General features: G+C 35.4%; 1 protein-coding gene and 1 long non-coding RNA gene across 2 annotated transcripts; both read left to right on the top strand.

Annotated features, from left to right (window-relative positions):
• Window positions 1-33,392: 33,392 nt before the first annotated feature.
• Window positions 33,393-69,953, top strand: RRP15 (ribosomal RNA processing 15 homolog). Its single transcript, XM_079107832.1, has 5 exons — window positions 33,393-34,061; window positions 45,568-45,839; window positions 48,070-48,167; window positions 50,680-50,869; window positions 69,196-69,953. The coding sequence occupies exons 1-5, from the start codon at window positions 33,917-33,919 to the stop codon at window positions 69,337-69,339; spliced, it is 849 nt and encodes a 282-aa protein (XP_078963958.1). The 5' UTR covers window positions 33,393-33,916; the 3' UTR covers window positions 69,340-69,953.
• On the top strand, window positions 37,946-42,610 carry LOC306642222. Its single transcript, XR_013758427.1, has 2 exons — window positions 37,946-39,653; window positions 41,316-42,610. It is a non-coding gene; the product is annotated as an uncharacterized lncRNA (long non-coding RNA).
• Window positions 69,954-72,089: the final 2,136 nt, after the last annotated feature.

The raw sequence follows: 72,089 nt of genomic DNA, 5'->3' as shown, positions 1-72,089 counted from the left end.
GCCCATCATACCTGTCAATTATTGGAATATCTAGAGGCAAAGTTGCAAACTCTGAAGAAAGCTGGTCTAACCCAAGTGGAAATCAAATATTCCAGAGGGCAATTAATCGGAGTAGTCCTCATAGGAAATTCTAGAAGAAGGTTCCAACTTTTTACAGTCAAGCATCAAGGAAACAACTAACTCGATTCATTTATTTTCCCTAATTATATAAAAAATGAGAAAGGAGATCTCAAAATATGAAAAGATAAACACTCCTTATGAATACTTTCACCTTGTTTGTTAAGCCAACAAACAACGTGCCTATACTTCTATGTCTAGAATGTCATCAATTATTTTCTAAAAGATAAATAAATTTACACAAAACAGTATCGCTGGAAGGATCTGTAGAATTTTGGTGTTGTCTGAAGAGGTTAACTATGAATCAGAGAAAAGAGAGACTAGTTATTCCTGCATAATTATTTGTGCTGTTCTAATTATCATACACAAGAATTACTTAAAGAATTTTAACATTAATAAAGTTAGTAGCTATTCCATCAATGTTTGTGAACCCGAAACATGATTAAAACTTGTGTACCATGTTAATCCAGAAGCAACAGACTTAGAATCATACATAAATTTTAAATTAAGTTCTTTCGAACTTGCTGGGTTTCTCAGTGTAAGGATTTAATCTTTCAGTGACAATTTCCTCTTAAGGGAAATTGGCTTAATATAATCTACTATATATTTCATAGGTTCTAAAGGATCATATGAGATAATATACAGTCAAATAGTTCATAAAGTATAAAACTCAAGGGATTACTATTATTGTCATCATTGTTTATTGGTGGAGGCAGCCCTGATTCATTTTAGGAAGCCACACAATCAGAAAAGGGGGAGTTACATACAAAGAGACTTGCTACATCAAGCAGATAAATCAAATATTTGCAAAAGAGCATGGTTCACTTATTACCATATTCTTATCACTTTGCAACTAGCTGTGAAAATGTTTGTCATTTTACCAAGGAGACAGTATTTATTTGGAGACCTACTTAGATGAGTCTCTGTAGTAAAAGACAAATCAGAGAGAATACCTGGTGAGGTAAGGATAGTCTAGTTCCTTTGAAGAAAAGGGGAAAGGGGAGAGAAGAAAGGATAGTGATCAGACACTCAGTCATGAGACCCCCTATGTCACTTGTTATTGAAACCATGAAATGATAGTGGGGAGATTTCAGGCAGAGGAAGCCAATAAAAGGGCTAAGTACAACACTCTGAGGATGTCTCAGTAAAAGGAGATGGGGAGAGTTAGAATGAGATCAAAAGAAAAGCATGAGAAATAAAAACTCAAGGATTCCTGGAAATAAAGATGATGAGTTTTGGATTGTCATGACATGGGTTGAGATTTGGGCCAGGTTTGTCTTACAAGTCTAAGAGGCAGGAACCCCAGCTGACTCTAGAATGACATACTATTTCCCCAAATAGGTATTTGGCCATTAAAGTTCAACACACCTAATGTGAGCCTGAGTTTACAGAATGCAACTCCAGGATAGTCAACCCAGTGGATTGATTATCCACAATCAGCAGGAACATTGCTAGGTGAAGTGCAAATTGCTTTCCCTGGTGCTTGACCCTTCCAAACCATAATGATAATTGCTGCTGTGTTGTAAGCTAGGCTTCTGAACAACTCAGGGTTAGTGCCCTCCCCTCAGTAAGGCTACCAAGTGGTGGGGACTGCACACACCTGATTGTGACCAATTGTGAATTTACCTGCTAATCAGTGCACAGTAGTAGGTATTTTGTAATATCACCAAAGTGGAAAACACCATTCTTTTCTCCTCAAAAAAAAAAAAAAAAAAAAAAATTAAAAATAAATAAAATAAAAAAGTCTGCTTCTATATATATTTTAACAAGAGAAGAAATAGGTTCAATTTCAATTACATGAATAGTAAATCAAATATCAAATTTAAAACAATGAACTACAAATAGCCGCCTTCTAGAAGTCAGTTAGCATTGATAAATTAGTAATGTATTATTAAATTATTCATATCTTTTTTTCTTTAGACTATAATGATATACTGTACACAGCACTGATAATTTACTTAGGCTGAGTCCATTCATTTAATTATGCTGCTAAACTTGGTAGGCCAATTGGTCATCATGAGAGTTTCCAGGCAAGCTAATCACAAATATATAGAACATGTCCCTTATTGTCCCCAGCGGCTAAGTGCTAAAATGCTATTTAGTGCTCAGAAGGTTAATGTCCTGCTTATGTAAATTGTCCAATTTAACATTCAGCAGCAGTATCATAAATTCTGGCTCCAGGATTTCATTAAACGTATGTTCAAACTAGTTGACCTTAAAGGTTAACAAGCACAAGTTAAACAGGACAATTATTTAACTCACTTCTTATCAAGAGACTGAAGCGTACTAGCCATTTAATAGCTTCACATACTTCACAATTAGAATTCTTATAAGGCCTCTGATAAAACTGCAGGTCATGAATTTTCATAAGGATGTCAGATAATAACTATTTATCTGCACTTGTTTTTCTTTCTTATAAACTTAAACTTTGATCTTAACATTCAATTAGAAATGATTCCACAGAGAAGGACTAGGTGACTCAAGGACCTAGCATTTGCTTTCTTTGGGGTCTGCAAGATTTAAAACATGGTATCTGCATTGTCATTAATGGGTATTAATGAAGAACGCGGAAGCTCACTATGAGGTACAAAGTGATGCATCTGGTCCAACATTGAATAACAACACTGCTTCCTGGTTTTGAATGGTTAGCTAAACATTTGAATTTTTTCTTAAAAGACCCCCAAGTGCCTATTAACCTACTGGAGAAAATGCATTCTCTTTTGCATTTACATTATTATGGGTTTCAACATGATGTGTAAAAAAAAAAAAAAAAAAAAAAAAAAAAAAGTTAAATTATTCAAGGCACCCTTTTCTTTGCCACTCTTATTTTTCTCTCCTCACAATTGTGAAATTATGAACAGAGCTCTAGGAGGGATAGTCATAGCTCTGCTACCTACAGCTCCGGTGTTGTAATAAGAGAAGTCTGTGGGCTTGACGTTTCCATGCACCTCTTGCTACAGCCACATCAAGCAATGGCTTCGGGGAGACATTAAATTGGGAACCACACACCAGCAATCTCAACAGCTGACAGCCACTTACACTGGGAAAGGCACAGCAAGCCTTATCTCCTTGCAGGTTCAACTGTTCATATTGCATGCTATTTGGAAGATAAAGCAGCAAATAAGAACAAATGGGATTTTATTAGTAAATCATGAATTGAATTTCTCTTAGGAGCAAAAATGCAGCAAAATATGACTTAATTGCCTATAGATACATGTATCGGGGTGCTTAGTAAGTAGTTTTTAAAATTTAAAAATAATTAAATATAAGGATAGAAAAATGAAAGGTAAGTAGGGAGAAAGGTATTAAATAATACCTATCCTGGGCCCAGTCCTTCTTCTACTTTCCTTATTCCCTTGGGAGGTTACTCATTGTTAGGAGCTGCTTAAAGAAATAATATAAGGAAGAAATATTTTCTAGCATGAAAAAATGTGACAGTGTTTTATATCCTCTTGTGTTGCTCTTCATCCAAACTTCATCTTTTGAATATTGGCTTCAAATCCTGCCTGAAAGGGGACATAAATAAAGTGAAATGGCTAATGGACTAAAAACACTTATGATCAGGTTTTCATAACTAACATTATTGATAGCTTCTCCTGCACATGCACTCGCACATAGTGCAATATCCATTTCTAAAGTAAGATTTAGAGCCCTATTTGCAATAAAAAGGCTAGCGCATACAAATAAAGAATGCAAAAGTGAGAATTGAGATGGTAGTGAGAGAGAAAGAGAGACAGAGAGAGAGATCCTTTAGTGCTCTGTTTTAAAGAGTGGACCACAGAGGGGTACACAGAACACTTTCAGATTTCAGATTTCAGATATGGCTGTACTCTACTTATGCTCTGAAAGGGTCTTAGAGAACAGCAAGTTGTTAAGTTCTTAATTTGGAAATGACCACTCCTTTTTACTTAATGATAATAGGATTCAAACTTAGCAATGGAAATAGAGTTTTATGTTTGTGTATTAAAACAATAACAAGATTTTCATGCAGCAAATGTAACACAATACAAAAAAAAGGAGGCTAGCAAAATGGAAATGTTTTAATGGTGTTTTCTGCATCAGTTTTAAAGTGGCTTTCCTGGGTTTTTCCTCCTTTAGCTCTCTATTCTAACAAAAGAAGAAAAGCTTTTCCAATGCCTAGAGCGTAAAAAAAAATCTTATAAATTACTCTTTTTAAAAAGTATTTCAGCTGTAGTCACAATAAGCAGATACTAAGTAAGGAAGTCTTTCATCTGCTTTTTACTATTTAAATATAGTTTAAGAGGAATAATTTTCATCTATTTTGATTCTATATTTCTCATGCCAGTATTATAGGACTGAGGCCTTTCAGGAAACTGAGGTAGTGCAAAGACTCCTCATTAAACCCTGATTCTTATGAGCAAGTCAGATTGTTGCTGAGAGGAATCCCCCATGAATTTATTAGAAAGGATGCGAAAGGGAAAAGGGGACACTCTCAAGGGACAGAGTGTGTCCCCTCAGAGAGGAGAGGGACAACGTGCCTTTCCTGCACCCTGGTTTTATTGAGGAGCAGAGTGTATCCCAGAGAAGTTTCCAGAGAGTCCCCCTACCAGGTTCACCTCTTGACTTTCGACTGAGAGCAGTATAACATCAGATTTTCAGGTCCTCACTGCCAAGACAACACTAGGTCACTTTGGCCCATGCTGACCAGTTCTAGTTAGATTCTTAATCATAAGTTCTTACAGATTTTATGGTTAGGAAGCATTATCCTTATTTCCCTAAGTTCCCAGATCTGGTGTGTGAAAAGGGTAACCTAGGTTTGACATTGTTTTGGGCCTGCATTTCTTCTGCAGATAATAAGCAGTTTACTGAGGAATGTGACATATCCTGTCCACTTAAGCCAGACAGGTTTGCAGGTAAATTGCTTCTTGGAAAAGAAAGCATGTGGGGATCAGCACATGCCCATTTTATAGAATTATTCCCTTAACCTTATGTTCCCACCATTCATATCTGTCTGTCCACGATCATCACTGCAAATTTTTTTCCTCCAAAATCTAAAGTTTTAAAAACAATTCTATAAAAAATTAAATATAAATTACATGAATTTAATCTGAATTGTGCAAATTATGGTATTGCTAAAGTAATTTAGTTTGAAGAAGCAAAGGATTTGTGAGATTGGAATATTTATTTTCTATAGCTTTTATTATAGTAGGATCCTCTCCCTCAATTGTGTTTGAAAATATGAAAATACCAGAATCCCAGTATCCTGTTACACTGGTAACTATGTATTAATATTAGAGACTGTAACTTCTGTATTGTAATGAACAATGCTAAGTTTGAAGTTATATCACAGTCAATAGAAAAATCTTCCTAGCTTCTTTCAGAATCTCATGGTCCTGAAAAGTATTACTGAGCAAGAAAGTGGTTTTACACAAGGGATTGCAACAGGGCCTTCAACCATGATAGTATCAGTGCTTAGCTACAAGTACTTATTTTTGTCCTTTCTTTTGTCTGAATGTGAATGGGATAGAGAACAAAGAATGGAAGACATGAAGGGATGCACAGTGGTTGCAAAGTTTTCATAAATGACATAGCCATTGCTCAGAGGCATGCTGAATCCTAACCATCAGTACACGCAAGCATAGATGCAATTGGTAAGATCTGGAAGAGGCCTTGGAATAATTATACTAGTGAAGCACTCTGCTGACGACTCATTCCACCCACTTGCACCTCCTGAGCAACAGGAAAGAACCAGCAATTCAAATCACAAACCCAACCTGCTGCAGACTAGCTAGCATTGACATGGTGGCTACTGTGGGAGAGCGCCCAAATTGAGGTTTCTGTCATGTGGTATCTAGGGTTGTGAATCCTGGCTGACATTGGGATTGACAATTCAGCTGGGTGAAGAGGCTAGGCGAAAGACACACTGTGTTAAGAATTCAGTCCTGGGGGAGGGAGGTCAGAGAGGGTTGAATTATGCTCCCTAAAAGATATGTTAAAGTCAACTCCCAGTCCGTGGAAATATGATCTATTTTGGAAACAAATGAGATGAGGTCACAATGGGCTAGCTGAACCATAAATTCAACAACTGATGTACTTATCTGATATGCTTATGAAAAGAAAGAGAGAGGAGAAGGAGATATGCAAGGACAGAGACATAGAGAAAATGCCACGTGATAGCAGAGGCAGAGGTTGGAGAGAGACATCTACAAGCCAAGGAACATCAAGGATTCTGGCAACTGCCAGAAGCTAGAAGAAAGGCCTGGAACACAGTCTGCCTCAGAGTCCTCAGAAGGAACCAATCCTGCTGACTCCTTAATTTTGGCCTGCTAATCTCCAGATTGTAAGAAAATACATTTCTGTTGCTTTAAACCTCTTAGTGACTTTCTGTGCTTTGTTATGACAGCTCTGGAAAACCAAGGCAGAGGTGAACAGGAACTTGACCTGTTTCTCTTTTCCTAGTTCCTTCCAACAATCCTCTGGACAGGACTCTGTTCCTGTGTCTTTGGGACTCTCAAACACCTCTTAGATGGATGCCACTTACCCCAAGGGTAGAGAAGTCTTGATGTCTTTTCTCAAATTGAAAATGCCTCTTACACAATGATTCCGAAAGTGATTTTGCTCAGTTCTTTAGAATTGATTTTGAATTTCTACTAACTCCTCCTCACATAATCAAATTTAGAAAGAAAAGTCATCCTCAAATTATTTCCGGTTTCTATCTCTAAAGACAATCCTGGCTTGGGTCCAGCTCTTTCTCTTCTAAACATTTACTGAATCATTTACTTCTATGGTCATACTATTTGGGACAGGCAGAAATAAGCAAGCATCAGTGCAATATTTGAAATTTTTGTCTATAAGTTTTAGTCTTAGAGATTAAATTATTTTTGTGGAGGAAAAGTGTATCTGACAGTTTCTTGTACCTTGCCACTAGCCTATATGTCAGCATCTCACAGGGTTTTTGCTTATTAGATTTTCAAGCTAGTCTTTCCAATAGCATTTATTAGTTTACGGTTAGATAGTTATAATAACATTAATTTTGGCTATAAGTCACAAAGCTGTGACTTGGAGTGACAAATAGCAGACTTTGTGTCAAGTTCCCATGACTTGTCTAGGGTTGGACAGATATGCTACAAGTGTGTATACATATGCATCCACAGGCCATCAGGAGACATCTCACTTATTTAAATTTATGTCTAATGACTGAAAATGAAATAGCTCTAAAGACTCTCCTTCTACTGTGAAGACTTTCCTCTAAGACAAGTTCTGTGTAAAACTGAATACTCTGTCTTTAATGGGGAACCCAAAGAGTTTCATTAAAGAACTAACCTGATATTCCTGGGGCTTCCAGCTAAGTCAAAGGGAGAGAGAAATGATGAACGGTGAACATTCCTCTTGCTCTGCCCAGATGTGTCTTTTCCCCCTTTCCTTTCACGTCTCTCCCCTAACATACTTGATGGATAGACAGCCTAGAAAGCAGATAGACATTAAATAGAGGTGGAAATATATCCAAACCAAGAGTGTGGCTTTATGATTGTGGAACCATGATGTGACAAAGTGAATATGAATATGGAATTTGCAGGTAGAAAGTTCTAGCTCATCACTTGATAAGCTACATCCCCGGGCAAGGAAACCTACTCTTTCATTCAACAAATATATTGACTACCCAGTATATGCCAACACTGGAGTTACAACAATAATGGGAGATTTGCTTAAGAAATTTTATTCTACTTAACTAACTTCTCAAATTTTTAGTTTCCTACTCTGTTCATTTGAGATGAATAATAACACATAGTTATGGGAAAAGTATGAGGTATGATGAATATTTGTTGTAATTCATGTGAAGAAAATGTAAAACCAAATAAAATTAGCTATTATTCCCACAGAATCGTAAGTTCTTAGGAATAAGAGTAGTTTTCCATTTACCTTTGTACCATGTGCATCTCGTAAAATGCTTGACATTTAGTAGATATTTCATAATATTTATCATGTGATTATGAGCAATAAGCACAGAGCAAATTAGACATTTGCTCATCCTGCTTTTCTTAATTCAGTTGTTATAGCACTTTTAACAATACACCACACGATATGAGAACATATCATGCTAATCTTTGTATTCCCCCTTAACAAGACAGCCCTCCACATTAGGCAGTCATCAGTGCCTTAAAGCACACTTCTGTGCCACACTTGACTCAGGGTTTTCCCACACAAAGCCAGTCTGTGAGGACTAGAATAAGTATCTACTTTCTTCAAATATGCAGACACTAACACGTGACCACAGAGATTAAGAACAATCAGGGAAACACATCACCAAATGAACAAAATAAGACATGAGTAACTGGGCTGGGAAATGTAGCTCAGTAGTAGAGCATTAGCTTAGCATGCAAGAAGCCCTGGGTTTGATCTCCAGTACCACAAAAAAAAAAAAAAAAAAATTCTTTTTTTAAAAGATATAAGTAACTCACCCTGTAAGTGGAGAGGTATGAACTGCCTGGCAAAGAATTCAAAATAAATATATAATGGAAATTTGGTAGACACCAAGGAAATACAAAGAAACAATTAAAAGAAACAATTAAGTAAAAACAATAAATAACCATAAAGAGAAATTTAATAGAGGGAATGAAATAATAATGCCAAATAGAAATCTTGGACATGAAAAGCCTGACAAACAAAATGAAAAGTGCAATACAGCACATCAATAGCAGAACTGATGAAGCAGAAGAAAAAGTTAAGCACTTAGTCACATCCACTTGGGCCCTTCCAGAACTGTTGCCCACCACAGCCCACACTCACTGGTTAGCCGCTGGTGCTGAAGATTTAAAACCTGTAGTCTCACTCCTACTCAGGACTTCAGACAATTCTGGCAATGTTTCTAAGAAGCTAGGTTAGACAAGGTTTCCCCTCAGGAAGGCACTTTTAAAGTGACATTTAAATGATGAGTAGGAAGAGTTGTCAAGAAGAGATGATGACTAGGAAGAGTCATTAAGAAGAGAACATATCCAAAGAAAAAAACATCTACAAAGGATAAGTGGGGGACAAAAAATAACTTGTGAAACTAAAAGAAATCCAGCATGCTTGAAGCATAAGTCAGTGGTCTGAGACAAGGTAAAGCATAGGCAGGGGCTAGGGCCCAGGGTTTTTCAATCACAGAACTATTCACATTTGGAGCCAAATAATTCTTTGTTGCCGGGGCCTGTATCATGCCTTGTAGGGTATTTAGCAGCTACCCAATAGGTGCCAATAATTCCCCAATTTGAAAATCAAAAATATCTCCAGATATCTCCTGGGGGCAAACTCTCCAGGATTGAGAAATACTGAACTGTTAGTCATTGCAAGTTCATGTAGGGAACAGAAGGGTTTGGAGATTACTATGCTCCAACATTCATTTTTTAAAAATTACTAAATCCCTGACCACATGCAGGGAGAGAGCTGAGAGATCATTGCAAATGTCCACTCTAGAAACACTGGAAGTTTTGATTTAGTTTACTGGTATGCAAAATGGTGGAAAAAAGCTGGTAGATTTCAGTGGTATTAGGAAGTAGAACACAAATAATATTAATCTTTATGACCATGGGCACAGTTCTGTTTAACCCTACTATGTTAGTGCTTCCCCAGGCCTTGAGTTGGGTTCCTGATTGTCTTATAACTTTTCAATTAATAATATTCTTTATTTTTTTCAGATTCTTTGTTTATTCCTTATAGAGGGTAATTTCTAACTCTAAACTTTCTTTTTTTCCTTCCCCCCACCCCTCCCACTTCTCTTTTCCCTCTATGTAGTCCCTCATTCCTCCATTCTTGTCCCCCTCCTACCCCCCATTAAGTGTCATCATCCACTTATCAGTGAGATCATTCCTCTTTTGGATTTTTGAGATTGGCTTATCTCAGGATATTCTCCAATTTCATCCATTTGCTTGCAAATGCCATAATCTTATTATTCTTTATAGCTGAGTAATATTCCATTGTATGTATATACCACAGTTTCTTTATCCATTCATCAATTGAAGGGCATCTAGGTTGGTTCCATAGTCTGGCTATTGTGAATTGAGCAGCTATGAACATTGATGTGGCTGTATCTCTGTAGTATGCTGATTTTAAGTCCTTTGGGTATAGGCCGAGGAGTGGGATAGCTAGGTCAAATGGTAGGTCCATTCCAAGTTTTCTAAGGAATCTCCACGCTGCTTTCCAGAGTAGCTGCACTAATTTGCAGTCCCACCAGCAATGTACGAGTGTTCCTTTTTCCCCACATCCTCTCCAACACCTATTGTTGCTTGTATTCTTGATAGTCGCCATTCTAATTGGGGTGAGATGGAATCTTAGTGTAGTTTTGATTTGCATTTCTCTTATTACTAAAGATGTTGAACATTTTTTCATATATCTGTTGATTGCTTGTACATCTTCTTCTGTGAAGTGTCTGTTCATTTCCTTAGCCCATTTGTCGATTGGGTTATTTGTATTCTTGGTGTAGAGTTTTTTGAGTTCTTTATATATTCTGGAAATTAGTGCTCTATCTGAAGTATGAGAGGCAAAGATATTCTCCCACTCTGTAGGCTCTCTCTTCGCATTGCTGATAGTTTCCTTTGCTGAGAGAAAGCTATTTAGTTTGAATCTATCCCAGTTATTGATTCTTGCTTTTATTTCTTGTGCTATGGGAGTCCTGTTAAGGAAGTCTGATCCTAAGCCAACAAGTTGAAGATTTGGACCTACTTTTTCTTCTATAAGATGCAGGGTCTCTGGTCTGATTTCAAGGTCCTTGATCCATTGTGAGTTGAGTTTTGTGTGAACTTTTTATTAAGAGCCCATAATCTGAAGGATATTGTTTATATTTCCTTTTAAAGTAAAACCTAGGCTATGCCTGTCCCCTTTACCTTTCTACCTGTTTTTCCTGGGTTCAGGGTTCCTAGAAGCTTATGAAAGCAGCAGATGTTACTTCACTGATCTCTATCTATTTGACAAGAGATATTCAGGATGAAATCTCAAGTTTAAAGAAAAAAATATCATTGTTGAGTCCACCACAACACTCTGAGCATCTGCTAGATGCTCAACAAAATGGTCTTCTGGTTCTCTCACAGAAAAATCAACAATAGTCCAGATGTATTTATTGCCCTATTTAGTGATTTTCCGTACAATCTCATTATACCCACCCTCCTTAATACAAGGCCTTTTCCATTAGTAAAAGAAGGAACAAAAGGTCACAGCTTCCCTACAACTTCTGTCCACTAATTAGAGAGACCCTTTACTAGAGAACATAATTGGGCCATTACTGAATCCCTCTATAAAATGAAAAATACACAATTTCATTCATGTTGGTTTTCGTGTAAGTAAGATACAGATCATCAAAAGATGTTCAAAGAGTAGCAAGAATATCACCAATGGATTTTCTAACTGTAAGTTTCCATCCCCAGGGATGCTGTTAATATTCCTCATATTAAAAAGAACCTTCTTGGTCAACCATCTATTTAGGACTGCTTCTAATCCAAAGCCATTCTAAATGTCTAGTCTAATAATAGTTGTTATGATTTAAATACAGTTTGCCTCTTATGAAATTTATACTAAAATTAAATCTTCATTGTGATTAGGAGAAACTTAATCAAATTGTGATGTTTAGAGGTGGGGCCCATGGAAGATGCTTAGGTTTAGGTAAGGTCATTAAAGTGGAGCCCCTGTGACTGAATACTGGTGATTTTATAAGAAGAAAAAAAAAGAGAAAGAGAGAGACCAAAATGTGCTTGAGTGTTCTGTCTCTCACCATGTGATGCCCTATACCACCTCAAGACTCTTCAAACAAGCATGACATTACCAGATACAGTCCTTCAACTTTAGGCCAAAATTATATGCAAAATAAACTTCTTTATAATTTATCAAGTCTGTGGTATTGGGTTATTAACAACAGAAAATTAAGACAATAGTGAGCCTTTTTCAATGGCAAGCTCAGGAAATATTGGCACTGAGATGAAAATTCTTTTCTTCACCAAGGACAGGACACTGAGGTTTCCTGTAAGTCAACAGTGCTCTAGGAATAATGTAAAATAGACCTCCTCAACAGGATATGTTGAGTACACTATGTAGTGATAAAGTCAGTTGTACCCTGTACCATTGACAACTGTAGGTACCTGTCTGGATTAAGACTTCTGAATCTGGCCGGAGGTCACCGAGATCTACTTCTTCATGGAGACACCTTCTTCTTTGAGGTAAAACTAGATACTTAAATACTTTTGCAAATCTCAGCATTCTCCCATTTCTCCTTTTTTTCTGTCCGATGACAAGGCCCTACTGCAATGGGTCCAATGAACTAAAAACCCAATGTGGGTTTCCTTCCTAATTAAATTTTATGTTTCCTAAGTAAATTGTATGCTTTCTCCTTTCATATGACTAAGTCTGGTTTAAATGACAAAGAAAACTTTTTTTAAAAAAAATTATAAAGCAAGTAGGCAACGTAGATTACTTTGAAGGCATTTGCTGTGACGACGGCCATTTTCCATTTGTTGTGACAATGCCTACTATTAGGTTTGATTGAACACATAAATATCCCATTTTTCTTAAGGAAAGTTCTCTCCTTCAGTACTGCAATAACTTCCCAAAGAGCAGTGTCCAAGAAACTGGAAAGTACACATGTCAGTTGAGGCAGGGAGGCAGCCTAAAAGGCCAACTCCATTAGCCGTGAAGAGGCAGCGTGGGCAGAAGAAAGAGAACAGGATGGGAGTTAGGCATGTGAATGCTGAGCAGTGCCTGCCTCCCACCTGGCTTTGGGCACACATATCTGTCTCACCACACCTGAGTCTCTTATTTATCAAAGGCCTTGTCAGATACTAAAATCCTGGGATTAAAAGAAATAAAACCTAGAAGATTGTATCTTTTCTTTGAGTCCTCCATAACATCAATATGGCCATAATAAACAACAGAAAAAAAAATTCCCTCGCTAAGAATGAGTAGTTTGTCTTTTGGTAATGATTGTGCAATTTCTTTCTCAATTTGGGAACTCCCTCACTAGACACTGCCTACTGTGATCTCTTGCTGTCCAAGTTCAGGATCATTTTAAAAACAGAAATGTGTTTTCTCTGACTACTACACAGCAAGTGTTTAGATCTAGACTAGGAGTCTAGGGGCTGGAGTCGTGGCTCAGTGGTAGAGTAAGTACGTGTGAGGCTCTGGGTTCAATCTTCAGCACCGCATAAAGACAAATAAATAAAAGTGTTGTGGCCATCCACAACTGAAAAAAAAAAAAAAAAAAAAAGACTAGGAGTCTAGACAAATCTCTCAATTGTTGAAACTTCAAGCTTCCTGATATTACCCATCTGTGAATTAGAGATACAGAAAACAGAATACCTGTTTTCACAGACAAAGTAGCCTGAGGGCTGAGTGGTACATTGTGTTTCATGCTGAGCTCATATTTTGATCCCAGTAAGTCTAACCAAAACCATAGCAAATTCAATAAGAAATAAACTGAAAAAAATCTATAGAATAATAGCACCAGTCTTCTGTGCTTAGCCTCCCTTCCAGGTACTGAGGGAAAACGGCAATAGTGCAGTCAGAGGAATGAAATGCAATGACAAAAACCTACACATCATGATATTTAGCAGAGAAGCAGTATACAAGCTGTGATCCTAGTTATACTGAAATGTACATAATTTTTCTTTACATGCACCTTTATATGCATCTTTTCAACATTCTTATAAAATTCATTAATTATGAAAAATACAATTTTTGAAAAATATAGAAATATTTAGCAAAGTTTAGTAAATTGAGAAACTATGTCAGATTAAATTGTATTTGCTTAATTAGTTAATTTTGGGAGTACAGTACTAGGGATTGAATCCAGGATCTAGTATGTGCTAGGTAAATGCTCTACCACTGAACCATATGCCATATTGTTTTTATTTTACTTCTCTTGTATTGAGGGTATTCGTAAGTTGCCCTGGTTGGTTTCAAACTTTGAAACCAACTTGCTCAGACTCCAGAGTAAGTGGGATTACAGCTCCCATGCCCTTATGTTTAAAAATTATATCTGTGTATTGATGCCTTTTGGCTTGCAGTGCCAAAAATTTATGTGCTTTTGGCTAAGTTAAGGAGAGATGGATATTATGTTTTACCATCCAAATGCTTCCTCCTTCTGTTGGTGGGGAGAGGATTTTGTGAGATAATATAGCTAATAAGAAGAAAGAACCACAGTATCTCTGCCATAAGTCTCAAAGCACTTGGCATTACATGAACACTTACCGATAGTGTTCCATCCTGCAAATGACAAAAATGGGTGGGTTTTTCTTTTTTGTTTTAAAATAACTAGTTTATGAAACTTATGTCTTTGTAGATAAAGTGGAACATGGTTTTCCTGCCTGATCAATGGGCAGGAAATCATCACTATATGTCAATTAAAATGGATGGTCCTTAAATATAAAAGACTGTGGAGTGAATGATTCCATTTATATGAAATTCTAGAAAAAGCAAAGCTCTAGTGTCAGAAAGCAGATGGATTATTGTCAGGGACTAGAGAGGGAGTAAGCACAAAAACACCAGGGGAACTTTAGAGCATGGGGACTACTCTGCATCTTGATCATAGTGGTGATGACGTGATCTTACAAACATTCATCAACCATGCATTTAAAATTGGTGACATTTGGCATATGCAAACAATATTTTAATTAAGATAAAAGGGAGAAAACAAATGGACAGGATTTGAGCAGATCTATTTATTTTAGGTAAGACCTAAAGTTCTAGAAAGAAGACAAATGGCAGCAACTACCATGCATAGTTGCTTAGATAATATACACTTATTCAGTGTTATTTGCAAGGCAGTGCTCCACACAATAGAGAGGTGTTCAAGAAATAGTACCTGCCCTCAGAGAACTTACAATAAAAATATCTGCCAAGCCAGGCACCGTGACTCATGCTTATAATCCCCACAGCTTGGGAGGATGAAACAGGAGGATCGTGATTTCCAAGCAAGCTTCTGCAACTTAGCGAGGCCCCTAAGCAGCTCAGCAATGCCCTATCTCTAAATAAAATATAAAAAGGGCTGGGGATGTGACTTAGTGGTTAAGTGTCCTTGGGTTCAATCCCCAGTACAAAAAAAAAAGCACAATCCAAAAACAAAACAAACAAACAAACACAATTCCACCAAGTCCTGAATTGAGAAACCCAAGTCTAATTTGATACAAATGAGCTCAGTGATTTTTAGAATAGAGTTTTTAATCTTAACTCAGTACTGTCAGAAAAATGAAAACAAGAAATGTAAAATTATTTAAAACCTAAAAATTTCTGTGGTTCTTTTGTAGGAATCAGAATCATATCATGTGGGACACAGAGGAAGTGTGTGACACTATTGTAAAAAATACAGTCCTTTATGTTAGAGAGATTGCTGGACAGGTTGGTACCTGGGTTCTGGTGGCAGCTATGTGAATCAGTTAGGGGGTCTGGCTCCCATATTATGCCTTCCTCTCAGAATGATTTAGTAACAAATTGCTGTCATTTTAACACCATAAATTTGAGAGAGCATAAAGAACATGATACGATTATTTGCTGGATGAAGTAGAATATGTATACATTCACCTGTGAACAACAAAATAAAATTTTAATCTGTTTAATAATGTAGAAAGTGTGTGAAGAAAAATATTAACCTATGTAAGAGTGTAGATAAGTTACTTCTAGACCTTTTAAAAATTTCAACCACATTTACATGCATGAAAGTTGAGGTGCTAAGTACAGATGTTTCAATTACACCTTCTCCCATGCAGAAGCTAGAGAGAAAAAAGGAAGACTAAAAAGGGGAGATCAGTGGAGTGGAGGTAGAGGACCAAGAAAGAGGAAGGAGGGAAGGAAAGGGGAAGAACTGAGGAATGAAGTTGACCAAATTATGCTATGGGCCTGTATAAATGTCACAATTGATTCAATTCTCTATGTAACTATAATGCACCAACTAAAAATTAAATAGCTAGAAGGAAGACCAATAGAGTAGAGGAAAGGAATCAGCAGGAGGGAGGAGGGGAGGGAAAGAGGAAGTACTGAGGATTGAAATGAATATACTTATGTTATATGCCTTTATGAATATGTCAAAATGAACCCCACTATTATGTATAATTGTAATGCACTAATTTTAAAAAGCAACGACAGCACATTATTTAAAGAAAAGAAAAACCTCAGCCTGCCAGATCATACATTCATCCTGTTTAAGGGTAGTTGTTCTCCCTTTACAAATTAGTGAGACTTAAACACATTCATGTAACATATATTTATGAAGTTCTCATTGAGCACCAAGACCTGTTCTAGGCACTGGAGGTACCCAGAGAAAGAGACAAAGACTCTGCCTCTGTGGTGCTCACATACAGGAGGTAGACTAACCAACAAGGATGTCCTAACTTAACCCCCCAGTGGTTTCCCATCCACTTAGAATAACATCCAAACATGGTCTAGCTTATCCATCCATCACATGATCTGATCCCTGCTTTCTTTTTCTTCCTTCTCCGTTCTTTCTCATTCGTGGTGCCACACCAGTTATATTTTAGTATCTCAAACAAGATAAACTCATTTCTGACTTGGGCCTTTTCACCGGCTCCTTCCTTACCTGTGCCAAGCTGGATCAATTACATCATTCATGTCCAATCTCCACTAGGTGATTACCTCCCCTTCCTAGAAAGAACCTCCTCACCTATCCATTCAAAGTCACCTACTATTCATCCCTGGTTCTTATTATTCTATCTGAATTGTCTACAGAGGATCACTACTGGCCATTTTCCTGTTTATGTCTTGATTAAATGTTTTGATTATTGTCCGCCTCCTATATGAATGTGAGCTCCATAAGAAGAAAGTCTTTGCCTTGTTCTCAGCTGTATCTTGAAATACCTAGAATCGTGTTTGGTATGTAAAAGGCACCCAACAAATATTTTTTGACTAAATAAAACCAGCATATACATAATTCAGACCCCAATAATGCTATGGAGATTCTTTGGAACAACTATGGTTCCCAACACTTACCTGAAATATTATTTCCTGCAAGGTGGGTCTAGATGACTATTCTGAGATACGAATTTGCCTTCCTCTTTGAACCCCTCCTTTCTTCTTTTTCATTGTAGATAACTAGGCCTTTGTATTTCACTAACTTTGGGATTTCTGCAGGGTGGTGAACAAGCTGTTTGAAATCTGTTTCTCCTTAAGTTTCTGTAAAATCATGAACTTACCCTAAGAGATTATGTGTCCCAGGTGTTAAAAGAGAGAACAATGACTTTAAAAGAAATTAGACAAAAGAGAAATGTCCTGTGAAATGGAAACAGAGAGAGATGGTACACTGTGTGGAAAAGAGTCACTATAAGGCCATCAGACCGCATTTACCAGGTGAAATCATCCATTCCATAGGCTGCCAAAGGGATTCACAGTTGCTCAGTGAGCCTATACGTAACAAAGATAGATGCTGGACTCCACCTTGAGTTTTGCTCACTGTCAATTAACTGATGATGAGGCAAACTCTATCATTATAGCATCTCCCTGTTTCTCTCAATCTGTCAACAGCAAACTCTCAATCTTTTCTTTCAAGAATCCTTTTACAAATTTGTTCAACTAGAACTTGACTGAACTTAGAGCTTTCTCACTCTGCCACAGCTAAAGTAGACAATTATTCATCAATCTTGCTTCTTCTCTTTTTAAAATTGCAGCTTAGGGCTGGGTGTAGCTTAATGATAGAATGTTTGTCGCGCACATGCAAGGTCCTGGTTCAATCACCAGTGCCAATCACAGTGTTCCTGAAATGTCCACTCCCTAAATGCCTTATCGCCTTCCAATCTCACCACCTTATTTATTAGGAATATTAGCATCTATTATCAACTTTGGAGACTTTGGCATCTACATAGATCTATGGCTGTCACCCTCATTATGCATCAGAATCAAATGTGGGCTTTTAATAACACCAATTCCAATATCCTACTCTCAGAGATTTGGATTTAGTTATTCTTGAATAGGATTTGACTCTCTGTAAGAAGCAGACTTCTCACCCTATCCCACCCCAACCTGACTCGTGGAAACAGGCAGTAGTGCTCCAATTACTCAGCCCAACCTGTCGTAGAGAATAGACAGTTGATTTTCTACTCACTGCCTGGGTGAAGAGGCAGTGCTTTGATGTTTTGATTCCCTGGCTAGGTGTTGAAGGAGAGCTGTTTTCCATCCTTCTCTGTGCCAGGTGGTGCTCTAATTCCTTCACCATAAGAGTGTCAACAGTCTAGCAGATGGCCAAATCTCCATACCCCTGGCAGCACAGAGGCTGATCAAGGCAGAACAAGGTGGTAAGAAGTGGGGCTTAATGTCAGTAGAGCCCTGCAGCAACAAAGCATGTGTCAGGTTGACACTTTTCCATTCTCTGGTGTCAACAGGGCCTAGTGGGAAGCTGAGTTTATTCCTCTACTTGGAAGCAGTTAACAGGATGAGTCAGAGTTCTACTTCTGAAGGGGTGATATCAGTGGGAACCAGAGGGAAACTGAACATACATATCTATTCAGCCCTATGTTACTCCACAGGAAGAGGACTCATTGCTAAAAAATATTAAGTAGAATCTAGAGTCTCAGAATATGATATACAAAATTTTTCATAGGCTCAAATATCCTTAATGTCCAAAATATAATTTTTTAAAAAAATTACGTATTGTTAGCTCATTTTGTGCTATGCAACAAAATACTTGAGACTTGGCAATTTATAGTAAGCAGAAATTTATGGGCTCAAGGTCATAGAGTCCAATATTAAGGGGTCAACATCAGTGAGGACCTTCTTGCTACATCATCACATGATGGAAGGTATTAAGGCTTAGATATGTGGTGTCCCTCAAAAGTTTGTGTGTGAGACAATGCAAGAAGGTTCAGAGGTGAAATGCTTAGAATAAGAAAGTTTTAACCAAATCAGTGGATTGATCCACTAATATGGATTAAATGGGTAATTACGATAGGAAAATAGGGTGTGGTTGGAGGACGTAGGTCACTGCGGGTCTGACTTTGGGGTTTGTATTTTGTGCCTTGTGAGTGGAGGTCTCTTTGCTTCCCAGTTGCCATGTCCAGAGCTGCTCTCCTCCACCATGCCTTTCTGCCATGATGGTCTGCCTTATCTCAGGCCCAGAGCTATGGAGTACTGACCATGAACCATTGAAACCATGAGCCAAAATAAATTTTTCCTTTCCTAAATTGTTTTTGTAAGTTCTTTTGGTTACAGTGAGGAAAAGCTAACTAAAACAAAAGCTGAGAAGGTAATAGAGAATCCAAAAGAGGGTTGAGCTTGTCCTTTTATAAAGAACCCACTTTCATGATAATAAGCCTACTCCCACAATAAAGGCATTAATTCATTTATGAGGGTGGTGGCCCCAAAACCTCTCATTAGATTCCATCTACAAATACCAACTCATTGGGAATCAAGTTTCCAACATATGACCTTTGAAGAACATATTTAAACCATAGAACTCATCATTGTAAGAACCAGGGAAATCAGAACCTGAACAAGAAAATATGATTAACAGAATTCAAAAACCTAGTTAAATCAGATGGTGAGCTAACTGACAAAGATTTTTGTTTGTTTGTTTTGGTACTGGGGATTGTATGCAGAGGAGCCAAACCACTTAGCTACAGCACCAGTCTTTTTTTTTTAACACAAATTTTTATTTTTTATTTTGAGACAGGGTCTCCCTAAGTTGCCCAGGCTGGCCTTAAACTCGAAATCATTCTGCCTCAGCTTCCTGAGTCATTGGGCTTATAAGTGTACAATACCACATACAACCTGACAAAGATTTTAAAACAACTATAATAAAAATAGTTTAACAAGTATTTATAAATAATATTGACACAAATGATCTCATTAGTGGGTTAATCCATCAATGGCTGAACTACTGGGTGGTGGAACCTTGTTGGGGGAAATCAGTCACCAGAAGTATGCCCTGGAGGGTTTATATTTTCTCCTGTTTCTTCCTCTTTGTGCTTCCTGACTCATGAATTGAGAAGTTTTGTCTCTAACAGGCCCTTCCACCATGATGTTCTGCCTTGTTGAGAGTGGTAATGGAGGATGGGAGAGCAGTTACTGAGATCAGAGGGTCTCTGATGTCCTCATGGCTGTGTCAGACCAGGTTCCTGGGAATGTTTCTGTGCAAGGGCACAGGATTCCCAGCTGCTGTAGCAATGCCCTGCATGAGGAGGCTCTGTGCAAGAGCCCTATCAGTTCTAACCTTGATCTCAGGCACACAACTCCCAGGAAGGAAGGAATTCTTAAGATAGACAACCACAATGTTTCACCAGTTCTGCTTCTTCAGAACTTCAGTTGCCTGCCTTATAGCAACTTTTAACAATGGACTTTCTTGAGAGTTACACAAAGCTCCAAACGTTGCACTTTGCAACTGTGGATTGCTACTGCAGAAAAGCTACATAGATGTCCCAGTTTCTGTAACTTTCCTGAATACAGAGAATAATGCTTACATAGTCTTTAACCTGATGAGGAGACATATGTAAATAAAGATTGCAGGCGTAATGCTTCAGACTTACATCTCCATCAGAGAGCAGACTCTCCCTGATCCCAGCCTAATCTTTCAAGATCTGTGTCTGTGAATCTTTATTTTCCAATCCCCCTTCGCCCATTGCCAGACTCGAGAGTTTGTTCACTCACGCTGGTCAAGACACTGCCCCACCTCAGAGCCAGAGCAATGGAGTTGACCAAACATGGATTGAAATCATAAACCAAAATAAACCTTTCCTCCTAAAAGTTGTTTGTGTCAGCCATTTTGGTCACAACAATGAAAAGTTGCCTATCACATCCCTCATCCTTTCCATCATGTCCATGTGAGGACACAGTGAGGAGGCAGCTGTCTATGAATCAGGAAGTGGGCCCTCACCAGACACATTTCCCAGTGCCTTGATCTTGGAATTTGTAGCCTCTAGAACTGTGAGACATAAATTTCTCTTATTTATAAGTCACTCAGTTTGTGCTATTCTGTTATAGCAGCCTGAATCCACTAAAATTGATGTCAAGATCTTAAACCTAACAGGTTCAAATAGAAACTTTTACTTTTCTCGCAAAACTGTTCTTCTCAACCATCCTCAATCTACTAAAGGGTACCATCATCTATGTGACTGATTTAAAAACAAAAAAATCTAGATGTAATTATTTTCTTTTCCCCTTATTTACTACAGCCAAATCTATCAAAAACTATTTTCAAACCTAAAATACACCAGGGAAAATATTTTCCTTTTTTGTTTGTCTCTGCCGTAGTCTAAGCCACAGTGATCTCTCTCATGGGGCTTCCACAGTAGTCTTCTAACTGGTGTGTGCATTTACCCTCTAATCTCCAGATTGTTCAATGGAGCTACAGGGGTCTTCAGAAATAAATTTGGATCCTGTTGTTACCCTGATTAAAATAGTTCCATGGTCCCCACATTTTTCTTGGGGTTGAATGTCCTTGTGAAGGTCCATGAGGACATGCACACAATCTGGACCCTTCTTGTCCCTGTCATGTCAGTGGATATTCTACCTCCCCTGCTTACTGTGCTTTATTCATGCTGGCTTTTGCTCCTCAACAGGGATTGTTGTCTTCTCTTGAAAAAAATTTTCCCCATGTTGTCATATCTTCATCACACCATTCATATCCCAGTTCAAACGTTGCCTCCTTAGAGCATCTCTGACCTCCAACTACAGTATCTCACTCCAGTCACATACTGTCCAAAGCCATTCTCTAGTCTATTACTGTTTCACTATCTTTCTGACATCACTATCTACAACCATTTATTTTATTTTTGAAATATACTTACTTACTGTTGTCTCACCTAGAATGTATCATAAGAACAAGGATCTTATCTGTCTTGCTAGGAATCCCCAATGCCTAAACAGAACCTGGTATATAGTAAGTACTTATTATATATTTGTCAAATGAATAAATAAAAAAATGAATGGAATGTCCAGAAAGGCTGGACCCTAGGATCTCATCACTGGACAATTATCACTGTCTTGGCTTGTGTAGCTATTTAATTTCAGAAGGCTGAAACATGAAGTCCAAGCTCTGGAGGCTTCTTTTAGCTGTGTTTCTGATCCACTGGGGACACATAGATTGGGTTCAACTGTCACAATGGAAAGGAAGTGGCAGTTTTTTCTATGCAACTTATGATGCACTTTCTACCAGCAGAAATGAAAACCTGAAAGTCTGGCAGGAGACAAGTAGCCCACTTTTCTCTTTTGTTTTTCTTGATCATTCAGAAATTCTGGGAAAATCTTGTCATTGCTGATTAATATTGCTGGAGAGGCTGTTAACTCCCATAGCAAGGTGATTTTTAATGGAAAGGTTTTATGCAAGGTGGAATATGTCTCCTTGATGCATGATAGTACCTGTCTCACTAATGCAGGCTCTGAGACCAGGAGTCCACGAGTAATTTGTTCAAATGAAATAAAGCCTATTAGTCTTGCCAGTATTCACCTGCTTCATTGTTTAACACCAACCAGATGATGTAATCTATCCCTTTCTTATGTACAGAGATGTTTCTAAACAGACAATCAAACAGTACTAAAGGCTCAGACTGATAAGGAGTAATGAGGTTACTACCTGGATATTAATTATATCAGGAGCAGGAGATCAGTGCTTAAGGAGAGTGACAATAATGAGGAGGGATATACCCTCTTTTTAAAAAATGCTCCAAAGGATTTGGAAACATGTATCTTTAGAATAGAATAGAAATGATAGAATTCACAAGGAGCCACATATGAACAAGAATCTGGACTTTGGAGGCAGCTTCGTTTGCCTTTGGAGAACAAAGTTACCTGCACTATGAAAGTGGAGTTCTATTACTTGCTCTTTAATGCCTTAAGGTGACACATATGAAAGTTATTACTAGTAATTCCTCTATCCTAAGGGTCAATATCCAGAAGAGGCACAGAATTCTGTACACTTAAGTATGCAAATTCTGAGTCCTCCTCTTCCACAAAGACAGGTTTTCTACTTGGTTCTGCTCAAAGCTTTGCTACAAAGGAGAATTTGTGCTCATCTTTATAGTCTTTCCATCCTGTCACCACAAGAACCATAGAGTTCAGAATAAGACAAATAGCATTAATATCATCATTATTAACAATTTTAGGTTGATGTTTTTAAATTGCTTTTGAGAGTTTTGAGTTTTAGCATTAGATTATAGATTGAGGATGAAGGAAGAAGAGTTGGGGAAAAATGGTCTACTTAGAAATTTATTCCATGATAGCATAGAAATGTAAGCTGAATGTTAAGTTTATTTAGATCAGCCCCCTCATTTTTAAATGTTTAGAAAAATGAAACAACTTGACCAGCGTCACACTGGATATATAGTGCAATGACTTTGGGATGTAAGTAACAGGAAACCTGATTACTGATCTAAACAATAATTGAATTAATCTTACTAACAAGAAGGTTATCTGACAGATATAGCATATAGTTTGCTAGGATTTCCATAATAAAATACCAAAGACTGGATGGTTTAAACAACAGAAATGTATTATCTCATAGTTATGAAGGGTGTGAGTCCAAGGTCCAGGTCCAGAGGTTTGGATTCTCCTAAGCACTTTCTCCATGACCTGAAGTTCACTACCTTCTCACTGTGTCCTCAGATGGTTCTTTACTGCGTACACATCCCTCTTCTCTGTTCTTCTTATAAGGACATACATCTTATTGGATTACAGCCTCAACCTTGTGATTTCATTTGAACTTAATTACTTCCTTAAGAACTTTTCCTTCAAATACAATCACACTGAGGGCTAGAGCTTTGACATATGAATTTTGGGGAATGCAAGTCAGTCCCTAACAGTGAGCTATAGAATCTGCTGATTCAGCAGGTGATGATATCAGGAGGGTCTCAAAATCTTTCCATGCTATAATACATTCTCAGCATTGGTTTCCACCCCAAGTAACAGGATGGCTACAGCAGTGTCTGGTGCATGTTCAAACACAGCTTTATTCAGAGGAAGAAGAAAGACCATCATTATTTGTGGTTCTCTCCTTGCAGTGAGAAAATCACACCCTTTGCTTTTCCTGGTTGAGCTGCATTTTTATTCCTGAACCAGTCCTTAGCAAATTTACCCTCTGACCAGTCAGACTTAACCTGAATCTTTGCATATGGGGCACAGCTGTGAAGGGGAGGCAATAAAGACAGAATAAATAGGGTTACAGGCACCTGACAGTGTCCACCATTAACATCTAGTTAGAATACAAGAAGCACTAATAGCAAATATTCTTATATTCATGCCAACTTTGCTTTATTGTCACCTTACCTTTCTTAATATTATGAAAATGATGTCCATATCTTCTGGAAAACTTAGTTTCATCTGATAACATAATATTGTGTATGTATAATAATGTTTTTCTGATTAGGCAATTAAGATATACTCAGGCTTTAATGCATTACAGTAAAAACCACAACATGAAGTTGCAATGTTATTGAAATATTTAAAACTTCTATAAACCATATCTTTGAAGTTGTTGGACTTTTAAAATAAAAAAGGGGGTATATTTTTCTTTCCACTGTTAATGTTTTTATTCTTCTGCAAGTTCTATAATTTTTCTCATATCGTTAGTACTCCAGATTTCCTTATTTCAATTAAAAAGCCTTATTTGTTTACAAGTGGATCATTTTATTAAAGGTAATCTAATATTTTCTGTTTACACAAGTTTTATTTTAAAGAATTAATGATATATAAAGAGATGCATTTTAAATTGACAAGGGTTAGTGAGGTTCTTTTCTCCCTCAAAAATTATTTACACAGTTATGTTTCATGCAATCACTAGCTTCCTGGGATGAAGAAATTCATACTCTTTAAGGAATATATGAGGGGGGGATAAAGAAGGAATTTTGATTTTATTCATTCTAAATGTTAACATTTTCCCATATTTTCATGGGGTGTGTGTATGTGTGTGTGTGTGTGTGTGTGTGTGTGTGTGTGTGTGTGTATGTGTGTATGTATGTGTGTGTGTGTTGGGTGCATTAAAAAAAGATAAAAATGCAGTTTAATTTTGTTTCACTTAATGTTACAGCATAAAAATTAGCTATGTTATTGTATTTCAGAATATTTTTAAAGTTTCTGTAATAATACATCCAATGGATATACCATACTTAATTTAATTAATTCCTTATTCAAAAGCATCTAAATTGGTGACATCATTTGGAACTGTAAGCTCCTGTTAAAATCTTTTCTTATGTTTTATGTGAGTTTCTTAGGATAAATTTCAAGAAGTGAAATTACTCCATCTCATAGTAAGGTCACATATATTTCTTAACTATTACCAGGAAATCTTCCAAAAATATAATATCAGGCTTCGCCATCACACTCAGATTATATTTGGACTTATTTTATACTATGTTCCTAAAATGGAGTAAAATAAAACAAACCATAGTAAATTGAATAATGACCCCAAAGTTATCAGTGTCCTAATCCCTGGATCTTGTGAGTGTTACTTTATAAAGCAAAAGGGACCTTGTAGATGTGATTAAATTAAAGGTCTTGGGAGAAAGAGAAAGTTCTGGGTTATCCAGTTGGATCCTGAATGTGATCAGAGAAGTCCTTGCAAGAGGGAGCAGTGGGAGATTTGATCACAGCAGAGGAGTAGGAGAGATGGCAATGAAATCAAGAAGCTGAAGAGAGAAGAAGGGGTCACGTTCCCAGTAAGGCCTCTCAAAGCTGGAAAGGGCAGGGAAACAGATCGTCTCCTGCAGCTGCCAGATAAAAGTAGCCTTCTGATGCCTTTATTTGACCCTATAGAAACTGTTGTGGATATCTGGCCTCTAGAACTGTAAAAGCATCATTCTGTGTGGTTTTAAGTCACAAAGTTTATGTTAACTTATTATGAAAGTCAAAGGAAGCTAATATAGAAACAAAAACAAACTCCTTTAAATATGCAGGACCTTATTTGTTATTGAAACCATTTGATTTTCATATATTTGGTCCATATTTTTATTTTATGATATCTATATTCCTTAATCATTTGTATCAATTTTTATCAGCTTATATTAAGTCATAATTGATTTATAATTGCCATTTCATAAGTTTCTACATTTGTATGTTCTGTAAGACTGTCAGCACAATCTAGATAATAAACATTCTGCTCCAAAAAGCTTCCATTTATTCCTGGTACCTTCCCTTCCATGGCCTTTCTAATGACCCATCAGCAACTTCTGATTTTATTCCTCTTAGTATAGGTTAGTTTACATTACATGAGTTTAATATAATTGGAATCATACAAGGTGTGCTTTTCTAATTATTTGGCCTGGCATAATTATTTTGACATTCACCTAGGTTTTGTAGATTGACGGTTCAATCCTTTTTGTGGTTGAGTATAGTCTGCTATTGTGTGGCTGTGCCATAGTGTGTTTATCCATTCACTTGCTGGTGGATACTTGAGTTGAATAGTATCATAAATAAAGCAGCTTCGGACATTTATTTACAATTTTAAGAAATTGACAATTCATATTCTAAGTGGTTGGCCATTTCACATTCTTAGTAGTGTTTGAGAGTTCCAGTCTCTTCACATCTTCTTAAGTGTTGCTATGATTGGTGTGGTCAGTTTAAATTTTAACATTCTAAAAGATCATATTTTCTTATATTTTATTTTGTATTTCCCCAGCACCTAATGCTGTTGAACAGCTTTTCATGTGCTTATTTGCCATATATCTCCTTTGGTGAAGTGTTTTAACATTGAGTTTTGAGAGTTCTTTACATATTCTGGACACATTTTTTTTTTTTTTTTGTCAGACATATGCTTGGAAAATATTGTTTCCCAGCCTATGGCTTGTATTTTCATTTTCCAAACATCATCTTTCAAAGAGCAGGTTTTATATAACATTGTAATTATACATAACAGTGGGATTCATTACATATTCATACATGCATACAATATAAACATGTAATTTGGTTAATTTTGATCCCCAATACTTTCCATTTCCTTCCCTTTCTCCCTCTCCTTATTTCCCTTCCTTAACTCTACTGGTGTTCCTTCTATTTTCATGAGAGATTTTATATTTTAATAAAGTCTAAATTGTCAAATTTTTTTTTTTTTTTTTTGTGGATCACGCTTGTGGTGTTTTACCTAATAAATTTTTGCTTAACTAAAGGCACAATGCTTTTCTCTTATAGGAGATTTATAGTTCAATATTTATGTTTAGGTCTCTTCCATTTTGAGTCAATGTACACATATGGCATGAAGTATGAATTGAAATATTGCTTTTTAAATGTAAATATCTTCTATCAAAACATTTGCTGTAATTACTATCTTTTCTCCATTGAATTGATTTTGTGTACTATGGTTAGGATGAGGTGTCCCCTGAAAACTCATGTGTGAACCCTGCAGAAATGTCCAGAGGTAAAATGATTATGAGAGTTGTAACTTCATCAGTGAATTAACCCATTTGATGCACTGATAATTTGAATTGACTATCTGTATGGTAATTATAGGCAGATGGGGCATGAATGAAGAAAGTAGATTATAGGAGGTTTACCTTTGGGGTTTACATTTTGTCCTTGGCACCTCACTCTTTTTCTGCTTCCGGGTTACCATGAGCTGAGCATCCTTTCCTCTGCCATGCCATAGCATTCCACCATGATATTCCACTTATCTCAGGTCCAAAGCAATGGAGTCCACTGAACATGAACCAAGACCTCTAAAAAACTTGAACCCAGTACTAACTTTTCCTTCACTAAGCTGACTGACACAGTACCTTTGCCAATAATTAGTATTTAAATATATGTATGTGCCTAGTTCTTGACTATTTGTTCTGCTGCATTATTCTATTGTTCTGTTGCTTTATCTCCCTGCTTTGATGTGACACTATACTGCTTTGGTTACTGTAGGCTTGCAGGAAGTCTCCAGAAAGGCAGAGTTAAATCCTGCAACTTTGTTGGTTTTCACAGTTTTTTTCTTTTGTTAGTCTAGGTCCCTTGAATTTCTATGTGAATTTTGGGATCAACTTGTTAATTTCTACAGTAAAGAAGGGCACTGGAATTTTGACTGAAATTGCTCTAAACCTATAGCTGAACTTGGGACAATTTTCTATCTTAATAATGTTGAGTCTTCTGGACCATGACCATTGTATATCTCCATTTGTTGGTGTCTTCTTAATTTGGCTAATAAATGGTTTATAATATTCAGCATAGAGATATTTTATATTTTTTGATGTTATTTTAAGTAGCTTAGGGTTCTTCTTCTATAGGGAAACCTACTACATGTGCAGGTATTATCTGACCCTGTTTGTGTCACCCTGTGGGAACTGTTGATATACTTGTTGCTGATACTGCCCTGAATAACCAACTATTTATTGGTTATTCCTCTTTAGGAGTCTTATGTCTTCTTCCAGCATCCATAGAGTGTCAATAGGTATTTTGGTCAACTTTTTTGCTGCTGTAACTAAAAGATCTGACCAGAACAATTTTAAAGGAAGAAGTTTATTTTGGGGGCTCATAGTTTCAGAGGTCTTAGTCCACAAAAGGCTCACTCCATTCCTCCAGGCTCAAGTGAGGCTGGAGAGTGGCAGACGGAAGCAGAAAGACTCCACTTGCCAGATACAAATATATACCCCAATGCCAAGCCCCAATTCCCACCTCCTCCAGCCACACCCTACCACTTCACTTACTCGGTTAATCCCTATCAGGAGATTAATCCCTATCAGGAGATTAATTCGCTGATTGGGTTAAGACTCTTACAACCTAATCATCTCTCCTCTGAACCTTCTTGCATTGTCTCACATGTGAGCTTTCAGGGGATACCTCATTTCCAAACTGTAACAACATGCTACTTGTAAGTGTGGGAAAATTTCACACCCTTCAGTTTTTGACTCTAGCCAGTGCAGTCTGTCTGTGGGAACAGGTGCGATTATCAGGTACTATTATGTCTACATAGGTAGTTGTCGCTTCTAATCCTTTCTAGTGGTTCTTACCCTGGTATTGGGTACTCTTCTCAAGGCCAGTGCTGCTCAGTCCTCACCTAAATTCTTGAGGGGGGGTCTCTGTGTAATTCCAGAATTCTCTCTTCTCTCTTGTCTTCTGTATGCCAGCTCTAGTTGCTTTAGTCTCTTCTGATTCTAAGCTATACCTTTTCCACTTGGAAAGTCTTCCAGAACTAGCTTAGGTTGCCCTTCCTTGTCCTGTGGTCTGGAAATTCTCTCAAAGCAATATGGTAGGGTAATTATGGACTCAACAGGTTTGTTTTGCTATCACTCAGTGATCTTTAGCTTCCATTATCTAAAGTCCAGCATCTTAAATCCTGTTCTTGTATATATTTTGCCTATTTTTCAGTTGTTTTGGGTGGCAAGGTAAATTTAGTACTGTTAATCTCTCTCTCTCTCTCTCTTTCTCTCTCTCTCTCTCTCTCTCTCTCTCTCGTGTGGTGGTACTAGGGAATGAACTGGGGTACTCTGCCATGAAGCTACATCCCTGCTTTTTTTTTTTTTTTTTTTTTTTTTAAATCTTGAGACTAAGTTGCAGATGCTGGCCTCAGACTTGTGATCCTCCTGCCCCAGCTTCCTGGGTAGCTGGGATTATAGGTGTGTTCTACCATGTTCAGCTTGTTACTCAATCTAGACCAGATGTGGATGTCCCATATATTTTTATGAAGTCATTTTAACTCCATTGTGTATCTTATATTCATTCACATTCTACGTACCTTTTAACTTGGGTTATTTTCTCAGATAAGTAGTTTTGGTTTTTATGTAATTAAATCAACTGATCAATATTTTTAAAATCATCACCATTGATTTTAGAGGTAGGAAATTGTTTTTATGATTCAGATAATACAGATATTCACTTATTTTATGTATTTTTCTTACACCTTGTTTCACATTTAGTTCTGAAATTCATTTTAGGATAAAATAGGAGATTTTAATTTCTTTGTTTCCCCAAGCTGTCAATTTTACTAAAATAATTTTTGCGTAATATACCCTTTTACTCATGTCTTTATGTATTTTAAAAGTTTGCAATTCTAGGATTCAGTTCATTTCCATTTTTTATCTCTTCATCTCAACTATTATAATTTTAGAATACATTCTAATATCTGAATGGGCAAACTTCCTCTTTTTGCGGGGGAGTACTAGGGATTGAACCCAGGGGTACTCAACAACTGAGTTACATCCCCAGCCCTTTTTTGTATTTTATTTAGAGACAGGGTCTCACTGAGTTGCTTAGGGTCTCACTAAGTTGCTGAGATTGGCTTTGAACTTACGATCTTCCTGCCTCAGCCTCCAGAGCCACTGGGATTACAGGAGTGTGACGCTGCATCAGGCTCCGTATTGTTTTTTTGATATTATTCTTTACTTACCTTGGAACTCTTTTATCAAGACCTTGCTCTCTACTCCTTACTTCTCAAAAATTCCAACAGAATTTTGGTTGGAATACATGAACATCTTTAGATTATTTGGTCTGTCCTTCAGGAATATGGTACACCAGTTAATTTTTAAAAAGCATTCATTTTGTTTTCATCTCTTGTTTTAGTGCCAAATCAACTAAATGCTTAGGATTCCCTTTTCTCTAAGGCCACAGTAGAGTTTAACATCAGCAACAATCTTATCTTTTGGGGAAATTCACTTCACTAGTGTTTGGGAATTTAGCATGGTTCAGCTCCTTACTCTATTCTGGTCCCTCTTGTTCCTTCTCAAATGCGAACTCTGGTATTCCCTGTGGTCCTGAGATATCTGCTTTTTCTTTACTCTTCTTCCTCTCTGTGTAGAGAACTCTAAGAACTGTCATGTCACTGGAATCTATTTTCAGAGCCCCTATCAAACCAGCCTTGCATTCAGACCTTCCCAAAAGAGCATCCCCCGCTCTGGGAACACGGTGCAGTTATGTCTCCCTCTGATGCTTTCCATGTCCATTAGCTTAGACTTTCTCAATGCATTCACACAGTCAAACTGCAGCAAACAGTGCACTCAGAAGAAACATTTTATCAGTTATTCTTCTATAAATATTGAGATTTTAACAGGGAACTCATCTTAATCACCATCACGCTTCAATAAATAAGTCATTCCATGAGGAACTTTCTAACAGTGCTGTTGACAGGCAAGGAGGGTTGGGTGCTGACAATATTTTCAACACAACACCTATGCTAGCTTTGCATCAGTCGAGGCCAATCAGGAGACAAAAACCTGCTTAGTATTTTGAATGGGCAAGTTTCAAACAAAAGATTATTCGCTTTAATGTAGTAACAATGTATTGGTTGGTAAGGAAAGTAAACTATAAATAGAATAATAGAGACATAAGAAACAGCAATTACCCCCAGGACAAAAGTTAATGCTAAAGGAAGAAGCCCATCTTTGCACCCACAGTTGAGATTCAGATCTTGTGGTTCACAAGATGGCAGAGGAATGACTGTTGTGAGGCCCTGTTAAAAGTAGCTGAAAATCCTCCCTCCAGAACTTTCTGGAAATCAGTGTTCTTTAAGGTGCTGGGGAAAGTTATGGATATGCAGGTGTCCTCTTAGCAGCATTTTGCAATGGAACTATATAAGGAGGATGCTGGGGAAAGTTACTAGCTCCTGGGTACTGCTGACCACTGGGCATTGCAGGAGACATGCTGGAGAAGTCATCTGAGCTACTGGAATCTCCTGCTGGAGAGAAGCCTGTAGAATGGCACACTGGAACCAGTGAAGGTCTTTTTTTTTCTTACAATATCACTCTAGTGCCCTCTACTGACAAAGATTAACATTTGGCTGGTAGGTAGAGAAAAAGTATTTAAAGAGCCCAGCTATATTTTCACAGAGCAGCCAAAAAGGGTGAATTTGGAGTTGAGAGGCAATAAGCTGATAACTAGCAGAGGGTTTCATCATAAAATTCTCATACAAGCATATAACTGACTTCAGTAATTTTCATCACATAGTACACACTCTATTTGAATCTTGTCAATTACCTCGGATCATTGTAAGGGCAGAGATGTGTTTTCTAATGAATGAATACAAGCACTTACAAGAAATTTTCATTGCCTATTTTTTATTACATACTTTCTACAACATTCTGAGTAGGAAGTTTAGGTTAATGGCTGAGCAGACTTGGGAGCAGAGGGCTTAGATTTAAATATGATTGTGTTGCTTGCTGGCTGTGTGTCCTTGAACAGTCATGTACCTGAGGCTCAGTTTCTTCATCTATAAAATGGAAACAATAATAGTACCTAGCTCACTGGCTTACTGTGATTATTAAATTAATAAGGTACCTCCCACTTAATAGCAGTAATCTATATCTTAAAATCAGATTTCTGGGTTAAAAACCTGGAGCCTATTTTATATTATTTTAAAAAGGAAAACTTTGAATATGTAATAAATCAACATCACTCACCACAATCTCCTAAACAGCAACTAAACACAGCAAAATACTTATAAACTACTTTATTGAGATGTAAAATCACTTCCTGATGGCAAATATTAGCATCTTAATACAGGAACTCCATGTTTCATATTCAGGAACATCTTTTTCATCATACCATTGAAATTTTTTTTTGTCTTTCACTGTCTACAATTTTATCCAGTGCTTTCCCAACTGTGTTTGGAACTCAGTGTATGACACTAGGCAAAAACAAGAGCTAAATATGAAAGACTGCAGGAAGTAGGTTCAGTATCAGGAGGCAGTGCTAAGGAAAGCATCACACTAAGCAGGATGGCAGGGCTTTTCAGCATGAGCAATATCCTCTAAGACACAACTTCTGTTGACAGTAATTGCACTTTTCAGATTTATGTTAGAATCTGATCTCCTACCAACTGTATTTGGAATGCCATTTTCCACTACATTGTTTTGTTTTTAAAATGTTGAGTTTTTAGGATGTAGATATATATTTCCTACATATAGACATCAATCAAAATGTCAAAATGAAGATTCATACTTCCTTTGTCCCCTTCCCCCCTCCCTTCCCTCACAGAAATTTTTAATATTAAGAACCAAGAATCTCTCTATTTGAAAAACACTAAGCTTAGGGAAAGACATTAGAACATGTTTGGCCTATGAGACAAATATAAAGGTTTGCTTTATTTTTTATCTGACTGATTTCATTAACTCTGCATTTTGACATTTATGGTCTATATTTTGAACTATTACTACAGAACTCGTCCCATGGCTAGCCCTGGGGGTACAACATTGAGTTAGATATGGTTCCTATCTGCAAGGAGTCAACATTTTTGCTGGGGCAGGGGGACATAGGTGTAGTCGTGGTTGCTGCTTCGATGCAGGCAGGGCTGAGAGCCGGGGAAGCAGAAGGCAGAGAAAACTGGCTGGAGAGGAGGCTGTGCACGGAGGTGCGCGCGCGTGCGGGCGCAGCTAGCCTGCCCTGTCGGTGGGAGAGGGGTGCAGCTGGGTCCCCGAACACCTGGTAGCCCGGGCAAGTGAGGGACTATTCAGTTTGCAATTGGAAGCCACTTGAAAGGTTAATGTGAAGACTATCTGATAACGTTTCTCGCATGTAGTGTTGAGAATCTGGTGGCTGGGGGTGGGGTGGGGTGGGGTGTAAAGAATTATATCTGATTACCGACACCCGAAAGTATTTTCCGCACTTCCTAGCTACAAGAGCGTTCAGTGGACACACAGGGACGGTTGGGGAGCATCCCACATTTACATTCAACAAGGCAGTAGGGAAGGGAAGCGGCCAGGGGAAGGAAATGAAAGGGGACGGGATTGAGCTGTAGCCGTGGACCAGGTCCGGGGCAGGCTGCCAGAGGAGTCGGCTGAGACCGTACCTTCATTGATTTTTGTTCTGGAACCGACTTCACGTTAAGTTCGGGGGATTCAGACGTCCCTCCATCTACATTCTGAGATCCAACCTTGGAATTTTGTGCAAAATCATCGCTCCCAGAACTTTGTGTTACCGGAACTAGGTGCGGAAGTTCCTTTTGTTGCCACCCGACGCAACTCTCAAGTCACGCTTCCGGCGAGGGAAAATGGCCGCGACCGTTCAAAACTCACGTGTGAGTGCGGGGAAGAAGCTGAAAAATTCCCTGAAGAAAAAGAAGAAGATGAAAATGGTGGCCAGGGCTGTGACATCGAAGCTGGAAGATGAGGTCAGAGACGCTTCTGATAGTGGAGGTAATGTATTAAGGCTGAGCTTCAGCGTCAGAGAGAAAAGCTTAGGCTTAGTTCACGGGAAGCGGGGGATGTCAGTGCGTTTGCTGCAAGCCGCTCGCGTTTTACCACGGCGTGGCGTGGATTGGGAAAGTTTGGCCCAGTGAGAAGGCTTGGGGAAGGGTTCGGAGAAGTCTCACTGTGATCTGTAATTTTGAGTTTCCATATTGTTTACTAAATTTTTCGAGTAGCACTGATATGAAAGCTGGTGAAACTGCTGCAGTTACCGATAAATTTAACAAAGGGTTAATGAAGGGAGATAGTTGAAGTTACGGGGGTGGAATAGATTTCAGGAAGCGAGAAGTAAGAGGAAGAAGGAGGTATTTTTGAGTATTGTGCACTAAGTGAATGCTATTGTTTGAGAGTTAAGGACTGTTTAAATAGAGAATGAAAGAAGAGTATGTGGTACAGGTGGGTTAAATAAAAGGAGCATTTCATATAGCAATCTCCCAGAGACGCTAAATAATGAAAAGAAGGTAGAATTTACTTTGAGACCTTCAACCATTATGTGCCCTTGTAGCTTCTCTTTACTTACCTGTCATTCTGGGCACCATCTTAGTTTACAAGGGATCGCGCACTGCCCCGACTTTCCTCTAAACAGTTACTGTTTGTACTAGATGACAAAACTAACAGCTGCTTTTAAGTAATGTGTGTCTGATAATGTCATTGATTTGCTTAAGATGACCTAAGTGGAAACTCCTCTTCTCAGTGCATTATTATGATACTAATTAGGTTCTCAGGTTCTCTTGTTATTAGTTTATAGATCAGTTACCATGAGTTAAAGAAGGTATCCTGCTATTGTAGAAACCTAATTATCCAATTCAATGCAATGAGCAATCGTGGTATGCTATGTATTTCTCTAGGTGTTGAGAATAAATTCCTGTCATAGAATTGCAGTTTCAGGAAAGACAGCTATTAAACACAGGGTTGTAATGCAGTGTATTATTAATTGGTTTAACAATATATTATTATTTATTTAATAAGTATTATTAGAAGGTAGTTATCAAGGTCATGGTTCAATTCAGAAATGTTAAGGACAGAGACAGAGAAATCCATATTCTGTAAAACCCAATCTAGACTTCGGTTTCTTCTATTATGCCATTTATTCGTAGCATGTATATTATCTTTTAACATTTATCTGTTCTTGTAGATGTACATTCCCTAAATGATGATATGTGTTTAGTTTATCTTTATTTTCAAGGGGTCTTCCTTGCACATTTTGGTTTTTATAAATCTTTGTGTTGAATAAATGCATAAGTGGTATTTCATCTAGGCCTTATGAGGATAAATCTTTTTCTAGGTAGGCCTGGACAATTATAACAGGAAAATGTTCTCACATATAGGGAGAAGCCCATACATAGGCATTGCCATGCAGCCTGTTTTGTTTCTGTTTTTGGTTTTTCCCATTCTGGTACTAGGATCAAAACTAGGGGCACTTTACCACTAAGGTACATCTCTAGCCCTTTTTATTTTTTATTTTGAGACAGAGTCTTGCTATATTGTCAAATTTGTGATTTTTTTCTTCCTCAGCCTCCTGAGCTGGCATCACAGGCATGTGCCACCACACCTGACTGGCATACATTCTCTTAAAATCCATTGTCCTTTCTTGGACAGTGAATCATTTGTTGTGGCTCTAGCTCTTTGAAGAAGTGACTAGAGGTGAAACTGGGAACAGAGGTTAAAGTGAGATTGTAAAGGACCTTGTGTGATATATGGAGGATTAGGAGATTATATGGAGGTTATGGAGATTAGATTTTTAACTGACAGGGAGCTATTGAGAACTCTTAAGCAAAAGAGTGATAGACATTTATAAATATTACTGCTGGCTGTATGATGACTGCTATAGAGTGCCTGAATAGTCAGGCAATTGTACAACTCCATGTTGGGACCTGCCCTAGGACAGGATAGTGACGACAGAAGGCCCCACTTGAAATGTTTCACAGAATTCACAGAATCCAATTTTCTAACAACCAACTTCAACATAAAACACCATAAATTTTGAGTATACTGTAAACTGTTAGAGAATTAGATAATAATTTTTCTGAGCTGCACTTTGTTAGGTACTATTCTAACATATGTCATTTCAGTTAATTTCAACAGTAACCCTATGAGGTAGATAACTAATTACCTCATTTTATAATATAAGAAACTGAGGCACAGAGAGGGTTGTATCTTGATCACTTAATACATGAGTTGACGGGTTGATAAATGATAAAACCATTATTGAAGTTTGTCTCTAGTTTCTGCACTCTTGACCACTATTCTGATGTGATTGAAGAAACAGGAATATAAAAATGATCAAAAAAAAGCTGTTTGAAAAGTGAAAGGATTGGGTCATAGAATCTGAGGAAAGAAAAGATTGGGAGCAAGGTGTTGTTGATAATGGTAAAAGTTTTTTTTTCCCACTCAAGAATGTTCCATCACTAAGGATATTTTTTCGGTCAGATTTCCATAGCATTCCTTGCAATGTTTATAACTATAGTCTCCCTGAGTCCACCCATCTATTATCCATCATTCTCTCCCTCCCCTAAAATCCATATGTTTTTAGAAACCAATTCCCATGTTTGCTAAGTTGTATGAGAGATACCTATGTTTGTACTACCTCCTAGGGTGACTTCAGGCTAATTGTTTACTCTTATAGGTTGAACATCCCTATTTGGAGAATCTGAAATGTGAAATGTCCCAAAATCTGAAATGGTTTGATTGTTGATGTGGTCCCACAAGTGGGCATTTCCATAACTGATCTCTTGTGACTAAAGATAGTGTATATAGTTATACTTAGGTTATGTGTTTAAGGAGTGTATGAAACATAAATGAATTTCTTGTTTAGATTTGCGTCCCATTCCCAAGATATTTCATTATGCATATGCAAATATTCCAAAATCCAAAAAATTCAAAAGTCTGAAACGCTTCTGGTCCCAACCATTTTGGATAAGGGATACTCAATCTGTGTCTGCCTCAGTTCCTTTATCTGTAAATGAGGGGGATTAAGATGTCTACCTTAAGGATTGTTGTGAAGTAAATGAATTCATATATGTAATACATTCAATATTTGGCACATGGCATTTACTCTTAAATATTAGCATTAATGAATTTCCCTTCCGATCCAACAAAACTGTGAGTTTCATCTCTTTGTTGCCCGATATGCTTTCCAGCCTATGATAACTGGTGTTTATAAACTGGAGCTTTCTCCAAAAAAGTGGTTTGAATTTCTTTTATTAACCGTATAAGGAAGTGGATGCATTTCTATTTTACAGAAGACATTCATGGCTGCAAGATGTTATCTCTAATTCCTCTCTTACTCCATAATCATTTGATCTTACCTTGGAGGTAATATTCTGGATTAATGTCAATTATTTTGACAACTATTAATTGTGTCTGCTTAGTGGTTCCATAAACATATTTGCAGAACTGAATTCATAATTTCCCTTCCCTAGGATACTTCTGTTTTTGAGAATAACATCACTGTCTACTCCCTGCCCAAGCTGGAAACAAGTATCATCCCTTACTCTTTCCTTTGTTTCCACATTAATTCATCTTTTTCTTCTCCTGCCAACACCTTAATTCTTGACTGTATTAACTTTTGTTTATGTTAGTACTGAGGGGCAATATCTGTGTACCTTCTCTATAGCTGCACAATATGTCCTTTGGTCATTGTTTCTTAAACTACCAATGTTGAAGAACCATTTTTGTTTTTGTTTTTTAATTTCCAGTCTGTCATGGATAAATACCTTTAAAAATAAATAAAATGACCAAGAAACATGACCATGTTTGGATATTATGATAATGTCAAAATATTTAGTCTTTGTGAATTTATAGTCACTTTTGTGACTATAAAATACTTTGTGAATTTATAGTCACTTTTCACTACTTTGTAATGGTCTATCAAGTCATAGTGCACACTGCATTAATGAATACTGAACATTGCTTTTTGGAAAAATGAAAGGTAATAAAAGATAAATTCTTTCTGAATAAAGCTTATCTAACACATGTATTTTTTGTGTGTAAGGTGTACCATAGTCGTCTTGTGTTTAAGGACACCAGAAAGCATAATTAGGGGCATCTTAGATAGTGAGGTCACTAAGAAAATGCCCAGAAACGTGAAAAACATGACACCAAATAGTCTGGAAAGGACATCTGTTCACAGTTTGAAAGCTGAAAGAAGAAGACAGAATGTTGCTTTGACTGAGTGTGTGAATATAGGGAGACTAAAAATTTTCACCACTCTGAGCATGTTTGTAGATGACTGTGAAAGCCCCATAAGTATTGATTTTGAGTTTACAAATAAATTTTACCAAGTGGGTACATTTGCAAATAGAAAATCCACGTATAACAATTGGCTGTATCTTGTTATGAACTGCCAGTAGCTTGCATAACCAACCTATGTTGTCTCATCACTGCTTACTTCTCAGAGCTTGTGTTTTATCATTTCCTAGATGATACTGCATTCTGAGTTCATGGTTTCTTGACCAGTGTGATCCCTCGCCTTCCTAGTATACTGTGCTATTAGCATGCTTTTTTAGCTTCACTTTGTCTTGGTTTCTTCTGTACTCTTTAGGTTTCAATATAGTTCTGTACTTCCAGTTTCCCTTTCAGAATTTAGACTCTCTGTGATAGAGATAAATAATAATAAAGGGCCCTTTAATAAATTTAGGGATGTAGGTCTGTTGGTTAATGGTGTATATTCTTCTTTGGTTTAACTCAATTTGCTGTTTAATGCAAGAAATTCCTATTTTCTTTTTGTGAAATCATGTCTCTGGAAAGGTGCACCTTAGAAATGGTTTGTCAAGTTCAGATAGTTGTATACTTTGGTAGAACTGAGTTATCCAAAAGTTTTCAGATGGTGGTACTGAAAAACTAAAGTCTGAGACCTCAGACACACATGAGAAATCAGTATGCAAATTATAGGCATATTATTAAAGAGTGTGACTCATTTTATTAGAAAACTGAATCAGTTTGAATTTTAACTGGGGTACTCCCAGTTAAAATGATGATCCCAACATCAGTAGGGATGTGCCTTATATTTACATTTGAAGCGACTTCCTATAACAAGATGCTGCCTGTATTTCATAGAAAATATCAATCCAACCCATGTGTTTTGAACTTTATTTTTTACTCTTTCATTTTAATTTCTTTTAACACATTTCATAAGAAAGTTTTAAAATTGTACTTACATGAGTGTAAATTTTTAAAAATATTATGTGTTGCAGAAAATTCTGAAGTTCAGTGAGGACACCTTTTGGTGGAAGCTTTATTTCAGTTTGGCAGAAAACCTCCATGCATGGTATAGAATTCTATAGCCATTTAATCATGTGCAGATCAAAAGCTTATCAATGTCATTTTATTTTACACTCATAAATCATTTTATCAGTGAGATCAAAATTAACTGAAGTTGTATATAACATAAACTTGAGTGATAGCAAAATGATTTAGGTTGAATTTTTGGTATGATACTTTTTCTTCAGTTTTGAAGTTTGATCATGTTAAAATTGCAGGCAGTCATGAAGCAGAGATGCGTGGAAAGGAATATGCTACAGTCAGCATCTTAAGTAAAATGTGTCAGAAAGCATAAAGGGTAGGATGATACTCTTATCAGAGTTATCCCTGAACTGTGCAGATTCATTGAATGAATATCCTGTTGAAGTTTAGATACAGTGTATACAAGACTCTTAAGTTTGTAATTAAAAAAAAAAAAAACAAACTGACATTCTTTTAGTCATTAAATCACTTCAGATTAAATAAAAAAACAAAAACAGTGACTGATGATATCAAGTATTATAAAGGGGAGGATGGGAGTCTCTACACCCTGAGTTAGCCTTGAACTACTCATATTTATTGAACTGATACATTGTAGGTTTTGATTCAGTGCTAACTAGATTTCTTAAACTTCTGATACTGGGGGGGAAAGCTTCCATAATCAGTAAATCAACCTAGGTAAAGAGTGTTGATTGCTAACTAGTGCCAGGATCTGATTGACCCCACGTGACAGTAGAAGAGTGAGGCAGATGGTAATTTTAGGTTTTCTGGACAGTAAAAAAAACCTGAATTGTTATAGTCACATGTGAAAAGTGGCTATCTACTTCTAACATAGTACTTGATAACAGTCTAGTGTAGAATGCCCTAGGAGATATGCCTTCATTTTTGATGAACTACAAGCTGTATTTAAGATATAATAACCTAGCAGTTAAATGTGCTTTTCATCAAACTGTAGCTTATAGCCTCCTTCCTCTTTTAAGTTACTTAAAATAGCAAAAGAACATGCCTAAGAAATGAAATATATCATACCCCTACTTGAGTGGTTTAGCAATTTATAGGACACACTCAGGAAACAGATGACTTCTAGGCTTTATCTGCTTTGGCTTCTGCAGATAGTTCATGTAATTTTATCAGACAGTGCTGTCCCATGCTAGCACTTACATTTTGTTTTTGGTTATTTTTATGGAAACTTGGGGTGACTTTATTTTCAAAAGTAATTGTGTTTTACAAAGTTTGAAAACATCAGTTTTTAATATTGTAAGCTTAATAATAATTGGCAGGAAAGACGTTGTGGCATGGGCAGAAGGAATGATTTACAACAGAATAGGGAGCAGTAGTTATACTCAGCTTTTAATAACTAGGGGTGTGTTGTATAATTATGAAAAATAACGATGAGAATAGGGAATGGAATGGAGTCTTCTGGTTAACTTAGGCTTAGTTAGAAATTCCCTTTTAATTCAAGCTTTTTTAAACTATGTTTAAAAACAATGAGTGTCAGATGCCTTTGTTCAGTACACATTATTTGGAATTGAATCTTTCATTCAAAGCCTTGTAGTGTCTCAGAAATCTGATGGCCCCAGCACTTTACCCCATTAGCTTTGTGACTTAGGCATGTTTTTTAAACTGTTCATCTATATAAATAGAATAATAAAAGCAACTCATAGAAGTGTTGTGAAATGATAATGCATAAAAATGCTAGCTGTAAACATGTTATATAGTTTGTGCTATCACTATTTTACAGTACTTTAAAAAGTTGTGAGACAGATGTTGGCCGCTTGTGGTATAGAGTAAAAGGTAGCCTACATGTGCGATTATAGAGACTATAACCAAAACCTTAAGCAGAATTCATAATTAATTTTCTCTCAGTTTTCAACATTCTTTTTTAAGCCTTTTCCATCCACTCATTGTTCTCTCCCCTGGGTTCTCCTTATTTTTGTCCTCTGATCATTTATTATCATTTAGCAGGTATTTATTCAGTTACCAGGTTTGGACTAAGTACTTTTTACATGTATCTCATTTATCACCCCAATAAGCCAGTAAGGTGGGTGTAATTTTTATTTCTATTTTAGTAATAAAGAAACTAAGACCCTGAGGGTTTAGATAATGTTTTCAAGGTTATTCTGTTAGAAAAGAATGGCATCAGGACATGATGCTAATTCTAATTCTGTGATATGAGTTTAACCCTTATGCCATAACTGTCTAGTCATGAAAAGCTTCTTATTCAATAATTCACATATATTGCAGAGATTCCAGATACTAGAAGTATTCTTTCCTTTTTCCTATACAGCCATCTAAAAAATTTCAAAGTAAATTCATATGTGTGTTTGTGTATGCTGTGTAATTCATATATAAATGTGGATTATGAGCCAGACCTTTTTTTAAAGAACTTCATATTAGCTCATTTAATTAGCGCGCGCGCGCGCTCTCTCTCTCTCTCTCTCTCTCTCTCTCTCTTTTTTTCACACACACACACACAGACACCTGCTTTATATTCTTTATATTCTTATTTTTTGACAGATGCAATACTAAGGCAGAGAACTTAATGTGAAAAGTTACTTACCTTTGTGTCTGGAGTTGAGATTGAACCCAAGCAGCCTGACTTCTGTGTCTTTAACTATTTATGGGCTCATCTCAATCAAATTTTTATGAGAAATTTAGTTGATTTTGGGTAAATTCCAAAGATATGAAGTAAGTTAAATTTATTCAGTAGGCTTACCCCAGATGGTATTTGCATTTTAGAAGAAAAACCTTCTTACTCTAAAGGAGAAATGTTAAAAGTAAGGACCTAAAGGAAGTGTTGGAGAAAAAGCCACAAGCAGTTTGTCCTTTTATTGGAAGCACATACCTGAAGCATGAAACTTTTATACTGCTTGGTTTTAATTTTGAAATTAATACGTATTTTATTTCTGGAAAATACAAAGTCTGAGATTTTTGTCATTTTATGAGTGTTTTATCTTCCATAACCTCCCTGTGCTTTTGGATATGCTGATTTCTCCTGCCTGGAATGCCGGAAGTAATATGTTACTATAATAATTTTTCATGTAGAACATTAATTCTAAGCTCAGCAATTAGAACCACTGAGCCCCCTTCCCCTGATTAGTCAGCCTAGATTATAGAATCCTAATTTTATTCCTACCCTCTATTGTCATCCAGATTTCTTACTTTGCCCTTTAAGAAAGAACTTGATCATCATCCTTGTCAAACTCCGAGTCATTTCCCCAAACCCTTCACCCTTTCTTCATCCTTTTTTTTTTTTTTTTTTTTTTTTTTAAAGAACACAAATTTCCTGGGGAGAGAAATCTAGATTTAGATTTTTCATTTATTTTTCCTTCATTCATGGGTAAATGTTGGGGGACTATGAATCCTTTTAAAACTTTATCCCCCTTCTAAAGGCTAAGGAAAATGGCTCACTTTTCTGCCAGCAGCTAACCATTTCTGGAACCAGAACAGATGGCAAATTTGAAAAGGAACTGAAGGTTTGGAGGAAAGGCAGCAGAAGTTGAGAAATGCCTTATGTCTAACTCAGCACTTCAGATACATAACACTGCTCTATCCAGTATGGTAGCCACTAGCCAGCCATATGTGGCTACTTAAATATAAGGTCATTAAAATTATCAAAATAGATAATTCAGTTCCTTTATTATACAAGATATATTTGAAGTACTCAATAGCCTCTTGTGGTTGGTGGCTCCAAGGTAGCTCTGATGTAGATAGAATATTGCCATGTTTGGAATCTTTTGTCATTACTTCCTGTAAATATCCTCTCTAGCCCTTATTTAATTTCCAGACTTTTAAAATAGAATGCAGAAATAATGTTTTGGAAAACACAGGACTTCAGAGGAATTTTTCACTTGTTTGGTGATTTTTATCTGTGCCTCTAGATGCCTGGATAAAATTGCTGATAAAGATTGGTTAGTGGAAAGTTAGAAGAATTTCATCTTAGTAGAATACAGTAAAATTTTAAGAAACTGTTTTACTTTCTGATTCACATAATGATAATTTTTGGTATCCTAGAAGTAAATTCTGGTTTTAGTATACTGGGAGACCAAATTAGGCCTTTATCATTTATTTATACATAATCATTTCCATTGACAGTAAATGCCTGACTAAAAGGCCTCTGAGCTAGAACTTTAAAAAAAAAATAAAAAAAATAAAAACAAAGAAACTAAACAATAAAATAAAAAACCATGACTTTCGCAAATTCTTAAATAATTTATTTTAATTGGTAGGATGAGTACAGATTATATACAATGGTGTTGTAAAAACTTTTTGTGGATTTATTGTGTCTCCATAATATGCATGTTGTGGTTATGCTGGGTGAGAAATTCACCAAAAAATTAGACAGGGTTTCAGAGTGGTGAATTGGAGTGGCTTACATAATTTAAGCATTTTGGCTGCCTTTTAGTGCCCTTGAAAAATGTGAAGTTTGCTCCAGTTTGTATGGAAGTACATTGGGATGGAACACTAGATGTCAGTGTTGTAGTTTTGACATTTTACCAGGAGTTGGTAAAGATTTTTCTGCTTTTGATCATTTAGATAGTTTTCATTGACATAAACTTTTAAATCATTGTGCTTCTTTACAGTTTGATACATGCTTACTAGGGAAAGCACTTTTTCAAAGAATGCTTTTGTTATTTGCATCTGTTTGGTGCTGCTGAGGACTAAAGCTTATATAATATTAACATTTATTTTTTCAACTAGCTATATTCTCTGAACTTTGTTTCACAATGGTCTGGTCCTAGGAGATGTTTCCTGGGAAAAAGTTGTGTGGTCCTAGAATCTGGCATATAATACATGATCATATTTTAATTGGATTGGTTAAAGTGCTGCCAGCTTCTATTTGGAAACGTTCATTTATATATATATATATATATATATATATTTATATACATATAAATACATATATTCTTTCAGTTTTACCTTAATTTTTATCTTAATGTATAGGAGTCCCTATTTAAAAGATTATCAATGTTGTTAATTCCTAATATTGTTATTTGTTAGAGATGTTTTGATAAGAAGAGTTTTAGGTAATGGCATTTTTTGTACTAATCTTTGAGATTCAACTAGTTTGGAGTCAACCATAGAAAGCACATTTGTTACCCAAAGACATAACTACTAAGTGACAACTGTCTGTGAATCATTAAGTTTTCTTGTTTAACTTTTCAACTGCCTTCATTAGCTCTTCTGCTTATTAAGAAGTATTCCAAGTTACTAAGTTGTTGTTTGATTTTTCTCCTTTGAAGTCTTTCCTATGTTTCATAGGTTTCTGAAGAATAAAACAAGCTCTCCAGAGTGCCTTGGACCATACAGTTGCACACACACTGTGTTGACTGCTTGTGCTGCCTTTGTTAAAGTACATTTCATTTTAGAAGTGGAGAAAGCCTGCTAAGTTTAAAGTACCCACAGCTGCTGAGCAAGTTGATTTTTCTGTGTTATTGTTTTTGCCAATCCCCTGTCCCTAGCCATTTGAATCTTAAATGATGAACTAATTTGCTGGTAACCTATATATACTGGATTGAGTGGTTCAATATGATGAAATTAACAGTACACTTACAACTTTGTATTTTTAACTCAGAACTTGCTATTTTCATTTAGTCACTAAGTGCAATTGAATTTTTGGTATCTTGGCCACATCATTAGACAATTTTTTTTCAAAAGTGTTAAAAACAAATTTGTAGTGTTATATCCAAATTCTTTAAAGCGGTATGAATCTGGATTTTAGTATTTATCTACATACAGATTCAGAATTTTAAATATCTGGGCCAAGTCCCTTAGAGAAGTTACCTTAACACTGTACCAGTTTTATTAATATATTAAAATTTGTGTTGTTATTTATTTTTAACATAGTCTTTTATTCTCTTGAAGGAGTTTGGTGGCACTGCTAGGTTTCATGTACTTGAGTACATCCTACTCTGGCATAATAGTGAAGTGGCAGAGGCTGTTGGCTGTTTGATTTGTTTCTGCTACCTCAGTCCTGGGGTCCTGAAGCCCTGTGACTTCACTGTCAGTGTTACTGGGCTGGTGTTTGGGATGGATAGGAGTGGGATAGATGTTCCTGCTATTCCCTACAATTACTGCAGCTTTGGCACTTGAAACTAAGTCCCTTATTATAAGAGTAGAGGCATATGAAACTTCATGAAGGGCCCCAGGAGTCTGGTCATGATCTTGGCAACCTCTGCTTATGTTACTAAAGTTTAATATTTTTTACTCTTAGGTTCTGTAGGAAGCTATGAATCAGAAGAGAATCATATGTCTGATGATGAAGCAGTAGAAGCTGACAATGAGGATGAGGTTGAACCCTGTGACAAAGAACATGAAAATGCTGTAGAATCAAGTGCTGGGAATAATATGGGCTGGGCAGATGCCATGGCTAAAATCCTAAACAAAAAAACTCCTAAAAGTAGATGTACCATTCTCATCAAAAACAAAGAGCTGGAAAAGGAAAAAGAGAAGTTAAAGCAAGAAAGACTAGAGAAAAGAAAACAGGTGTGTCTTACCAGTTGTCTTCTAAATATTTGTCTAATCTAGTTCTTATCTGTTCCATATTGTTCTTTGCAGTATTTATTCAATTAATATTTGAATTTTTAACTTGTTTTTTTATGTGGGGATGGATAACCAAGGTTATTTTCAGAAACTTAGTCTTAATTACTACATTGAGCATGTTCACTTTTTAATCTAAGCATAGAAATGTAAACTTTGAGAAAATTTATCATTTTGAAAGTAGGCATTTATATATTCAGTGACTCCTTAGTCTAAATATTTTATTCATTTTAGTCATCCATATGCTAATGTCATTAGATTCTGAACTAATAGTATTTTATAATGTGAATGTCTGAAAATGTCACAGTCTAGTTGGTTGCATTCTGAAAAGTGAATATTTCACTGACAGATAAACAACTTTATTATGCTTTGGTTTAACCACTGATGATAGAAGTTATACTAAAGTAATTAATTAAAGACCAAAAGTTAGATATAAGTTTGCTATTCTGTATTAAAAAAAAACAAACTATGATAAGGTTTTTATATCCCTCATACTTGATGAAGTATCCATGTATAAAATATATAATTACTAAAGTATTATTTTCTAGTGAAATAAAAATAATTTTGTATAATCATATTGGCAATGTAGAAATACTGACTTCCAAGAAAACTTTCTAGATAGAAATGAAGGAAAAACAGATTTGAATTGGTGTATATGTCCTTTTATGTTTGACTTCCCCTTACCTTGTTTCAAGATGAATAAATGTTTTCTTTGTTGCTGGTTGCTCTGTGTGAAAGGCTGTATAGAAGTGGAACTTTTCAAGCATTGCTCTTAGAAACAACGCACAATGTGGGTTCTTTTATTAATTCAATAGTCTCACTATAATTGAGCATACATTTTGTCTCTAAATTTTATGGTAGCTCAGATAGCTTTTTAACTAAAAATTTGAATATTTTATTTTCTGGCAAAAGCTAGAAGAGGAGGCTTTAATGACCTCAAAATCTTTAATGATCTGTAGTCTCAAAGTTCCATTGAGGCTGAGAACAGAAATTGAAGCTGAGAAGAATGAATTTTTAACTGTACTCTAGGTCATAGCTTTGAGTGCCTAGGTATGGTACTGTCCACAACACAGTGCATGGATGAATACTTTTTGACACCAGAAACAGCATAGCATCTACAGTGTTCTTTGAAAAGCATTTTTATAGTGGAGTCTATGTAAATTACCGTTAAGATTTTTTTGGGTATTATCTGTAGTGAGTTTAATGACTTTTAGATGTGTTATTTGACATTGAGAAGAATATTTCTTTAGAAAAGAACTATGCTAATCTTTATAGTGAGAGCAGGAATTTGGTTTACTGTTAGACATTTTCTTTGGTATAAAATGAGAGATAAAGTGAGAAAAGGAAGAAATAAAAGGGAATTATTTTTTCTCCTTTGTTACCGATACAGATGCTTTTGATGCTTACTAGCTTCCAGGGCATTAGTTATTATCAGTGCATTTGATCTTTGGTTAAATGGACTGACGAAGAGACCTGAATTAACAGTTTAGATACCTGGGACTAGGATACTACCGAAAGACCATTTTGAACTAGGTTATCTTTTCTGTGGGTTTTTCTTATTTCTCAGCCCCTCTCCTATTTTTGCGTGCTAGCAGAGAATCAAATTGCCATAGTTTGTGAGCGATGTGCCATATCTGGCATAATATTGATCAAATGTGCTGCTGCAAGAGGAAAAACAGATTTAAAGTATTTTGTACAAAGAAAAATAGTCACTAAATGAATATCTAACTAAATAAAAAGCTAAAACACATTCTTTCGATTGTCAAAGAATTCACTTTCTGAAAATAAAGAGAAACAGTGCTTAAATTTGAAGTTATCAATCCGTAGTATGGAGTCTTCCTTTCTCTTCCCTCTGATGATCTATTAATGGCAGATCAGGCATATGGCTCTCTCACATACTACCTTGTACTGCCTGGCTGAATATTCTGGCAGCTCTCCAGACCCCTGCTGTCAGAGAACCTGATAGAAACTCACTTTGTGCCTCTCACATGACATGCTGAGTGCTAACCACAGTTTCTTTGAGCTGAACCCCTAAACTTGTGGTTTTTAAAAGTCTCTGTGACAACCTAAGCCAGAATGATTTATTACCTTTGTCCTTTCACTGAGTATGTATCAAAGTTTGCTGCACTTTCAAAAATGCTTAATATTCTTTCACATAACAATATTTATAACACAGCTTGATAAGAAGCGGGAGTGGGAAATGATGTGCAGAGTAAAGCCAGATGTCGTCAGAGACAAAGAAACTGAGAGAAATCTTCAGAGAATTGCAACAAGGTAAGACAGTTTTTGCCCTTTAAAAAATAAGGACTAAAATTTTGATAGTAATCTATTTTTTATCAGACTTGATTCTTAAGCTCTGCTTTCTCAGAGCCAAGTGATATACATCTAAGTTTCCTGTTAAACACTGAATTCAGTTGAAGATTTTGGAGGTCTTAAGCAGGAATATAATGTGCTAAGTGTATATTTGGTGTGAACCTATTTCAGATCATCTTGTTTTCATAGTCAGGAGAACAGTGTACAGTGTAATCAAACTTCTTACTGCATTTGTTATGATGATTGAAACTTCTTACTGCATTTGTTATGATGATTGTCTGAATTCATGGTGCTAGGTAATTATTTTTGTTATCTTGCATTATATTTATAGGATAACATGTTGCACATGATGGTAGTTTCATGCTCTCCTTACACTTTCCTTTTTTTAAAATTATTGGCACCGAATATTTATTTGATAACCTCCCGGTCCAAAGGTAAATATAATATGGTGACTGTGGTTGGTCCTTACCCACTCATGTTTAGGAATTATAGTTTCTTTCAGAATAGAGGCAGGACTATGTGCTGGGAACATGCATAGGGGATTGTTTGGGGGAGATGGGAAGGCTTCGCTGAGGAGATAACACTTGAACTAGTACTTAAGGAATGTATTTAGTGGATTTATTTTTAAATTATTAGTTACCTGAATTATTTTGGTCATTTTTTGATCTATTGAGGTGTTATACAGTGAGATGATTGTGTATAATGATTTAGGTCATGAGTTGTAGGGCCAGACTGCTAGGTTCAAATTCCATTATTGACTTATACTAGCTGTGTGTACTTGGGCATACCACACTGTTTCAGTATATCTGTTAAAAGAGGCTAATTTATCCAATTTTAGAGTTTTTTATATTTTATTTTTTTAGAATTAAGTGAGAGAGCAAATATAACAAACTAAGAGAAATTAGGGTTATCATATGAGAATGAATGTCTCCTTAAATTTGTACCCCAAGCACCTCATTTGTTTCACCCTGGTCATAGTCCTACTGAAGGATCTGGTATTTAACTCTCTTTTTTGAAATAATCACCTAGTCTGTTAAATTTTTGAGCTGCTGGTAAAAGGCAAGAGAATTCTGGGTCAGGGAGAAAGGACTTTATTACTCATGGGAAAAGCAGTATCCAGAGCTTCATGTTCTCACTTGTACCTTTGTACCACAGGAACAGTGCAGGTGCTATAGATGGTTGCCTGCACATATACTGGATTGTGTTACAGGAGAGGAACACTGTGCTAGGGAATCTACTGTCTTAAAATGATTAGTAACAAGGTATTTATATGGGGGGAGACATTACTTTATCTGTCAAGGTCATTTACTGCAAACAACCCTGAGAAATGTCCTGGGTAAAGAGCAGAAAGGGTTTTTCAAAACTCTGCAGGAAAGTGCAAGAATCTTGGGCCCATGGCAGATTACCTCTTCTAAGAATTACTATTGTAAGAGAATGAAGATTATAGAATTTCAAAACTGGAATGGATCTTAATGGTCTAAATCATTGCTGTGCAGTAGAAATATAATGTGAACCACACGTGTAATTTAAAATTTTCCTCATAGCCTTATTGAAAAAAGTAAAATAAAATACATGAAATTATCTTCAATAATATATAACCCAATATTTCAGCATGTAATTGGTGTAGATTAGATATTTAGGAGATTTTGAAGTTCCTTTTTATATTGAGTCTTAGAACCCTGAAATGTATTTTACATTTATTTGTAGAATGCATCAATGCAGACTGGTCACATTTCAAATGCTCAGTAATCACATGTGAATTGTGCTCCTGTTGGACACTATGTTCTTAATTTTTAGAATTCATCTTTGAATGAACTTTCAAACTTTTTGAATGAAGTTTTTAAAATAAATATCTTTCGAAGTGGGATTTTGGGGGGACGTGGGTTCTGGGGATTGTACTCAGGGCCTCATACATCCTACTCAAATACTCTACCACTGAGCTGTTCTCCTAGCTTTAAACAGAGGGTTTAAAATTCATTTTATAATACAAGAGTTTCCAGATAATATAACTGAATAAACAGGTATGTTTTTAATATACAGATGAAATTAAGATGCAGCAAGTCTTTCCTAGAATCACATGCTTTGACAGTCAACAGTACTATAAAGACTGTACTCTTTCATTCCTCTGTGAATGCCTTCACTTATTGCATATGTTTTGAGAAATAGGCTTTTGTTTCAAAAGTAACTCTTGGTTACTTTTGACTTACAAAACGCAAAAAACCAAAGCTGTGAAAAATAAAAATCCTGTACAGTTCACATATATTTGTTCTCTATTCAGAAGTTTATATTCATTTAGGGAAATGTATGTTCATTTTTCAGATGTATTTAACCATTCATTTATTTTTTTCATTGAGTGCCTAATACGTGCTTGCCTTTTTTTTAGGCGATGAAATATATTGTTCCTTTCTTCCTAGAGTTTTCTAGTGTAATTGTTATTTAACTACATTGTTCTGGTCACAATTATATTCTTCAGGGGTGTGGTGCAGTTATTTAATGCTGTTCAGAAGCATCAAAAGAATGTTGATGAAAAGGTTAAAGAAGCAGGAGGTTCTATTAGAAAGCATGCTAAGTTGATATCATCTGTTTCCAAGAAAGATTTTATCAGTGTTCTGAGAGGAATGGATGACAAAAGTTCAACTGGGAAGAACCCAAAAGCCAAACAGGTAAGACATTTATGTAAGAATACATCATTTGTTTGCTTTTAAATAAAGAGGTTAGAAATGGGAAAACACACACACACACACACACACACACACAATAAACTAGGGTTTTTTTTTTTTAGATTTTATTAAAATTCCTACGTGCATACGGCTCAATTTGAAGATTCACTCATTATGGAAGTTACCAATTATAAGTCTCAGATCCCTGCCTTTCAAACTCAGGAGTGAAATGGATTCAGGTAAATCTGTTAGAGATGGGGATTGCATCTCTTCTATCTGAAATCCATTTGTGCGTCATAGAGGGTAGAAACCTAGGTGAGGGTGACAGCTTCAATTTGTGACTTTTATCCACAGAGTAATTGTGATGGTGTGTAACTTCTAAAATAGGAAGAGTCAGAATTATAGAGAAGTAATGGTATAAAGTCCTTCTATTGAGGTAGCTTTGGTAATACTCATCCTATTCAGAGACTAAGATTATAAATGTTTTCCAGGATATTTGGCTTGGTAAACTTTACTTTTCCAACCCTTTTGACCTGTGGACCTCAGTAGTTTTCCTTTTAATGTCCCAGGTAAAACATTCTGAAATGTGCTTTGGTCTCATGAGGGCTGATTTAAAAAAAAAATAATAATAATAATAATAATTATATATTTGATGGCTTGATTTATATGGCCACCAATATGTATTTTATTCAATCGAAATAAGAGTTTTGGTCATCAGTATTTGTGTATGTATGTGTTTTGGGAAGATAGTTAACCTTGTCAAGAAGAGCATTTAGGAATTTTATGCCAGCCTAGTGTTGAAGTATTTTCAGGTTCCTTGATTATCTGTTGTCATTTCTCCTAATTTATGTTCTACTTTTTGTTTTTCATTTAATATGTTATTATACATGTTTATAAGGTTCAGTGTGATGTTTTGAGTCAGTTATGTGTTGGGTTATGATCAAATCAGTATTTGTATGTTCACCACCTTAAACCTTTATCATATTTTTAGTGAGGACATTCAGAGTCTTCTCTACCAACTATTTTGAGATAAATGGTACATCATTATGCCATAGAACCCTAGAACTTACACCTCTATCTAACTGTAACATCGTACCTATTGACTAACCTTTCCCTGTGTCCCTCTTTTTTGCCCTAGTCTCTGATAAGTATGCTCTACTTTCAACTTCTGTGCAGTCAACTTTTTTAGATTCCTCATGAGTGAGATCATGTGATATTTATCTTTCTTTGACTTTAAGTTTTTTTCAGATAAACTCCAGGTCTACCCATGTTGTAACAAGTGGCAGGATTTAAAAAAAAAAGTTTTTACTGGTGTATTACAATTATGCATAATAGTGGGTTTCATTGTTGCTTGTATTCGTACATGGATATAACATAATTTGCTCAGTTTCATTCCCTATCACCTTCCTATTCCCTCCCTTCCTCCTTCCCTTGGCCCCCTTCTATTCTACTGGTTTCCCTGCTATTTTCATGAGATTCTCCTTTTTGTTTCCCCATTTCCCCTCTAGCTTCCAATAGAAAACATAAGACGCTTGACTTGCTGAATCTGGGTTATTCCACCTAACATACACTCTCAAGTTTCATCCATTTTTCTGCAAATATCATAATTTTGTTCTTCATGACTGAAAGAAACTCCACTGTGTATACCACATTTTCTTTATCCATTCATCTGTTAGGCACTAAGGCTGGATCCATACTTTGGTTATTGCAAATTATTCTTCTATAAACATGATATACAAGTATCACAGCATGCTGACTTTAATTCACCACCAGTAAATACCCTGGCACGTTTCTTTTAAAAATATTTGTTATCATGTTGATTTCTTAGTTATGGAAAAATAGACTCCTTTTTAAAAATGTTATATTTGAGTTGGCATCTGAATAACTAACTATAAAAGGACTGTGATGAGATCAATTATTGATATACAAATATTAAGTGCCTATTTGTATTAGGTGCTGTCCTTACATCTTTTCAAGTCTCAAGATTAACAAATTTAGTAAATAAGTAAACAGGATTAACTTGACAGTTACAAATTCTAGATAAGAATGTCTAGACTGTATGATAATATCAATCATACTGTGGACAATAAAATATAAATTAAATGCCTATCATTTGTTGGGGGGGCATTTGAAAGTAATGTTAGAGCATAGATATGTAAATCCATGAATGCTACTTGAAATAGGTGGTATTTTAAGGCAGGTGAAGGGAAGGAGGAGAGGCAAAGGTGGGGATTCTCTCTGAAACACACTTTACCTCCCAGAGCAATGTACTCTTTTTAGAGATAGACCAAGTAATAGAATTGTTAGATCAGATAGTAGTTCTGTTTGTACTTTATTGAGGAATCTCCACACCATTTCCCCCTATGACTGTACTAGTTTTCATTTCCACCAACAGATAACAAAGGGTTCCTCTTTCTTCCTCTCCTTACCATCATTTAAATGTTCTTTGTTATTTTGAAGTAGTCCTTGTAATAGGGTTTAATGGGGAGGTGGGGAAATGATAACTCATTGTAGTTTTGATTTGCATTTCCTTGATAAGTAGTGATATTGAGCAGTTCATATACATTTTAGCATTTGAGTATCTTTTGAGAAATGTATGTTCAGATGTTAGCCCAATTTTAAATCAGATTTTTTTTTTCCCTGTTGAGTTCCTTAGGTATTCTGGATATTAGTCCCTCATCAAGATAAAGTTTGCATATGTTTTTTTCTCATTCTGTGGGTTGTCTCTTCACTCTATTGGTTGTTTCTTTCCTGTGCAGAAGATTTTCAGTTTGATATAATGCCATTTGTTAAATTTCGTTCTTGTTGTTTGTACTTTCGAGGTCATTTCCCAAAAGTGTTTGCCCAGATCAATGTCCTGAAGCATTTCCCATTTTCTTCTAGTACTTTCATAGTTCCACGACTTCACATTTAAGTATGATTCATTTTGAGTTGATTTTTTAATATGGTAAGCGGTAGGGGTTTGGTTTCATTTCTTGTGCATAATGGATATTTAGTTTTCCTGGCACAGTTTATTGAAGAGACTGTCCTTCCAAAGGTGTAGACATACATTGGAAAAGAGATAGCCTCTTCAACAAATGGTGCTGGAAAAACTGGAAATCCATATGTATCAAAATAAATTTAAATCCTTATTTCTCAGCATGCACAAAACTCAACTCAAAGTGGGTCAAGGACTTAGGCATTAGATAGGAGACCCTGAGCCACATCAATGTTTATGGCAGCTCAATTCACAATAGAGAAACTATGGAATCAACCTCGGTGCCCTTCAACAGATGAATGGATAAAGAAAAGGTGGTGTATATGTACACAATGGAATATTACTCAGCTTTCTAAGAATAAGAATGAAATAATAAGAATGAAATTATGGCATTTGCAGGTAAATGGATGGAACTGGAGACTATCATGCCAAGTGAAATAAATCAGTCCCATGGTATTTTGATAGAGACTATAGTCAGTCTATAAATTGGTTTGGATAGCACAGACATTTCTAACAAATTCTTCCAGTCTGTGAACATGAACGTTTATCTTTCTTTTGTGTGTGTGTGTCCATCCTCTTCAGTTTTTTTTTTCCCCCATCTTTTATGCTTTGTAACCATGCTTTTTAGAATTTATGTCCTTTTATTTATTTATTTATTTATTTATTTATTTATTTATTTATTTATTTATTTATTTATTTATTTTGGTACTGGGGATTGGACTCAGGGGCACTGAACCACTGAGCCACATCCCCGGTACTATTTTGTATTTTTTATTTAGAAGCAGGGTGTCACTGATTGCTTAGCACTTCACCATTGCTGAGGCTGGCTTTGCACTTGTGATCCTCCTGTCTCATCTTCCTGAATTACTGGGATTACAGGTGTGTGTCACCATGCCAGGCTCTTTAAATTGATTCCTAGGTATTTTATACTTTTTGTAGCTATTGTAATTGCAATTAGTTTGATCAAGCTTTTTTTTTTTACAATTAAAATACAATTGCATTTTAAGTTTTAATTGTTTAGATCTGAGACTTTCCTACAAAGGACCACATATTAAATATTTGTGGCTTTGAGAGCTACATATATTCTCTGCTGCATATTACTTTGTATTTTATAAAGAGTGTTGGAAGCCATTCTTAGCTTACAAACATGCAGGTCATGGGTCGGCCTTTTTCTGGTAGATAGAGTTCATTGACTTCTGTTTTAGGTCATTTACCATAAATACAATGTACAATGTATGATCATCCTGATTTGAAAATAAATCATTGGTTTTAATGAAGGCAAGGCCACTCTAAACATTACTAGTTCACAAACAGACCCAGACTTGGATACACATAATAAAAAATATATAGTAAAGATATTTTTAATTTGGTCCAGCTGTCTTGAGTATTGTTACCCTTAGATTTTTTTCATCTATTTATTTCCTGATTTTAACATACACACATACACAGTGGTTATTTTTGGAGTAAAGTACTCAGGAACTCATGTTAGAAAGCTTTCTTTAGGTTCAAAATTAGTACAGTTTTTTAAAAGGCAACTTTAGAGAAAGATTTTTGGAAGACTTTATATATATATATACATATATATATTTTCATATATATATGAAAGTTTTTTGGAAGACTATATGTGTGTGTATATATATTTTTGGGGGGGGTGTATTGGGGATTAAACTAAGGGGTATTTAACCACTGAGCCACATCCTCAGCCCTTTTTATATTTTATTTAGTGATAGGGCCTCGCTAAGTTGCTGCTGAGGCCGGCTTTGAGCTCATGGTCTTCCTGTCTCAGCAGTCCTCGCCGCTCAGATTATAGGCATGCACCACCCACCCGACTGACTTATAAGGAGTTTTAAAGATGTCAAACTAATAAATTGCATTTAAGTTGCTCATTACTTTATTTCTTGGAGCTGAGCCTAGGTACTGCTAGGTAAAACAAAAAGGTACTTGATAGGCTCATTTCAAAAGAGATAACAGCTAATATTTATGAATCAGATAGCCTTCAACTGGGGCTTAGAATATTTCTTGTTCTAAGTAATTTATCATCTGTAAAAATGAGCTGTTTGTTTATGGATTTTAAGTTTTATTATTTATTAGTAGCAATTGTAGACCTGCTGTTTTTATCACATTAGGTCATTGATACAGAAGATGTGTATGACTTTAATAAATGTAAACATTTTATGCCTTTGACATTCACAAATTTATCATTTTTCTTTTCCTTTAAAAAAAGTTCTGGTATTGCCATGCTTATGTGTAGAAAAGTTATTAATGGGGGACATCATTACCCAGTATGCATTTCTCAGTAATCCATATTGTTTTATTTTTTAACCACCATATAATGTCACTATAAATCTTGTTAAATATTAGTGACTGATTTTATTTTGTTTATATTTATGTGAGATAGGACTATAGGAAGGGAATACTGGAAAGGAGTACTTTGAATTGAAGAGAGAAAGCCTGAGAATGATTTCTAATCCCAAAATAGAATTTTCAACAAAGGGTTGAAATTTGGTAAAAGTTTGATTCTGTAGAATGAATCAACCTACCAAATAATTCATTTAAAAACAAGAAGAGGAATCCGTTGCAAAATTGTTTAGTAAGTATTCTGGGTAGTTTTCTTGAAGTTAGAAAGTTTTAATGTTGGAAAAATTGTGATGTGAGGATGTTCATAGGAAGTATGACAGGAATGTGCTTCAGAAAATAACTTGATTTTAAAATTGATGAATCCAACATGATGAAGGGGGAACAACCTACTGGTTCTGTTTCTTGTACAGTTGAATCTATGAGGATTGGTTCCAGGATCCCTTTGATTATCAAAATCCATGGATGTTCAAGTTCCTAATTATTTTGATATAATTTATATCCTCCTGTATACTTTAAATAACCCATAGATTACTTATATTATCTAACATAATGTAAGTGCTTTGTAAGTAGTGTTTAATGCATTGCTTAGGGAATAATGACAAGAAAAAATGTTATACATGTTAGGTACAGGTGCAGTTGTCTTTTTAAAATATTTTAAATCCACTTTTGGTGGAACTCAGAGATACTAATTTTTTTTTTTTTTTTTTTTTTTTTTTTTTTTTAATTCTTCCATGGAGCTTGGATTTAGGGTGTTTGCTAATGAGTGGGGTTGGAAGAAAAGATTCAGAGTTTAAGAGGGATCAGATTTTAAGAGTCATATTTGTTAAGAAATTTGCACTTAATTACTTAGGGGGCCAGTTTCATCAGATAAGTGCTCTGATCAGATTTAATTGTTTTTAAGGAAAAGAAAGAGCTGAAGGATAGAAAGATGGTTTTTTAGAAGAGGCTAGTGCCATAATCAAAGCCAGAGGGAGAACCTGAATGAAGGTTTTATGGGAATGAAGAGGGTTTGGTGGTGAACAGAAGAGTCAGATTGGAGAGGAATGTGAGAGACCTAGATTGACTTGATTTAGAACTAACATGATCTGGAGAGCTAAAAAGGAGAAATTGGGATTATGAGATTTATAATTTGAGAGACTCAGAAATGTAACCACTTTTACCAAAATTAAGAACAGAAAGATGGAGCATGTTTGAAATACCCAAAGGACTTAAAATCAACACACTACACTGACACAGCCACATCAGTGTTTGTAGCAGCTCAATTCACAATAGCAAAACTTTGGAACCAATCTAGATGCCCTTCAACAGAAGAATGGATAAAGAAATTGTGGTGTACACACACAAACGATGGAATAATATTACTCATCTTTAAAGAAGAATGAAATTCTGGCATTTGCTGATAAATAGATGGAGTTAGAGACTATCCTAAGTGAAATAAGCCAAACCCAAATAACCAAAGGCCACATGTTTTCTCTGGTATGCAAAAGCCAATTCACAATAAGGGGCAGGGAGATAGGGAAGAATATAGAGTTACTTTATATTAGGTAGAGGAGAGTGAAGGTATACTAGTAGAGTGAAACAGACATTTTTACCTCCTGTATATGTATGACTGTATGACCAATGTGATCCTGCATTATGTATAATCAGAAAAATGGGAGATTATATTCCATTTATGTATGATCTATCAAAATGTATAAATGCATTTTACTGTCAGGTACAATTAATTAGAACAAACAAATTAAAAAATAGGTAAATTTTTTAAAAAAAAGAAAAAGGGTTCATATTCGGAGGCAGTGTCTTCAGGTTGTGGTCAGAAATGAGAAGGATGACAGTAAAGGTCAGATTAAAAAGCAGGGCTGTTGGGAGAAGCACTTGATGAAGACAGGAAAACAGCATGGCCACGAAGTAGTAGACAGAGAATGTTGGCAGGACCTGATGAGTTCTCTTCATCTCACTAGGATCCCTGAATCTTTAAGGGCAGTTAGCCTGTTTATCAAGTCAGGGGAGATGAACAGTATATTTTAAGTTTTTTTCACAATTAAATTTAGAGGTTTTTAGGTTTAGAGAATTAGCTTTCAGTTATTTGGAGAAAACTTCCCAAACTAGAACCTGTAATCAATCCCTCACATGGACCAAATAAGTGCCATAGCAGCCATATACCAATATATAGCGACTCACATTGATAACCTTAATATTGACCCTGAGTAATTAAAAAAAAAATAAGTCATATTTACGTAGGACACTGTTTAAGGAAGCAACAAAAACTTAACATGGTTTTATAAAGGTTTTCATTAAATGAAACTTTAACTCTTACATAAATATATTTTCCCCCCATTCAGAACCTGCATCTATGCAGAGGGATTTGTTGTCTCCGTATGTTAAAATAATCTAAATTTTATTAATGTAGAGGCATTCATGTTTTTCCTTGACCTTCATAGTTATAATTATTCCTTTTGCTCTCTTTGAAAACTGACTAAACTCCCGTCAGATTTCATGGAATTTAATTCTCTTTCTATAAAGGCTGGACAGAAGCAAATGTGATGCATTTTAAATCTGTAAGTCTCAAAGGAAAATATATTGGCTGCTATTAGGAAAGCATTGGCTTTATGCTACTTGGACTCTTGAATTACAGACTTTCTGCAAGGTTTTCATTTATCTGAAATTGCCAGTATATCAATTTCAGGTTTTGTTTTGTTATAATGAAATCACAGTAATTTTGTAGTAAGGGAAAATGCTAGCTAGTTTTCATAAGAAACCTTCATGGTTACGGGACAACAAATTTCATTAAGACCCCAGGGAAAAAATAAATGGAAGAGGCTTAATATTTATTTGTTCTGATTTTGTGTATGAGCTCTTTAAATGCCAAATGTAGAGGTAAATTAAGGTGCTCAGTTTCTCCTACATTTCTCTTAAATGGCAACCTTCTAAGTTCTTCATAGAAGTGAAGGTTTAGTTGTGGAATGCTTTTGAAATACCTGGCTTTGTATTTTATTAACTTCTCAGTGTCTTATAACCCAGACTCTGAATTGCTGTGTATTTTTAAAACTGTGAATCTCTTAGATCCACTGAAATCTTTCTCCTAAAGAAGGAAGCCTAGAAATGGAAGGACTTCCTTATATATAGGTCTCTAGGTGTCCCCCATCACTTTTCAGGACATAGGTTTCTTGTGTACTTGGGAGTACAGAAGGCAGACGAAGGGGAGGAGCAAGATACTGTCCTTAAATTGCCCCTGCTTTGCAGGGCAGCAGTGTTTTACTCTCACATAAAAACTGGTCTAACTGGAATGTGTGGAATTCTAACTTTGTAAATAATTCAGCTTAATGTTTGTTTACTGAAAATGCCTAAATAGATTAGTTTAGACAAAAGTGAGACTCCAAGTTTGAAATGAGAATGAGCAGGATTGTACACATTGTTGTTGATGGGAACAGTTTAAAGTCAGTTTCTCATTGTATTCACTTCTTTTAAAATATGCTGTTTAGTTTTAATGTGGGGTAGTTTCTGATCTGAACAGCAGTTGTAATCAAAGGGAATTTATGTTTGGCAATACAGCATTTTGACATGGCAAGAATAAGAGAGTAAGTAAAGTCTAAGAAATAGGTATATGGAGCTGCTATAAAAATCTCTAGTTAATAAATGGTGCTATACATCTTTTGGCCCCATATGAAGAAGTGCTACCAAGTGGCTGCCTGTGTAGGATTTTCATTAGTGGGGTTAGGGCTTTAAAAAAGCAAAGTCCTACACAAGTGAGTTTTATCCTGCATATTCTCACCCATAGTGCATTTTTAAAATCCAAAGAATATTTTATTGTTTGCTAAAGATCATCATTTTTCAGTAGTAAGGCAGTTATATCATTTGTGGTGATATATATAGCAATTCAGTCCACAGATTCTAGAACTAGACTTCCCATGTTCAAAGCACCTGTTTTATTTATTTGTGTGTGTGTACATGCATACACTAGTAATAAGAATCTCCTTATAGTGATGTTGTTTAAGTCAAGTGAGTTAAAATACTGATACACATAAAGTTCTTGAAAAGATACTGAGCCTACAATAAGTGCTATGTAAATACTTACAGTTATTATCAGTTTGCATTGAATATCAGTAGAATAAGTGTCATATATTTGGGGCTTATTTTTTACCTAACAAATTGTAGACAAAGATAAATTCTGAAGTTAGAAATTAATTTTAAAGTGAACTCTTGCTACTTTTCATCTGAATTATTAGATAATCTAAAATATATTAAATAATTTAATAAAATTATGCTTAGATTTGGAATATTCTTACTGAATTTACATGTGTTGGGTCTAGTAATGCATAATTCTTAGAAAATAATAAAACTAGTTTTTGAGAAACTAGAAATTTGTCCATTTTCTCTTGTTCCCCATTTTAGGCTATGGTTAAATCAACTATATTACATATAAGATTTTACTTATCAAGTAAGTGTGGTTTGTAAGTGAATGCTTTCATTCTGCTTGAGTGTTCTCATCCTTACATCATTAGAAGATCATTAAAAGATAACATTTTCTAATTTGGGGATTCTGAGGATACAGGATAACCTAGTGCAATAGCAAGTAAGGACAGTGCATAAAGGGGCTGGGAGAATGCTTCTGCATGTTTACCTTGTGCTAGATACTATGCAGGATGCTTTATCACTGTTATCAGTTTTAGAGGTAGTAGAACTCCCATTTTAGAGTTGAGCAAACCGAAGTCACATTGGTTAGTCACTTATCCCACATCCCATCCATAGTATTTTGTGGGTTCAGATGCATTCTATAAGACTCCAAAACCCTGTTGCAACTGTTAGTGTCTGCTGCTTAGAAAGATCCAAGGTACTTAATATAAAGAGAAGCAGTACTCTCGCCCAGGTAAGGTAGCAGACTAAGGAGCCACAGTGTCACTTACTAGGACTAGAGAGTAGTAAAGGAGGCACCTTGTAGTCTGATTTTTTTTTTTCCTACTTCTCATCCCCTCTATTTTGTGAACAATATAGTGGAGATGGATAACATTTTATAATCTTAATTTCTTAAAACTGTTACATAAGAAATTATCATCGTACTGTGAGACATTTCAGAATTAACAAAACTTGTGACTCTAATTTAGAAAATTCTTTGTAAATTTACTGTTAGAATTGGCTTTCTAGTCATTTATTGAGTAATTAAAACTTACTAGAAATCAAATGCATCTTGTATTTAATAAATCATTTTGTGCCTAATATAAATTTTAGAAACCTCTTTATTCAGCTGTTCTATGAAAATTTTTAAACAAAAAATTTGAAAGAGTAGTAGTATGAATACCTGTATTTCTGTTACCTAGTTTTGTTTACCCTTGTTTGTTTTCATTTTACATAGCATAGCTGTCTTTCCATTTAGATTTTGTTTGGGCTGATTAATTGAAGGCAGTACCCACATGCATACCAAAGATCCTCTCCTTTTAAAAATAAAAAGTTTATTGAGATATAATTCACATACTACACAATTCAAAAGGTCTTTTATAAATGTGAGAATCATATTCTAGCCAAAGTCCACACATCGGATTGATTTTATCTTGTTCTTGTGTATTCTAGACCAATCCATTCAAGTTTTAAAGACTGACTTTTTAAGGAGAAAAATCAGTTGTCTTGAGGAATGAATAATGAATCTAGGGTTTAAATTTGTCTGATTGTTTCATTATAGTGTCTTTTAACTTGCACTTGTAAACTAGAAATTAGGAAGTGTTCCTAACAAAGTATTTCCTGGGATGAATACCATGGCAAGAGCAAAGAAACCTTTCACCATCCATCTTTTTTACTTTTAGCATTAATTATTGGTCCTTGCTTAAAAAATTAGGCCTTTGGAGGATACAGAATGGTAATTTCCTTAGTTTTTAATTTATTGAGCAGGGGGCTGAATTAAAGTTCTAAACAATGAGAGTTAATGTTTCTTTTCCTTTTTTATTAATACTTTCCAGAGTAAGAAATTGGTTTTAAAGTCACCTCCAGTGCTGGCAAGAGAGCCTTCCTTCCTTTTCCCTTTTGTCAGTCTTGTAAAAGTGGACATAGGAATTTTTATTCATTTTATGTTTATAATCACAATCATTATACTTTTTGATGCTTAAATTTGCAAATGTGGTTATGGGGTCACGTGTAAACTGGCCCTGTGTCCTTTGGGCGTGACTCCAGTTTTCTTTGAGGGCTTCCTTGTGTTCTGGCATAAGATGTCCCAGCCCAAATCTGTGGGAGTAATGTATTTATTTTGAAATCTTTTGTTGAGTTCAGTAAATAGATCGATAGTATAAATATTCTTTATTCAGATACAACTCAGTTTTGTTTAATTATCATTTCATGGTTTAAGAAACACTTTTACATGTCTTTTTAGCTTTTTAACAAATTTGTGATATTAAGAAGACATTGGTATCTATTTTCCAAAGAATGGTATATTTGGAATTGGCCTGAAGCTTTCTCCTGTTGTTTTCTTAATCTGGATCCACCTTTGTGGATGTGCCAAGTATTATGCTCAATAGGAGATCATGCTTATGGAAAAGATACAGTAAATTGAAATTAGTAAATCTAATGTGTAGTACAATTTACTCAAATTACAACTTCTATAGAAGTTAAACATTCAGACATTCATTGTGTAGTTTAGTATTAGTTCTGCATAGGTAATACAGTACAACAGGTGATAAAGGAATATGTTGTCTTTTGGATTCAGTTTTTGAGCAGTGTAGTGTATGAGGAAGAACATGAGCTTTGGAATCAGATGGATCTGGGTGTGAGTACTGACTTAGCCATTTATTAACTGTGGAGTTGAATAAGTTACTTCTTTGAATCTCATATGAGAATAATAATTGCCATCTGACTAGGACTTGTAAGAGAATTATAAATAAAATAGTGCTATGTACTTGGCATACCTAATGTAATTCATGTTTGTGGCCTTTTTTTTGGGGGGGTGGGGTTACCTTAAAGGAGGTTTGTGTAACTTGAGATTCTAGAAATCATTTAGGATGTATTTTTTTCCTTTTAATTTTTACTGTCCTGTTTTTCCTTTTTGAAAACGGGATCCCCCCCACCCACTCAGGATTTTGTATGTAGCAGAGCAATTCCCTTGCTGCGATCTGTTGAGGGTCAGCCTTAGACATGGGTTTGTTTAAAAAAAAAAAAAGAGAGATAAATTAATTGATGTCTTACTTATTCATACAATTTTAAAAGCCACTTTTTGTACACACACAAAAGAAAGTTTATTATAAAAAAAAAAAAAAAACTGTTTTCTGCCTGAATCTGCCCACTCTCCATAGCTTCTACCCCTAAGGGCAACTACTACTTACTTTTAAGTCTAGACCTGTTGGCATTTATACTGTATTCCACACTAATGTGTATGTGGTCATATTTTTGGAGTCATCAATTTCAAGTGTTATTTATTTATTAAGTTCCTATTACGGTGAGCAAAATCTCTTACACAGTCGGTCTCCTCTCCCCTGTCCTCTCAATATAATTGGTTTACAATTATTTGTTAAATTGGTTTTAAACATTTATTATTGTCTGTGTATTATTTATCACTGAACATTGTACAGTTTCAATTTTTTTCCCACAATTAATTGCTTGAGTTTTCATATTTAATTTTCTTAGTATGTTTTATTTTTTATTTTTCAAAATCAAATTTCTCAGGTAATACATCTATTATGATTGTTTTTTCTAAGACATTTTTTTCTCTTAGAAGCCTCCATTCATTCCCCTCTGGATGATTTGGTCTCTTGGTTTACTTCATAATTGTCATTCTGGGATTTAAATTTCCTATGATCTTTGGAATTTCTTCAAGATTGATTTCCCTTTCCTAGTTCTTAATCTTCTTTTCTCTGTTTACTTGCACATTTTTGGTGAAGCATTTTCCAGGAGTTTTGTCAAGTTACAATGATGGTACAGCAGCCTGCAGTCTTTAGCATCTCTTCCATTGAAGTCAGCCACTGCAGGTTGTTCTTTATGCCTGATACATTGCTGTCATTCTGAGGTTTCCATTTACTCTGATCCTGGAGATTCCCTTCCCTTTCTTGTGTTTGATCTCCCAAGTCATCATCCTTTTGTTACTCCATCTTTTTGTGGAGAACATCCTCAATTTTCCTGGGAGGCTCTATTTGAAGTACATTTTGAGGGACCTCGTATGTTTGCAGATATCCCTGTTTTATCTTTATACTTTAATAATAGTGTGTTTTGAGTATTGAATTTCAAATTGGAGATTATTTTCTTTTGTCATTTCCAAAACATTTGTCTATTGCTTTCTTGCTTTTGGAGCAGCTATTGGAAAATCTGAATGTATTCTGATTCTGGATCCATTGTATGTATGTGACTTCTTTGTTTTTTTTTTTTTCCTAGAAGTTTACAGGGTATTCTTCCGTTGTCCTGAGGTTTTATAATGATGTCCTTAATATGGCCATTTTTATTTTGAATGTTGAATATTCCAGGGCTTTTTCAGTTTGGAAGTGCTTGGTCTTCATTATGGGAATTTTTCTTGATTAATTCCTTTGTTAATTTCCTCCCATTCGTTTTTGCTCTTTTGCAGAACTCCCGTTATTTGTGTATTAAAACTACTTGATTGGTCCTCCAATTATCTTACTTTTCTGTGTTTTATTTATTTATTTTTGTTTGTATTTTTTTTTGCAAAGAATCCTCACCTCTGTTTTCACTGTTGTGTCAGGTTTTTTATTTCTGCCATGTTTTTAATTTCAAATACTTTGTTATTTTCTTAATGTTTCTTTTAAAATAGTAACTGTTCTTGTTTTATGGATGCAACATATTCTTCTAAGTCTTTGAGGATATTAATGATATTTTCCTTTAAATTTTCTTCTTCAAATTGTTTTCCTTACATATTGCTTTTCTGTTTTTACATTTGTGTTGTTTTCTAGCTTTTTCATGATAATAATCCTTAGTTGTTTCTTCATAATGAGAAGTAGCCATAAAAATGAAATTAGAAACTGTGAGCATATGGATGTTGTCCATTTTCAACTTCACTGTAGAATTCTCTGGGTGGGTGTTTATTGGTGACTAGTCAGATTTTCTGTCAAATACTCCTGTTCTTTACCTGAAGGAAAAAGTTCTGCCTGTCAGCATTTTGGGAGCTCAATGTCAGGAGGGAACTCTAATTCATTATTTGGGTTGTGTGTATAATTTGATCCTGTTTTCAGTACTGCACCTATACCTTTACCTATGCTGGTCCATCATTTCTCCAGAGGTTAAACCTCTGGTTTTCTGCCAGGTTAGTGTGAAGTGTCCCTAGAGACCAAGTCAAAACACAGCTTTCACTGATTTCTCTTTATTTTGGTCCCTCTACTCCAACCCTCACTTCCAAAAGTACCTGATTATTGCCAGTTACTGTTTTGTAGATTCTACAGTGCAAATAGGGATGGTTGTCAACGTTACATTTATAATCTTAAGATTCACCTTTCTTGCATTTATTGAGATTCTTCTAGTCCATGTATTTCCTCTCTTTCTCCTTTTTTTTTTTTTTTTTGGATGGGGAAGGGGCAGTGCTGGAAATGGAATCCAGGGCCTCTCATGCTAGACAAGTGCTCTACCACTGAGCTGTACCTCATCCCTGGTTCATCTTAAATTGTGTTACTGTTCTCCCTTCTGATCTTGTCCTTGTTGATACCAGTGGGGTGTCCAGTTGGGGTCCAGGATCTTGGCATCTTGAACTTGCAGAATAAACAGAGCATAGATTTAGTGAAAGTGAAAGTAACACTACATAAAGTGGGGTGGAGTGGGCCCAAAGTGTGGCTCAAGGCTCTGATGTCTTGACAAGTCTTGTCTTACATTCTGAACTGTGCCTCAGTTTCCTCTCCAAAGGGACCTGATGAAAGACCCATTTTTTTTCCATTGGTTACTTTATTTTTATGCAATTAGAATACAGAACCTGTGGCAGGAATAGTGTTGGGAGTTGTTTTGGAACTTATCCTAAACAGGAACAACATGACTCATCTCCCTGTCTTATACTCCAGCTGGTATTTTCTTGTATCCTACCTCTGCCATCTTGATGTCCCTAAACTTCTACCCTCATTGTGAATTATATCTTTGAAACAAGTCACTTTTATTTAGTCTTATTGTGTGCTAAAGTTGAGCAAGCCTACTTATTTATGTTCAAACTTTCATCTCAAAATGAAGTGCCTCTTTTTCTTGCTGTGTATTTCTTTAGCAGATGTAGGCATTAAAAATTAAAGGGTCATTCTGTTGTCTTTTTAGTAAGTTTTCTTTCTTGAGCTGCTATGTTGACGGATGTTATGTAGAATATTGGTTTTTAAGATATGGTAACCTATGCTTGTTTGTACTAAATTTTACGTTTGTTTTTTCTCCAAACTGTTGCCTTACAGTATAAAAACACAACTGTAATGATAGATTGAATGATGGCCCTACTTAAGGCATATAGAGCTGAGTCTAATACTGGATATCCAAAATCTAATGTTGGATTTTCTAAAATCTTTCTCTTTTGGCCATGAGTATACTTGGTCTTACAACAATGAATGGAAACTGCCATTAAGAAATATTTGTCTTTTTATAGCCTGGCAGTTCTTAGGCTTTAGTATATATCAGAATCACTGGATAGCTTGTAAAAAGATCTCTGCACCCAATACCCTGGAGTTTCTGATTGAGCAGGTCTGGAATAGAGCTTGAGATTTAGAACTTGTAACAAGTTTCCAAGTGTTGCTGGTGCTAATGCTTAAAAATCACTATGTATACTATTAATTGCCTAAACTGCAAAAAAAAAAAAAAAAGAGCATTGCCAATTGCCAAGATCCCCCCATGAAGATCTACTGAATTGTTACATTTCATATTGATATCTGAAAGAAACTTTGAGTTTATTCTGTTTTTGCTTTCATTGCCTAAACTATATGTATGTTTACAGGAATGGCCCTCTGAGACAAACATGTGGGACAGTTTATACCATCATTTGAATTATTTCTTTCCTTGGGCTAGTATTGTTTCTTTTTGAACTATTTGTTTAAAGTTTTATCTGTGATCTTCCTTCCTCGCTTCCCTTTCATATTCATTCTTTGATTTCCTACAGCTTTTCTGGTGTAAAAAGAGTAACTTAGAGTCCAATAAAGGTTGACTTTTAAAGGGAGCCCTCATGTAGAAATGTTGCATTTATACCAGGCATATGGGATCTGCTGGTTCTTGATTGGTAACATGTTGATAGCATGTTAGGTAGAGTTGTCTAGACTTGAAGCCTTAACATTGAAATTGGGCATGTTCATATGTAAACACAGATATCAAAGGACAAGTTTTTGCTAGTAAGAAACTTTGGATGTGGCTATACATTTTTAAAAAAATTAATTGAAAGCTTTGAATTGTTAATTTGACAAGATAGGTCTTAATAATTGTTGGTTATAAGTAGATATCCATTGGAAACTGCTCTTTCTCATAATTGAGATGAGGAACTTGGCAAAGAAAACTCGGCTTAAATTAAATTAGAGAAAATGGCATCTTATCCGGTGACATAGTTTCATCTAATAGAAGTAGAATTTCAGTTTTAGGAATGTAGGTTTGATTTTATAGGAATAAGGGATGGACCGGTGTTAAAATACTCTAGAAGGAGAATTCTAAATTACCTTTCTACTTTATTCTCCTACCAGTGTGACAGGAGAGGCAATAGTACCATTTTATTGTTGATTTTTAAATAGCACAGGTTTTGTTTTTATTGGTTAAATTATAGTATAAAGTGTGCTGATATTTGACATACTAAGTCAATTCTGAAAACTTTACTCAAATTTATTTGCCATCCAGTCTTTGGGTTTTATTTAGGCACAATTTTTACTTGATTGCTTGACCCCAGGAATATAGTAGTGAGCTAGTAGAATATTTTTTTCATGTGTTTAGTAGTGTCTTTTTCTCTCTCTCTTTTTTTTTGTAAGTATTTCAGTGCTGTAGTTTCCAAAATAAAGGGAACTTTCAGCAGTTAGGTTAATAATTTCTTGTAACCTAAGAGATGTCTTTAATATCTTTTCTTGAAAATTGCTTTTTGCATAACTAATAATTTCTTAAAGATAACATTATTTTCTAGTCAAATTTCATGTATACTTAATACTCAAATTTTTCTGTCATACTTAGATTTTTTCCAAAATTGTGTATTTCTATAAATGAGATATGCCCAGATTATTAGTTCTTTGAAGACAGGGACTTTGCTTTGTTCATTACTGTATATCTGACATGAAGAACATACTTGGTAGCACAATTCTCAATAAATATTTGTGGAAAGAATGAAAAATTTTATAGCTTAGAGTGCTGCCTATATTGTAATACTTAATACCACAAGGTGGTACTGTTGTACCATGAAATGAAGGCCTGTAATTCTTAGACTCTCTTATGTAGTACATAAATTCTACCACTAAATAAAATGAACTGACTACTTACAGTGTTTATTGCCTACTTCAGTTATTTATAATTTTAGTATGTGATTCATCTTTCATTACATGGTTGGGTCAGGGAGTGACATCATAACCTAAACAGAATATTTTGTTCATATTTTTATAAAATGTTCAGTGAGATAGCATCCATAAGAATGTACCACTGTACTAAGATTAGATTCCTTTTTTTTTTTCCCATTTAATTTATTTTGGGCTAAAAGCCTTTGTTAGATGTCTATTTGTATTGAAGTGATTCGCCAAGAATTTTTAATAAATTATCACTAAAGGTTAAATAATATATAGGTTTGTTTTTGTTTTCAAAAGATTTTAAAAATTGATATCAAACCTGGATTTGGCAATATTGTTTTCTCCACTCCAAAAAAGTTTACTTTGCTCTCATCTTTATTTTGGGGGGTAAAAATATGTTATTTTATTAATGTATAGTTGTTTGTTATGCATTTGTACATACATATATGACAGTATTGTGAAAGTAAAGTCAATTTATAAGTTATCTTGGTTTCACCTCTATTATAGAATGAAGTGTTGAAAAGTACATCCTTCAGTTGGACTTCTTTATTATCTTATGATGAAATTGACTTCTGACTATTTGGTTCTGTGATTTTCCTTAGACTGAAGTGAAGTCAGAAGAGGGCCCAGGTTGGACAATTCTTCGTGATGATTTCATGATGGGTGCATCCATGAAAGACTGGGACAAGGAAAGCGATGGGCCAGAGAACAGCAGACCAGGATCTGCAAGTGACTCTGACACATAAAGCAGTATAGGAAGCAAGATTTGCAGTAATTTTATTTTTTCTAGAAAAATACTTCATCCTGTGACCGTTGAGGAATTATTAAGGGTAGCATTTGAGGAATGGAAGGAGTCAAAAAAATTTTAGCAACTTTAGTGTTTCCCCTTTTCACATGAAATTTGTTAAAATTATATTTTCAACTCTTACATATTTTAAGCATTTTTATTCAAAACATTTATAAAGAGAAGTATTATTTCTACTTTGCCTACATGTTTCTGGGATCATTATATGTGTACACATTGATTATGTCTATTGGTATATTATATATTGGTATATTGGTAATATCACCAATGATTGTAGAAATGTATTAGCAATTCATAATTAAAATGAGTGCTCTGAAGTTAATATTCCTCTGCCTTCTAACTCTTAGATCTGTGTAGTTCGGGGGAATAATTGATGTCATTTTGTTTGTTTGTTAAGCTGTTGAGAGAAAAAAAAAAAAAAACCTAAAATTTAAAATTATAGTATTTCTGATTTGGGGGTGTTGATATTTAGATGAGCTAGTATGTGCAATTTAGGAAATATCAGATTTCTACTTTTTTATTACCTCCTATTTGTACTGAATAATATAGACATTTAAGTGTCAAATGTCTATTTAAGTATTCTCATTTTTGCATGAGAATACTGAGGTGGAAATTCTTGTGTAATTTTTTTAAATAAACAATTTCTTAGGAAGCTTATTGGACATGTTTTAGTATCTCTTTCCCTTCCTTGTCTCCCTCCTTTTTTCTTTGTCTCTTTGCCTTGAACAGTTTAGTTAGTGTAAATTCTTTTGTGGATTACCTGCGAAGTGATAAGAATCAGAAGACAAGTAATCTGCATCAGATACTGCATCTAATTTGAGACTTGTTTCCATATCACATTGAAGGTGATTATATTGGATGACTTTCATATCTAATTGTTAAAAAGAGAAGAGAAAGTAAAACTTTATTAATCATTTCAAAATTTCTGGGAAACTTGGCCCAAGATCTAAAGTAAGAGACTTATTTAAAAAATCTGATCTATTCCTTTCTCAAAAGGATCCATCCCTTTCCCCAGTTTTCCATAGTAAAAAACAGTTTCCTCCCCCCCCCAACAGTTGTACATACTTGCATCTGTTATATATTGAAGAACGATTCTACACCAAAAACAATGTGCCAGAGTAGAGATGTTTATATTTTCAAATAAGTATTATATGACTAAAGTTAAATTAGACCATGACTTGGTATTTGTTATCATAAAGGAAAGTATACACTCCAGATATCAAGTGGTTAAAACAGCAAAGCTCAAAATGCATTTTTTTATTTATCTCAACTTTTGAACTTTAGTGTCTTATTAAATCATAGAGCTGCCATTTTGTTATTTTAATATAAATAAATGTGAACCAAAAATCCTCAGTAGTAATGCAGGAATGCTTAATATCCTGATATAACTTAACACAGATTACATATTTAAATAGACCATACAGTTAATTTTGAAAAAAAAAAAATAGACCGTACAGTTAATTTTGAAAATAGGTGGTGCAGCACCTATAAACTTCTTTTCCTAGAACTAGAGATTATACTGTATTGTCTTTTATTAAACTTTTTAGCTCATACTAAATTTTTGCAAAAGTTTTTCAGAATAGCACATTCAAGTGATAAAAATAGGTAAATAACTTTTTGTTTATTAATAAATTGTTTTAAAATATGCTCTTATAATTTTTCATTTAATTTAGAAAAATTGAACAAGGTTTTAAAATTGGATATGAGAATATTTGTTGATTTTCTTCTTTTCAACTTGGCAATAAAATTGAGGTGCTACTGTAAGGAAAGAAGTCCCTTGTTAGAAGGCTATGAAAAATTCGTATATAGATCAGATGTATTCTGTATGTTAATATTTCTATATATTGGCTATAAAATATTTAAGAAAAATCACTATGTGGAAATAATCTAAACTAACATGCCCACGTGCTAAAAGGTTTAGAAACCAAGTGTGTAACTCTACATGGGTGTTTTAAATAGTCTAGCTCTGTCACCTCTATCCTTATTACTTTACATTACAACCTTTAAATTTTTCTGACATCAATTAGATGAAGAATTGTGTGTCTAGTTCATCTTTCTACATTGTCTTTGGATTCTATAAGGAGAGGAAAGAGAAAGAACTGCAATCCTGTTCTACTACCTCTTCATTTATCTAAATATAACACTATTAGGATTTTCTTTTGGGAAACTAGAGTAATGTAGTAAAGAAATTATTTAGAAATAACTATGCAAAATAGTAGCCAATAATTCAAAGGTATTTTTCCCTTGTCTGAATATTTAGAATATTTCCCTTGTCTGAATATTGTCCATACTTAGTATAGTATACCATTGGTTATGGTTTTAAGCACTGAAATTTGAAAATCAAAAGTATTACTTGTTTAAGACTGGAAATAACTTAGAATTATTGTAGTTTAGCACTTTAGGGTGGCAGTTCAGAACATGAAATCTGAGTACTAACTTTTATTTTCAATATACCTAGAATTCTTCATGGCTCAAGAATTATTTCACTGATTCCAAAGTATGCCTTCAAAACTCTTCAGATGGAATAGATCAGACACTTACCTTCAGTACTGGGAGTCTAATATGATTCATTAAAAGGTTCTGGAAGGCTTGAGGGCAAGTCCAAATTCTTTAAAATAGTTTATCTTTTAAAACAGGTGGGTGAAGAAAGCGGTAAGTTTGGAAAACCTCTTTGGGGTTTTTAATCAATGT

The sequence above is a fragment of the Sciurus vulgaris genome (assembly GCF_902686455.1).
Source record: "Sciurus vulgaris genome assembly, chromosome: 12".
NCBI classification, from domain to species: Eukaryota; Metazoa; Chordata; class Mammalia; order Rodentia; family Sciuridae; genus Sciurus; species Sciurus vulgaris.
The sequence above is the reverse complement of the archived record's forward strand: the minus strand, read 5'-3'. Positions and strand labels throughout refer to the sequence as shown.

What these genes read in the sequence shown, in the direction of transcription:
- RRP15 (XM_079107832.1), top strand. Translation starts at nt 33,917, where the DNA reads ATGGCCGCGACCGTTCAAAACTCACGTGTGAGTGCGGGGAAGAAGCTG. An exon ending in AGACGCTTCTGATAGTGGAG is followed by an intron (nt 34,062 to 45,567) that starts GTAATGTATTAA and finishes TTTTACTCTTAG; the next exon opens with GTTCTGTAGGAAGCTATGAA. An exon ending in GACTAGAGAAAAGAAAACAG is followed by an intron (nt 45,840 to 48,069) that starts GTGTGTCTTACC and finishes TTTATAACACAG; the next exon opens with CTTGATAAGAAGCGGGAGTG.